General features: G+C 42.5%; 3 protein-coding genes across 3 annotated transcripts in view; 2 read left to right on the forward strand and 1 right to left on the reverse strand.

The window, feature by feature from the left end:
* Positions 1–2,109, reverse strand: part of FOSL1 (FOS like 1, AP-1 transcription factor subunit) — an 18,921-nt gene extending 16,812 nt beyond the window's left edge. Inside the window, exon 1 of the mRNA XM_067472407.1 lies at positions 1,941–2,109. Within this exon, the coding sequence (XP_067328508.1) occupies positions 1,941–1,997 (57 nt within the window). The 5' untranslated portion in view covers positions 1,998–2,109. The remainder of the gene's footprint in view (positions 1–1,940) is intronic.
* A 12,998-nt stretch (positions 2,110–15,107) lies between these two features.
* Positions 15,108–23,452, forward strand: LOC132764280 (transmembrane emp24 domain-containing protein 10-like). The gene is made up of 5 exons (XM_060758206.2): positions 15,108–15,399; positions 18,752–18,872; positions 19,819–19,892; positions 20,700–20,826; positions 22,916–23,452. The coding sequence occupies exons 1-5, from the start codon at positions 15,220–15,222 to the stop codon at positions 23,035–23,037; spliced, it is 624 nt and encodes a 207-aa protein (XP_060614189.2). The 5' UTR covers positions 15,108–15,219; the 3' UTR covers positions 23,038–23,452.
* A 7,439-nt stretch (positions 23,453–30,891) lies between these two features.
* Positions 30,892–57,285, forward strand: BBS1 (Bardet-Biedl syndrome 1). The gene is made up of 17 exons (XM_067472408.1): positions 30,892–31,054; positions 32,707–32,783; positions 33,560–33,594; positions 35,554–35,826; positions 37,534–37,580; positions 38,531–38,569; positions 41,232–41,304; positions 43,057–43,188; positions 44,119–44,225; positions 46,530–46,650; positions 47,466–47,624; positions 47,717–47,786; positions 49,349–49,507; positions 49,678–49,811; positions 53,037–53,171; positions 54,525–54,611; positions 54,937–57,285. The coding sequence occupies exons 1-17, from the start codon at positions 31,026–31,028 to the stop codon at positions 55,021–55,023; spliced, it is 1,764 nt and encodes a 587-aa protein (XP_067328509.1). The 5' UTR covers positions 30,892–31,025; the 3' UTR covers positions 55,024–57,285.
* Positions 57,286–62,215: the final 4,930 nt, after the last annotated feature.

Consider the following 62,215-nt stretch of genomic DNA (forward strand, 5'->3'; position numbering starts at 1 on the left):
TTCTTTCACTACCTCTGAGGATGCTTGCCATAGATGCAGGCGAAACGTCAGGAGAGAATGCCTCTAAACCATGGCCATATAGCCCAAAAAAACCCACAAGAACCTATATTATGTATATTTTATACTTAATTTTATATTATCTATATATCATTTTTATATATAATTTTTATATATTAGATTATATTATATATTTTATATTTAATTTTATGTAATATATATATAATATAAAATTAAATATAAAATAATTTTTATATATTATATTATATATTTTCTATTTAATTTTATATTATCTATATATAATTTTATATATAATTTTATATATTATATTATATATTTTATATTTAATTTTATATATTATATATATTATGTATATTTTCTACTTAATTTTATATTTATATATAATTAATATATATATTTTATAATATATTATATATTTTATATTTAATTTTATATATATTATATATATATATATCATAGGGAATCATAGAATCATAGAATCAAAGGGTTGGAAGAGACCTCATGGGCCATCCAGTCCAACCCCATTCTGCCAAGAAGCAGGGATATTGCATTCAAATCACCCCTGACAGATGGCCATCCAGCCTCTGCTTAAAAGCTTCCAAAGAAGGAGCCTCCACCACACTCCGAGGCAGAGAGTTCCACTGCTGAACGGCTCTCACAGTCAGGAAGTTCTTCCTCATATATATATTATGTATATTTTATACTTAAATCTATATATAATATATATATTACTTGATAAGGCCAATTGGCTAATCAATAAAATTGTTGTTATTATGTATATTTTATATTTAATTTTATATATTATATATATTATATTTAATTTTATATTATCTATTTTATATATTATATTATATATTTTGTATTTAATTTTATATTATCTATATTATATTTTATATTTTATATTTAATTTTATATATTATATATATTTTGTATATTTTATATTTAATTTTATATTATCTATATTATCTATATCATATTATATTTTATATTTATATTTAATTTTATATCATTATATATATATAATATTTAATATTATATATTATATATATAATATTTAATTTTATATTATCTATATTATATTTTGTATTTAATTTTATATATTATCTATATTATATATATTATGTATATTTTATATTTAATTTTATATTATCTATATTATCTATATTATATTATTTTTATATTTTATATTTAATTTTATATTATCTATATTTTATATTTAATTTTATATATTATATTTTATATTTTGTATTTAATTTTATATTATCTATATTATATATATATATAATATTATATTTTATATTTAATTTTATATTATCTATATTATATTTTATATTTTATATTTAATTTTATATATTATATATAATATTATATTTTATAATTAATTTTATATTATCTATATTATATATAGACAATATAAAATTATCATATTCTTATATATAATATTGTATTGTATTATGATGCCACAATAGAATACACTCCCAACATATTATACTATTGGTATTATTATATTATATTATATTATTATAATATTATATTATATTATATATTATGTATTATATTATGATGATGATGATTGTACTATCTCATAAGATGTGAGAGAAATGAGAGAACATAGACATGATAGAAAGAGATGGTAGAGGCATCCCAAAGGGCAGACCTTGAGAGTACAGTTGTGTAGTGAAAGAGATCCCCTTGCATCATGCCATTGAATAGAATGGGACTTGAGCACCCGCGGATATGGGGGACCTGGGACCCAACCACCGCGGATACCGAGCCCCACACCCTCCTTCCCTCTCCCTGGATCTGGGGAAAAGGTGAGCCAAGCCTTACCAGGGAGAGCCACGTGGGGGGAGAGTTTTGGGGGGATAGGAGAGGAGAACCCCAGATGGAGAGAGCTCTGGGGCATGTGCAGAGTGCCTTACCTGCTGCTGCTGCTGTGATCCTGGCCGAGGGGCTCCCCTTCCGAAACCCTTGAACATCTCAGCCTTGCCAATGAGGCTCTCACGCTCCCAAAGAGCTCTTCTAGTCCCCTTGACTGCTTTTTTTATGAATGGGGACTCCCGGACCACGTTACTCTCACTCACTTTGGGGGTGGCCGAGATGGGAGAGAAACCAAAACAGCCATTCAGGCTTTCTGGCTTGGGGTTCCCAGCCTCGTTTGTGGGAAAGGGAGAGACCCCGTCCCTGAATGCCCACTCCCTGTCCAAAAGGATCCCTCTCCGATCCACAAATGAGGATCCCCTGAGCGGCGGTTCCCCCCATTGCCGAGAGCCGCTTGGTTCGTTCCAAAAGGTGACTCAGGGGGCGGTGACGTAGATGCCCTTACATGGCCTTGGTTTCTTCCTGTTGGGCTGGCCTGGGAAAGGGTTCCCCTTTGGGCAGGTTTCCCACCTGCGCCTTTGATTGGAAAATAGGTTTCGCTTCACAAGCCTCCTTCCAAGAGGCAGTGGGCGCAATTAATTAATTAATTAATTAATTATTGCAAGTAGACTCTCAGTTAACCGGCATCCAAGCAATGAGCTATACAGGTCAGTAACCTACTCTGTTATGTCTGCTTATGCTATTGAATCAATGGTAGTATAATATATATTTGTGTGCATATGTGTATGTGTATGTATATATGTATGTATGTATATAATTATATACAATCATATATATATTATGTATATTATATATTATGTGTATGTATATCTATATATTATAATATTATACATTATATATATAATATTATATATTATGTATATTATATATTATGTGTATGTATATCTATATATTATAATATTATACATTATATATATAATATTATATATTATGTATATTATATATTATGTGTATGTATATCTATGGACTGACCTTGAAGGAGCTGGGGGTGGTGACGGCCGACAGGGAGCTCTGGCGTGGGCTGGTCCATGAGGTCACGAAGAGTCGGAGACGACTGAACGAATGAACAACAACATGTATATCTATATATTATAATATTATACATTATATATACAATATTATATATTATGTATATTATATATTATGTGTATGTATGTCTATATATATTATATTATATATATTATGTGTATGTATGTCTATATATTATAATATTATACATTATATATACTAATATATTATATATATTACATATTATGTGTATGTATGTCTATATATATTATATTATATATATTATGTGTATGTATGTCTATATATTATATTATATATATTATGTGTATGTATGTCTATATATTATAATATTATACATTATATATACTATATTATATATTATGTATATTATATATTATGTGTATGTATGTCTATATATATTATATTATATATATTATGTGTATGTATGTCTATATATTATAATATTATACATTATATATACTATATTATATATACTATGTATATTATATATTATGTGTATGTATGTCTATATATTATATTATATATATTATGTGTATGTATGTCTATATATTATAATATTATACATTATATATACTATATTATATATACTATGTATATTATATATTATGTGTATGTATGTCTATATATATTATATTATATATTACATATACAATATTATATATAATGTATACTATATATATTACATGTATGTATGTCTATATATAAATCATAATATTATATATAATATATACAATATTTTATATATATATATATATATATAATGTGTAGGTATGTCTATATATATATTATAATATTATGATGTAATGCAATATAATACAAATACTAATAATATGATATTATAATTATCATAGTAATATTAGTAATATTACTAATATGACAATATAATGGTATAGTACAATATAGTAATATTTAATACTGATATTGTACTATGCTAATAATATAATATATTCTATTTATATATATCTTGTAAGCTCTGAGTTCCCTTAATGTCGTGAATAAATAAATCATATATATATATATATATATATACACACACACTCTCTCTCTCTCTCACACACACACACACACACACACAAATTATGAAAATAGACCTAACATATTAGACTCTCAGTTAACTGGCACTCATGGGTTTTGGGAGATGCTGGATAAATGCCATTTCTGGTTGCTTGAGAGTTACTATAAAATGGCCCTAATATCACAGACTCCCAGTTAACCGGCACCCATGGGTTTTGGTAGATGCTGGATAAATGTCATTTCTGGTTATTTGAGAGTTACTATGAAAAATAGACTTAACAGACTCTCAGTTAACCAGCACCTATGGGTTTTGGTAGATGCTGGGTAAATGTCTTTTCTGGTTACTTGAGAGTTACTATGAAATATAGACTTAAAATACTCTCAGTTAACCAGCACCTATGGGTTTTGGTAGATGCTGGATAAATGTCATTTCTGGTTACTTGAAAGTTACTATGAAAATAGACCTAACATATTAGACTCTCAGTTAACTGGCGCCCATGGGTTTTGGCAAATGCCAGATAAATGTCATTTCTGGTTGCTTGAGAGTTGGTATAAACATGGACTGAACATAAAGACTCTCAGTTAACTGGCACCCCATGGGTTTTGGTAGATGCTGGGTAAATGTCTTTTCTGGTTACTTGAGAGTTACTATGAAATATAGACTTAAAATACTCTCAGTTAACCAGCACCTATGGGTTTTGGTAGATGCTGGATAAATGTCATTTCTGGTTACTTGAAAGTTACTATGAAAATAGACCTAACATATTAGACTCTCAGTTAACTGGCGCCCATGGGTTTTGGCAAATGCCAGATAAATGTCATTTCTGGTTGCTTGAGAGTTGGTATAAACATGGACTGAACATAAAGACTCTCAGTTAACTGGCACCCCATGGGTTTTGGTAGATGCTGGGTAAATGTCTTTTCTGGTTACTTGAGAGTTACTATGAAATATAGACTTAAAATACTCTCAGTTAACCAGCACCTATGGGTTTTGGTAGATGCTGGATAAATGTCATTTCTGGTTACTTGAAAGTTACTATGAAAATAGACCTAACATATTAGACTCTCAGTTAACTGGCGCCCATGGGTTTTGGGAAATGCCAGATAAATGTCATTTCTGGTTGCTTGAGAGTTACTATAAAATGGATCTAATATTGCAGACTCCCAGTTAACCGGCACCCATGGGTTTTGGTAGATGCCAGATAAATGTCTTTTCTGGTTGCTTGAGAGTTGCTATGAAAAGTAGGCCAAATCCCCAGTTACTCCATGCCGAGAGACACGTGTTCGTCCTGCCGGCCTGATCCAGATGGCATTCAGGAGGGTGACTCACAAACTCGTGGGCCGGCAAGGCAGGGAAATCCCCTATTTTCCCCCTTTGGAGCCCAACCAAGGCGGGGAAACCTCGACCGTGAAACTCACTCTCACCCAGGGAAGCCAGCATCGAACTGCATCAACTAGTCAGTGCAGAAAGAGTGCATCTGTACGATGAATGCAGTTTGACTGAGCATGTACAGAGTGACGAGAGCCATGTTTAAATATTAGGAAGGATATTTCATTGAGCATTGAGGTTAATCAGAGGCTGCGTGGCCATCTGTCGGGAGGGCTTTGATGATGTCTTTCTTCCTAGACTGGATGGCCCTTGGGGTCTCTTCCAACTCTAATATTCTATTGTCATCATATTTGATCATAATTATAATTATGGAGTATCATCTGGAGGTTATTCAGCAGAGGCTGGATGGCCATCTGTTGGGAGGGCTTTGACGGTGTCTTTCTTCCTGGACTGGATGGCCCTTGGAGTCTCTCCCAGCTCTAATATTCTATCATCATCATATTTGATCATAATTATAATTATGGAGTAGCATTTGGAGGTTATTCAGCAGAGGCTGGATGGCCATCTGTCGGGAGGGCTTTGATTGTGTCTTTCTTCCTAGACTGGATGGCCCTTGGAGTCTCTTCCAATTCTAGTATTCTATCATCATCATCATCATCATCATCATCATCATCATCATCGTATTTAATCATAATTATAATGATGGAGTCTCCTCTGGAGGTTTTTCAGCACAGGCTGGATGGCCATCTGTCAAGAGGGCTTTGAGTGTGTCTTCCTTTCTGTACTGGATGACCCTTGGGGTCTCTTCCAACTCTAGTATTCTATCATTATTATCATCATCATCATCATCATCATCATTATCATTGTATTTTATTATAATTATAATGATGGAGTCTCCTCTGGAGGTTATTCAGCAGAGGCTGGATGGCCATCTGTTGGGAGGGCTTTGATGGTGTCTTTCTTCCTGAACTGGATGGCCCTTGGGGTCTTTTCCAACTCTAGTATTGTATCATCATCGTATTTTGTCATAATTATAATGATGAAGTCTCCTCTGGAGGTTATTCAGCAGAGGCTGCATGGACATCTGTCAAGAGGGCTTTGAGTGTGTCTTCCTTCCTGGTAGAAGGGAGTTGAACTGGATGGCCCTTAAGATCTCTTCTGTCTTTACGATTCTTTCATAATAATCTTTGACGATGATGGAATCTGCCTCTCTGGAGGTTTTTCAGCAGAGGGTGATTGGCCATCTGTCAGGAGAGCTTTTATTGTGTCTTCCTTCCTGGAAGAATTGGGTTCGAACTGGATGGCTCTTGGAATTTCTTCCATCTTTGTGATTCTTTCATAATAATCTTTGATGATGGGACCTCCTTCTCTGGAGGTTTTGAAGCAGAGGCTGGATGGCCATCTGTTGGGAGGGCTCTGATTGTGTCTTCTGGTCTCGCAGAATGGGGTTGGACTGATGGTCCTTTGGATCTCTTCAAACTGTAGAATTCTATCGTCATCATATTTGATCATAATTATAATGATAGAGTCCCTTCTGAAGGTTATTCAGCAGAGGCTGGATGGCCATCTGTTGGGAGGGCTTCGATAATATCTTCCTGCCTAGCAGAAAGGGGTTGGACTGGATGGTCCTTTGGATCTCTTCAAATTGTAGAATTCTATCATCATCATATTTGATCATAGTTATAATGACAGAGTCTCTTTTGGAGGTTATTCAGCAGAGGCTGGATGGCCATCTGTTGGGGGGGCTTTGATGGTGTCTTCCAGTCTCACAGAATGGGGTTGGACTGGATGGTCCTATGGATCTCATCATCATATTTGATCATAATTATAATGACAGAGTCTCTTCAGGAGGTTATTCAGCAGAGGCTGGATGGCCATCTGCTGGGAGGGCTTTGATTGTGTCTTCCGGTCTCACAGAAAGGGGTTGAACTGGATGGTCCTTTGGATCTCTTCAAATTGTAGAATTCTATCGTCGTCATATTTGATCATAATTATAATGACAGAGTCTCTTCTGGAGGTTTTGAAGCAGAGGCTGGATGGCCATCTGTTGGGAGGGCTCTGATGGTGTCTTCCTGCCTAACAGAATGGGGTTGGACTGGATGGTCCTTTGGATCTCATCATCATATTTGATCATAATTATAATGACAGAGTCTCTTCTGGATGTTATTCAGCAGAGGCTGGATGGTCATCTATTGGGAGGGCTTTGACGGTGTCTTCCTGCCTAGCAGAATGGGGTTGGACTGGATGGTTCATGGGGTCTCTTCCAACTCTAGAATTTTATCATCATAATATTTGATCATGGTTATAATAATAGAGTCTCTTCTGGAGGTTATTCAGCAGAGGCTGGATGGCCATCTGTTGGGAGGGCTCTGATTGTGTCTTCCGGTCTTGCAGAATGGGGTTGGACTGGATGGCCCTTGGGGTTCTTTTCCACATTTGACCATATTGCAAGTGTGGTAAACAATATTTATAATGATGGAGTCTCCTGTGAAGGTTTGGAAGCAGAGGCTGGATGGCCATCTGTTGGGAGGGCTTTGATGGTGTCTTCCTGCTTGGTCTGCATAGCTTTTGGGGTTCTCTTCCAAACTCTAGGATCCTCCGAAGGGTTTCTTCCTGCCCTCCGAGGCCTTGGGGACAAGCCAGCTCTAGGCAGGCTGACTCCCCATCCTTGAAGGTGAGTCACCCACGTTCTCTTTGGGTGTCTCACATCCTGCCAAGTTCCCAAGCGAAGGGACTTTTCGGGTTTAACCCTTGGAGAGCCAGGCGGGGCCCTTCCCGACCTTCAATCTCTCCAATTGGCTTGTACGATGGAAGCGTTGGAGGGATGAGCCTACAACAAACGGGGCTTTCAAGTCATCTATAGAAATAAAAAGGTAATGTTCGTTTGTGGGATTAACAGAACTCAAAAACCACTGGACAAATTGACACCAAATTAGGACACAAGACACCTAACAGTCCAAAGACTGTCCATCACCCATTAACACACACACACACACACACACACACACAACACTCCAGCGGGACAGACTTAAAAACCCAAAACCTACACCGTATATACATATACACATACACTCATATACATATGCACATGCACACATTCATACACACACACACATATATATGTATGCACAAACACACACAAATATACACACATACATATATACATATACACATGCACACACATATACATATCCACATACACACATATATATACACAAATATGCTTATAGACAAGTACACACATATACACAATATGCTTATACACATATAAATACACAAATATATACACACATATATACACACACATACATACACCGTATATACATATACACATACACTCATATACATATGCACATGCACCCATTCATACACACACACGTATATATATATATATATGCACAAACACACACAAATATACACATTTACACACATACATATATACATATACACATGCACACACATATACATATCCACATACATACATATATATATGCATATAGGCAAGCACACACATATACACAATATGCATATACACATATAAATACACAAATATATACACAAATATATACATACACACATATACATACATATACACATACACTCATATACATATGCACATGCACACATTCATACACACACACGTATATATATATATATACAAACACACACAAATATACACATATACACACATACATATACACATGCACACACATAAATATATCCACATACATACATATATATATGCATATAGACAAGCACACACATATACACAATATGCATATACACATATAAAAACACAAATAAATACACACATATATATGCACACACATACATACACCGTATATACCTATACACATATACTCATATACATATGCACATGCACACATTCACACACAGAGATGTATATATATATCCACAAACACACACAAATATACACATATACACACATACATATACAGACACACATATACATATACACAGGCACATATACATGCACACATACATATATACATATACACATGCACACACATATACATATCCACATACATACATATATACACACAAATATGCTTATAGACAAGCACACACATATACACAATATGCATATACACATATAAACACGCGAATACACAAATATATACACACATATATACGTATGCACGCACACACACACACACATATATATATACTAGCTGTCCCCTGCCACGCGTTGCTGTGGCCCAGTCTGTGTATATGTTTTGTGTGTGTATATATGCGTATATGTATGCGTATATATGTATGTTTGTGTATATATGTGGTTTTGTGCATGCATTGTGATGCATTTTTTTGTATTTCGGCTTTTAAAGTCTCATCTGCTGTGCTTTTCAGTGTTTTTATGAATGATGGTCACTGGTTGGCTTCCCGCCGAAATGGAACTGTAGAGGAGAGTCTACTGAACAAGCCAGTACCTGCCGCATGCCAGTACTGCCATCTGTTGAGGAGTTACGAAGGTGGAGACATTACTTTTCACTTTAACAACACAACCGTTCAATGCTAAGGCTTCCCGCTGAAATGGAACTGTAGAGGAGAGTCTACTGAACAAGCCAGTCCCTGCCGCATACCAGTACTGCCATCTGTTGAGGAGTTACGAAGGTGGAGACATTACTTTTCACTTTAACAACACAACCGTTCAATGCTAAGGCTTCCCGCTGAAATGGAACTGTAGAGGAGAGTCTACTGAACAAGCCAGTACCCGCCGCATGCCAGTACTGCCATCTGTTGAGGAGTTACGAAGGTGGAGACATTACTTTTCACTTTAACAACACAACCGTTCAATGCTAAGGCTTCCCGCTGAAATGGAACTGTAGAGGAGCGTCTTCTGAACAAGCCAGTACCTGCCGCATACCAGTGCTGCCATCTGTTGAGGAGTTATAGTGGAGGCATTATTTTTCACTTTAACAACATAACCATTCAATGCTAAGGCTTCCCGCCCAAATGGAACTGTAGGGGAGAGTCTACTGAACAAGCCAGTACCTGCCGCATACCAGTACTGCTATGTGTTGAGGTGTTACGAAGTTGGAGGCATTACTTTTCACTGTAACAACACAACTGTTCAATGCTAAGGCTTCCCTCCAAAATGGAACTGTAGAGGAGAGTCTACTGAACAAGCCAGTACCTGATGCATCTGTTGGGGAGTTACGGAGGCGGAGGCATTACTTTTCACTTTGACAACACAACCGTTCAATGCTAGGGATTCCCGCCATAATGGAACTGTAGAGGAGAGTCTACTGAACAAGCCAGTACCTGCCGCATACCAGTTCTGCCATCTGTTGAGGAGTTAGGAAGGTGGAGGCATTACTTTTCACTTTAACAACACAACCATTCAATGCTAAGGCTTCCCACCAAAATGGAACTGTACAGGAGAGTCTACTGAACAAGACAGTACCTGCCGCATACCAGTACTGCCATCTGTTGAGTTACGTTTCATTGTACTATGTACTATGGGTCCGTACAATGGAATGCTGCGATCTGTAGTTTGGGGAGACACGATCCCTCCTTGGCAGGGAAGGCCTCGTAAAGCTACAACTCCCAGGACTCCATAATCTTGAGCCTTGGCAGTTCAAAGTGGTCTCGAACTGCATCAGTTCTCCAGTGGAGATGCACCCCCTTCTCCATCCTCTGATCTCTTGGTCAGGAAGGAGGAGAGGAAGGAGGTCTGGGCCCAGATCCAAACCACATCCTTCAAACGTGAGTGAGCCGACTCCGAGAGGAAGAGTGATTCAGCCGAAAAGTATAACAGAGCCTCACTTTTCCTGCCAACTTGTTAGGGACGGTTCGGCTCACGGCCTTTCGTTTTGCGGCTGGCTCGAGTCTTGCCGCCCCAGTTCAAACCAATGGGGTGGGCCCTGGGAAGTGGAGGGAACGGGGCCTTTTTGGTGACTCAGAGAGAGGGAAGGGATTGCCAAAAGTGGGGCTGACTCAGAGGACGGGCATGGAGGAACTGGCTCAGGTGCCAAAGGGATGAGGAACCACAAGGGGATGCTGAGTCACCGGGGAGCGGGCACAACCTCTATTCGGATCCAGGCTTTACTTTCGCCAAAGTTTGATTTTTTAACCTAGATATTATATAATTTATAATTAATATATTAATTACATATATTAATATACCTATGTCCAGCCGTGTCCGACTCTGGAGGTTTCTGCTCATCTCCATTTCAAAGCCGAAGAGCCGGCGTTGTCCGTAGACACCTCCAAGGTCACGTTCGTATTTGTTGTGAACCGCTGTGAGTCGCCTTCGGGCTGAGAACAGCGGTATATAAGCAAGGTAAATAAATAAATAAATAAATGGAGCGCTGTTACCGAGAACGGTATCGATTGATCTACTCACATTTGTATGTTTTCGAACTGCTAGGTTGGCAGAAGCTGGGGCTGACAGCAGAAGCTCTTGCTGCTCCCCAGATTCGAACCTGTGACTTTTCGGAACGGAACCCCATTCTGCGCGCCCGCACCTTGGGAAGTCGGATCTGGCCACAGTGGTCCACGCTCTTGTTACATCCCGAATGGATTACTGCAACGCACTCTACATGGGGTTGCCTTTGAAGACTGTTCGGAAATTTCACTTAGTCCAACGGGCGGCGGCCAGATTACTCACCGGAGCGTCATATAGGGAGCATACTACCCCTCTGTTATGTCAGCTCCACTGGCTGCTGATCCAGTTCCGAGCACAATTCAAAACCTACAAAACTCTATACGGCTCCAGCCCAGCGTATCTGTCCGAACACATCTCCTTCTACGTCCCACCTTGGAGTTTAAGATCCTCTGGGGAGGCCTTGCTCTCGGCCCCACCTTTATCACAAGTGAGGTTGGTGGGGACGAGGAGCAGGGCCTTCTCGGTGGTGGCCCCTTGCCTGTGGAATTCGCTTCCCGGGGAAATTAGGTCATCGACATCCCTCCTCTCGTTCAGAAGGAAGCTAAAAACATGGATATGAGACCAGGCCTTTGGGTAACCTGGCAGACAGACAAAGGATAGTGACGACTAGAATTGGATAGGATTATGACAATGCGGAATGAACTTACAAATATTGAGCTGGTGAACGTTGATCATTAGTTGTACTGTATAACTGGATTGTTTACATTGTTTTATAATTGCTGCTGCTATGTATTTGTCTTAATATGTGTATTGCTAGCATCGAATTGTGCCTTTTGTAAACCGCCCTGAGTCCCCTTTCAGGGGTTGAGAAAGGCGGAGTAGAAATATTCGAAATAATAATAATAAAGTTTAGCAACTCAGTGGTTTAACCCACTGTGCCATCTGGGGCTCCCAAGATGTCTACATATAATTATTATATTAATATTTTATACATATATTAATATATAATATAAATATATTAATATTAATTAATTTATATAAAAAGAATATATTAATTGTAATTGAGAATTAATATATTAAATATACAATTTAATACATTTATTTATTTATTGAAATATATTTTAAATATATATTTTAGAAGGGGAAAAACTAGAAATATTTATTTAATTTTTCATTTATATATATATATATATATAAATTATTATATTAATATATTAATACATATATAAATATATATTAATATATTGATATTATTTAATTTATATATAATTAATATATTAATTATAATTGAGAATTAATATATTAAATATACAATTTAATATATTTAATTATTGAAATATATTTTAAATATATATTTCAGAAGGGGAAAAACTACAAATATTTATTTAATTTTTCATATATATATATTAATATATTCATATATATATATTAATATATATATATATACATTTTTGTTGAAAATATATATTTATTTTAAAATATATATATAAATATACATATTTTGAAATGTATATTTGATTCTTTTAAGCAGGAAAAAACCTAGATATTATGTAATGTATAATTAATATATTAATTATAGATATATATAAATATACCTATATCTACATATAATTATTATATATAATTAATATATTAATACATATATTAATATATAACATTAATGTATTAATATTAATTTATTTATATATATTATTTATTTATTGAAATATATTTTAAATATATATTTTAGCAGGGAAAAACAAGAAATATTTATTTTAATAAATATATATAATTTTAATTTTAATATTTTGATAATATATATTTATTTTAAAATATATATTTAAATGTACATATTTTTAAATATATGTTTTTAAGCAGGAAAAAACCTAGATATTATACAATTTATAATTAATATATTAACTATATATAAATATACCTATATCTACATATAATTATTAATACATTAATACATATATTAATATATTATATTAATATATTTTATTAATTTATGTATCATTGTATTATTTATTTATTTATTTATTGAAATATATTTTAAATATATATTTTAGCAGGGAAAAACAAGAAATATTTATTTATTTTAATATATATATAATTTTAATTTAATTATTTTTGAAAATTTATATTTATTTTAAAATATAAACAGTTAAATATATATTTTGAAATATATAAATGTATAATATATAAAATATATAATATATAAAATAAATATATATTTTGAAATATATATTTGACTTTTTTAAGCAGGAAAATCTAGGAATATTTAGAAAGGCCGCGGATATGGAGGTCTGGCTGCAATAGTGCCCAAGACTCACTTTTCCCGCGGTTCTCCTTGAGTGGGCGTGGTTTCCCATCCGTAGCCACGCCCACTCCGGGGATTGGAACTGGGCTGGAAAAAGGCGCATGCGTACAAAGGATCCCTCTTGTTACATAACCCGTAGTTCGCCACCAGGGGGCTTTGATCAACGCTGTGGAACTGGCGAGGGGGAGGAGCCAGATTTGCTCAAATAACAAATAGGATAAAATATTCGTAGGGGGCGTGGCTTCACGCTTCCAGCCCCGCCCACTTAATGGAACCTTTTCTATTCCTGCCAGGAGGAGGCGTGGCTTCCCTTTTCTAACCCCGCCCCTTCTTCTAAGCGTTGGCCTACTTGGAGGAGGAGGCGTGGCTTCCCTTTTCTAACCCCGCCCCTTCTTCGAAGCGCTTGCTTACTTAGAGGAGGAGGCGTGGCTTCCCTTTCCTAACCCCGTCCCTTCTTCGAAGCCTTTCTACTTAGAGGAGGCGTGGCTTCCCTTTCCTAACCCCGCCCCTTCCTCGAAGCGATTGCCTATTTAGAGCAGGAGGCGTGGCTTCCCTTTTAACCCCGCCCCTTCTTCAAAGCGCTTGCCTATTTAGAGCAGGAGGCGTGGCTTCCCTTTTAACCCCGCCCCTTCTTCAAAGCGCTTGCCTACTTAGAGGAGGAGGCGTGGCTTCCCTTTCCTAACCCCGCCCCTTTTTCGAAGCGCTTGCCTATTTAGAGGAGGCGTGGCTTCCCTTTTCTAACCCCGCCCCTTCCTCGTAGCGCCTATTTGGAGGAGGAGGCGTGGCTTCCCTTTTCTAACCCCGCCCCTTCCTCGTAGCGCCTATTTGGAGGAGGCGTGGCTTCCCTTTTCTGACCCCGCCCCTTCTTCGAAGCGCCTATCTATTTGAGTTAGAGGCGTGGTTTCCCTTTTAAGCCACGCCCCTTCTGCGAAACGCCTGTCTATTTGAAGGAGGAGGCGTGGCTTCCCTTTTCTAACCCCGCCCCTTCATCGGAGCGCCTGTCTACTTAGAGGAGGCGTAGCTTTCCTCTCTGGCCACGCCCCTCAATCCTGGCGCCTCTCTGATTGGATATTATTCCGCCGGAGGAGGCGTGGCTTCCCGCGTTCTAACCCCGCTCCCTTCTCTGAGCGCCTCAGCCTATTGGAGGCGTCCCATCCGGAGGGGGCGTTGCTTCCGGTTTTTGTAGCCCCGCCCCTTAGTCGAGGGAGCCTCCCGGAAGCGCCACGTCGGATCTTCCTGAGGGAGCGCGTTGGGCGCCATTGACCCGGTTGCAGGGCGGTGTGGGTCCTCGGAGGGGGGATGTGGGGGGCGGCGGGGCTGTTGGCCCTGCTCTGGGCCGGGGGCTGCCTGGGCCTCTCCTTCCATCTCCCGCCGCAGACGCGGAAGTGCCTCAAGGAGGAGCTCCACCGCGACGTCATGGTCACCGGCGAGTACGAGGTTTCCGAGGCCGCGGCGCCGGGCGTCAGGGCCGACCTCCGGGTGAGAAGCAGGAGAAGGGGGCAGGGAGCCAGTTAACCGGGACCCAGGAATCCTGTTGGATGGCGGATAAACGGGAGTGTGTGGTTGCTTCAGAGTTACAGGCCTCACTGATACTATGCTCCATATGATAGACTATATATTTATATTGTACTCCATATAATAAACACTGTGTGTGTATATAATATTTTATGTATTATATTTATTTTATATTTATTTTATGAATTTTATAATAGCCATGTTCTATTTATTTTTTTGCAATAATTTTTACTGAAGTTTTAAAATAAATACATATCCCATCGATATAATAGCCATGTTCTAGAGGCATTTTCTCCTGACGTTCACACCTAGCTCCAGCAGACAAGAGTCCTTTGTCCCACCCGGGTCTTTCCACAGATATTGTTGTTGTTCATTCGTTCAGTCGTCTCCGACTCTTCGTGACCTCATGGACCAGCCCACACCAGAGCTCCCTGTCAGCCGTCACCACCCCCAGCTCCTTCAAGGTCAGTCCAGTCACTTCAAGGATGCCATCCATCCATCTTGCCCTTGGTCGGCCCCTCTTCCTTTTACCTTCCACTTTCCCCAGCATAATTGTCTTCTTTAGGCTTTGCTGTCTCCTCATGATGTGGCCAAAGTACTTCAACTTTGTCTCTAGTCTCCTTCCCTCCAGTGAGCAGTCGGGCTTTATTTCCTGGAGGATGGACTGGTTGGATCTTCTCACAGTCCAGGCACTCTCAGCACTTTCCTCCAACACCACAGCCCAAAGCATCTCTCTTCCTTCGCTCAGCCTTCCCTAAGGTCCAGCTCTCACATCCGTAGGTGACTACAGGGAAGACCATGGCTTTGACTAGGCAATGGATCTTGGTTGCCAGTCTGATGTCTCTACTCTTGACTATTTTATCGAGACTGGACATTGCTCTCCTCCCAAGAAGTAAGCGTCTTCTGATTTCCTGGCTACAGTCTGCATCTGCATAAATCTTTGCGCCTAGAAATACAAAGTCTGTCACGGCCTCCACGGTTTCTCCCTCTATTTTCCAGTTGTCAATCATTCTTGTCAATCATTCTGCCAACCTAGCAGTTCGAAAACATGCAAATGTGAGTAGATCAATAGGTACCACTCCGGCGGGAAGGTAACGGCGCTCCATGCAGTCATGCTGGCCACATGACCTTGGAGGTGTCTACGGACAACGCCGGCTCTTTGACTTAGAAATGGAGATGAGCACCACACCCCAGAGTCAGACATGACTGGACTTAATGTCAGGGGACTACCTTTATTATATTACTAATATACTCAATATAATATATACTGTGTGCGTGTTTGTGTATATTTTAATAGTATAGAGGGAGAGTGTATTATAGTGTATTATAGTATTATAATATGGGGATTCTGTGTGGAAAGTTTGCCCCACTTCTATCATTTGGGTGGTTCAGAACACTCTTTGATTATAGGTGAACTATAAATCCCAGTAACTACAAATCCCAAATGTCAAGGTCTATTTCCCCCAAACTCCATCTGTGTTCATATTTGGGCATATGGAGCATTCATACCAAGTTTGGCCCAGATTGGCTTTGAGACCGTCTTTCAATCTCTTTTTCCTGCCCAGCAACATTCCATTTTCCATTCTTTAGTTCGGAGTAGAGCAACTGCTTTGGGAGATGTTGGTCGGGCATCTGGACAACGTGGCCGGTCCAGCGGAGTTGATGGCAGAGGACTATCACTTCAATGCTGATGGTCTTTGCTTCTTCCAGCACGCTGACATTTGTCCACTTGTCTTCCCAAGAGATTTGCAGGATTTTCCGGAGGCAGCGCTAATGCAATCATTCCAGGAGTTGCATGTGACGTCCATGTTTCACAGGCATATAGCAGGCTTGGGAGGACAATAGCTTTATAAACAAGCACCTTGGTCTCCCTACGGATGTCCCGGTCCTCCAACATTCTCTGCTTCATTCAGGAAAATGCTGCGCTCGCAGAGCTCAGGCGGTGTTGTATTTTGCCGCCACATGACATTGTTGGCTCATGTTTAACTTGTTGTCCACGAGGACTCCAAGATCGTTTTCACACTTACTGCTCTCAAGCCAGGCCTTGTCGCTCGTTTTGTATCTTTGCATTTTGTTTTTTCTGCCTAAATGGAGTCTCTTGCATTTATTTATTTATTTATTTGATGCATTTATTAACCGCCATTCTCAGCCCTTTAGGGCGACTCATGGCGGTGTACACACATATAAAAGACAATTTACAAAGAGGCAATTACAACAACATATAAACTACATAACAATTACAAAACTACACTAAAAATCCGCTTCGTCTCATAGTGGAATCATAACCAATCTCATATTCCTTGTTCCATTCCAGTCGTCTTTACCACATTGTTATAGCACTTAATTAAATGCCTTCTCGAACAGCCATGTCTTGAGGCTTTTTCGGAAGGACATGAGGGAGGGCGCCTGTCTGATGTCTGCAGGGAGAGTGTTCCACAGCCGGGGGGCCACCACCGAGAAGGCCCTCTCCCTCGTCCCCGCCAAACGTGCCTGTGAGGCAGGCGGGATCGAGAGAAGGGCCTCCCCAGATGATCTCAAGGTCCTCGTGGGCTCGTAGGCCAAGATGCGGTCCGAAAGGTATTTTGGGCCGGAACCGTTTAGGGCTTTGTAGGCCAAAACCAGCACCTTAAATTGGGTCCGGTAGCAAATCGGCAGCCAATGGAGCTGGGACAACAAGGGCGTTGTATGCTCCCTGCCACCCGCTCCAGTTAGTAACATGGCTGCCGCGCGCTGAACCAGCTGAAGCTTCCGGGCCGTGTTCAAGGGCAGCCCCACGTAGAGAGCGTTGCAGTAGTCAAGGCGGGATGTGACCAGAGCGTGTACCACCGTGGCCAAGTCAGACTTCCCGAGGTACGGGCGCAGCTGGCGCACGAGCCTAAGCTGTGCAAATGCTCCCCTGGTCACCGCTGAAACCTGGGGATCCAGGCTCAACGATGAGTCCAGGGTCACACCCAAGGGTCCCTGTTGAACTTCATTTTGTTAGTTTACGCCCATCTCTCTAACCTGTCAAGATCGTTTTGAATTCTGCTCCTGTCCTCTGGAGTATTCATTTTGAACAACAGTATTTAAAAGCAAATTAAGATACATGTAATGTGAAGTGACTGATTTGACCTTGAAAGAGCTCAGTGTGGCAACGGGAGACAGAGAGGTCTGGTATGGGCAGGTCCACGAGGTCACAAAGAGTCGGAAGCGACTGAATTAATAAACAACAAAATGTCATTTAATTGGGCTTTTTAAAATGCGATATTCTTTCTTTGTTGTTTCTCTCTTTGGGATCTGTCTGATCACTCTGCTGCTCCCTTTTGTTTCTCTGCAGGTCACCGACTCCTCCGGTCACATCCTTTACTCCAAGGACGATGCCAAGAAAGGGAAGTTTGCCTTCACAACTGACGATTATGAAATCTACGAGATTTGCTTTGAGAGCCATGGGCAGCCAGGTGAGGAGCAGAAACGCCAGTGTCGTATTTATTCTTGTGTCATCTTTATATTTGTATTATCTTTGTATTATTAGTAATAATAATACAATATTATAATTATATATTTACATTACATGTAAACTATCTATATATAAATGCTCTGTGCATAATGAGTACCTTAAAAACAAAAGAACCAATGAACGGAATCACACCATATTTTGCAACAAAACGTCTCATAGAATCATAGAATCAAAGAGTTGGAAGAGACCTCATGGGCCATCCAGTCCAACCCCATTCTGCAAAGAAGCAGGAATATTGCATTCAAAGCACCCCTGACAGATGGCCATCCAGCCTCTGTTTAAAAGCTTCCAAAGAAGGAGCCTCCACCACACTCCGGGGCAGAGAGTTCCACTGCTGAACGGCTCTCACAGTCAGGAAGTTCTTCCTCATGTTCAGATGGAATCTCCTCTCTTGTAGTTTGAAGCTATTGTTCCGCGTCCTAGTCTCCAGGGAAGCAAAAAACAAGCTTGCTCCCTCTTCCCTGTGCCTTCCTCTCACATATTTATACATGGCTAAACACAAGGAGTGGCCATCACTCAAAAAATTATGATTTTGTCATTTAGGAGTTGTGGTTGCTGGGATTTATAGTTCACCTACAATCAAAGAGTATTCTGAACTCCACCAACAATGAAATTGAACCAAACTTGGCACATAGAACTCCCATGATCACCAGAAAATACTGGAAGAGTTTGGTGGGCACTGACCCTGAGTTTGGGAGTTGTAGTTCACCTACATCCAGAGAGTAAAGCTAGGATGGATCTGGACCAAACTTGGCACGAATACTCAATATGCCCAAATGTGGACACTGGTGGAGTTTGGGGGAAAATAGACCTTGACATTTGGGAGGGCGTTACCAACATCTCTTGTTTCCATCCCCATACTAACTGTTTGTTTATGTTTCCTCCAGGGAACTTCCGGGTCCCGGACCAACTGGTCACCCTCAACATCAAGCATGGTGTGGAGGCCAGGAATTATGAAGACGTAAGTAAAACATAGAGGGTGTGTGTTAAACTTCTAAGCTGCTGAACTTGCTGACAAAAAGGTTGGCGGGTTGAATCCAGGGATTGGGGTGAGCTCCCGCTGTTAGCCTCAGCTTCTGCCAACCTAGCAGTTCGAAAACAAGCATAGATCAATATAGCTACGCTTCTGCAAGAAGGTAATGACGCTCCATGCAGTCATGCTGGCCACATGACCTTGGAGATGTCTATGGACAATGCCGGCTCTTCGGCTAAGAAATTGAGATGAGCACCATTCCTCGAAGTTGGGTCCCAGGTAGTCTTAATGTCAGGGGAAATCTTTACCTTTACCTAAGTAAAACATAATATTATAGTGTAATACAATATACTACTAATAATATATTATAATTATGTATTTATATTATATGTAATATTACTAATAATATTACAATATAATGATATAGTACAATATAGTAATATATTATACTAATATTGTACTATGCTAATAATATTATCTATCTATATATCTTGTAAGCCGCTCTGAGTCGCCTTTGGGGTGAGAAGGGCGGCATATAAATATCGAAAATAAATAAATAAATAACTATTCTGGATGCCCTCTTGCAATTGGACTTTAGATGCCAAGTTTTGCCAGTCCTCCTGGCATATAGAGGATGCAAAGATAGTGACAGCATTGGTCTTTCCTTCCCTTCTGGATCTTGCTCCTCTTCATTGTTTAGCCTGACTTGGAAGTGGGGTAGCTTCACAGAAGCATTTCCCCTGCGTATCTATGCTCTTTGGCTCAGCCTGTCCCTCTTGTTTCCATTTGCCACAGATAGCGAAGGCTGAGAAGCTGAAGCCCCTCGAGGTGGACTTGCGCCGGCTGGAGGACCTTTCCGAATCCATCGTCAAAGACTTCGCCTTCATGAAGCAGCGAGAGGAGGAAATGCGGGACACCAACGGTGAGTGGGGTGTGAGGTATTGTTGTCTGGGTGGTTTGGAAGGGGGCAGTTAGTCGATCCCTTGTAGTCTGAGGATGATGGTCCTCCAAGTGTAGTGTCCTGGCGGTGGGTCCGTTGGTGACTGTAGAGCCCTATTCTTGATCTGTATCTTCTCGCTTCCTTCTTTCTATTCCTTTTATTTCTTTTCTCACTGTTCTTTTCGCACGATTGTTCCCCCACTTTTTATGTATATTGAAAAATATCTATATAAATAAAAATGCATTGTTCATTTGTGGGATTAACATAACTCAAAAACAAACTTGACACAAGTACTGATGAAGTACTTCCTCATTCTTTGCATGCTTGCTGGAGATTTTTATGGCATCATAAATTAGCCTCCCCGCATGATGACACCATCAAAGCACATCATCATCATCACCACAATCACAGAATCATAGAGTCAGAAGAGACGTCATGGCCCATCCGGTTCAACCCCCTGCCAATCATCATCATCATCATCATCATCATCATCATCTATATAAATAAAAATGTAATGTTTGTTTGTGGGATTAACATAATTCAAAAACCACTGGATGAATTGACACCAAATTTGGACAGAATATGCCTAACAACCCAATGAGTGACCATCTCTTCAAATTTTGTCATTTGGGAGTTGTAGTTGCTGGGATTTATAGTTCCATCCAATCTATGATACTATATCTGTGTGTGTGAATCATATATATCTATTTATATATATAGCTGGATGGCTCTTTGTCAGGAGGGCTTTGGTTACGTTTTCTTGCCCTGATGAAGGGAGTTGGACTGGATGGCCTTAAGTATTTTCTGTTGGTCATGGGAGTTCTGTGTGGGTAGTCTGCCCCAATTCTGTCGTTGGTGGGTTTCAGAATGCTCTTTGATTGTAGGTGAACTATAAATCCCAGCAACTACAACTCCCAAATGTCGAGGTGTATTTTCCCCAAATTCTACTAGTCTTCACATCTGGGCATATTGAGTATTTCTGCCAATTTTGGTCCAGATCCATCATTGTTTGAGTCCACAGCGCTCTCTGGATGTAGATGAACTACAACTCCCAAACTGAAGGTCAATGCCCACTAAACCCTTCTAGTGTTTTCTGTTGATTATGGGAGTCCTGTGTGCCACATTCGGTTCAATTCCATCGTTGGTGGAGTTCAGGATGCTCTTTGATTGTAGGTGAATTATAAATCTCAGCAACTACAACTCCCAAATGACAAAATCAATTATTTGAAGTGATGGTCATTTATTGGGTTGTTAAGGATATTCTGTCCAAATTTGGTGTCAGTTCGTCCAGTGGTTTTTGAGTTATGTTAATCTCACAAACAATCATTTCATTTTTATTTATATAGATGATGATGATGATGATGATGATGATAATTGTTATTATTATTATTATTGGCAGGGGGTTGGACCAGATGGGCCATGACGTCTCATGATTCTATGATTCTGTGATTGTGGTGGTGATTATGTTGATAATGATGATGTGCTTTGATGGTGTCATCATGCGAGGAGGCTAATTTATGATGCCATAAAAATCTCCAGCAAGCATGAAAGAATGAGGAAGTATTGTCGAGGGCTTTCATGGCCGGAATCACTGGGTTGTTGTAGGTTTTTTCGGGTTATATGGCCATGTTCTAAAGGCATTTTCTCCTGACGTTTCACCTGCATCTATGGCAAGCATCCTCAGAGGTAGTGAGGTAATGAGGAAGTATTTCATCAGTGTCACAAATGGACGGTGAAGCGACAGCTCCCCTAGTGGCCAGAATACCCTCATGAAAAAGCTGGAAGGTTAAATATCCTCTGTGTGTCTGTCCATATATGTTGTGTGTCTATGGCATTGGATGTTAGCCATGTATATGTACATTGTAATCCACCCTGAGTCCCTTGCGGGATGAGAAGGGTGGAATATAAATACTGTAAACAAACAACAAACCATCTTGAATTGCAGAAAGGGGGTGGTTCTGGATGGCCTTTGGGGTTCTTTCCCACCACACAACTCTGGTAATCAATCCAAGTTCCAGAGTACAATGAATTCTATGGCAAGTCTTCCGTGTGTTGTTCTTTCTCTCTGCAGAGTCCACCAGCGCCCGTGTTTTCTACTTCAGCATCTTCTCCATGCTCTGCCTGGTGGGTCTGGCCACTTGGCAAGTCTTCTACCTCCGGCGTTTCTTCAAGGCTAAAAAACTCATTGAGTGAGCGGACAGGCAGCTTCGATTCTGGGGTAAAGGGAACGAATGGATCTCTCCGCCGGGCTCTCATCTTGATTTCTCCAGGGGTGTCCAAGGTGAACCGTGGTCTTCCTCGCTCTGAGCCAGTGCCATCTCATTGGATCCCTTTCGGTGGGAATTTCCCTTTTGTTTTGGTGGAACGCTCAAAATGGACTCAACATTTCATTGCCAACCAAGATGGCACTGGCCATCCTAAAAGCCATGGGTTGCGGAGGATGATTGGGAACCCACTACAGACTGCTACGCTTCCTTCTACCCCTTGCTGGTGATGGGATTTTCAAGAGTGGCTTGGTGTTTGATTTGGTCAGTTAAATGGAATCCCAGTCACAAAAAAAAACACTGGATAAATATTTTAAGTACGGTAATAAATTTTGGTTCCTAGATGTCACTGCTCTTTGAAAGGATGGGGTGGTATGAAGAACAAGACTATGCAGTCTTCATTCAGAACTGACTATTGAAGTTTATTCACGACCGTGTTAGGCAAATGTGTTCACACTCTATCCTGTTTGGGTATATAATCATCATCATCATCATCTATATAAATAAAAAAGTAATGTTCGTTTGTGGGATTAACAGAACTCAAAAACCACTGGACAAATTGACACCAAATTTGGACACAAGACACCTAACAACCCAATGTATGTCCTTCACTCAAAAAAAATGATTTTGTCATTTGGGAGTTGTAGTTGCTGGGATTTATAGTTCGCCTACAATCAAAGAGCATTCTGAACCCCACCAATGATAGAATTGAACCAAACTTGGCACACAGTTCTCTCATGACCAACAGAAAATACTGGAAGGGTTTGGTGGGCAGTGTCCTTTGGTTTTGGAGTTGTAGTTCACCTACATCCAGAGATCACTGTGGACTCAAACAATGATGGATCTGGACCAAACTCTGCACAAATACTCAATATGCCTAAATGTGAACGCTGGTGGAGTTTGGGGAAAATAGAATCCTGACATTTTGGGAGTTGCAGTTGCTGGGATTTATAGTTCACCTACAATCACAAAGCATTCTGAACCCCACCAATGATAGAATTGGGCCAAACCTCCCACATAGAACCCCCATGTGGGCCACAGCAACGCGTGGAAACAATCAGGGCCAGCTAACACCTTCCAACCAAGGATTCCCCCCAAGCAGGAAGCAAACAGGCTTTGAAGCTGCAAGGCCATTCAGTGCCAATCAAGCTAGCCAATGGCATCATTCACACTTGCCTCATACAGGCAAGAGTTCTTTCTCCCACCCTGGACATCATTCCACAAATATATAAACCTCACTTGCCTAGTTTTCAAGAGACTTCACAACCTCTGAGGATGCTTGCCGTAGTTGTGGGTGAAATGGGAGGAGAGAATGTTTCTGGATCACGGCCATACAGTCTGGAAAACTCAAAACATCCCAGTGATTCCGGCCATGAAAGCCTTTGACAACACAATATAATGATGATGTTGATATTGTATATACATATAGTATTTATATTATAATGTAATGCAATATAATACTAATAATATGATATTATAATTATATATGTATATTACATGTAATATTGCTAATAATATTACAGTATAATGGTATAGTACAATATAGTAATATTTAATACTGATATTGTACTATACTAATAATAATATATTTATTTATATACTTACTATATTTGTATACCGTCCTTCTCAGACTGCAGGCGACTCAAGGCAGTTTAAAGAGGCAACAGTTCAATGCCCAACAACACCATATAAACATTTAAAACACTTTAAAAGATTAACATATAATATAAAATAATAACAAGATCAATGACATAAATCATTTGTGTCTACTAGTTAAAACGTTGTCCAATATAATACAGTGTGTGTGTGTGTGTGTGTGTGTAAAATCCACTCTGAGTCCCCTTTCAGGGTGAGAAGGGGGGCATATAAATGTCGTAAATAAAATTAATAATAATAATAATAATGGGTTAAATCCTTGTGCTGGCAGTACTGCTGACCGAAAGGTCGATGGTTCGAATCCAGGGAGCGGGGTGAGCCCCCGTCTGTCAGCTCCAGCTTCTCATTCAGGGACAAGAGAGAAGCTTTCTACAGGATGGTAAAACACCTTGGGCAACGTCTTTGCAGATGGCCAATTCTCTCACTCCAGAAGCAACTTGCAGTTTCTCAAGTCACACCTGACATGAAATAATAATAATACACAATCATGTTAAAAAAAAAAGACTGTGGGTCGTCGTCGTTGCAATCCCAGTTGACAGCAGAATTGAAGAGAAACAACTGGAAAAGCTGACATGATACGAGGATTTAAAGATTGAACTGAAAAGACTCTGGCACAAAAGCTAGTCAAGGTGGTCCCAATGGTGATGGGCACACTGGGTGCAGTGCCTAAAGACCTTGGCCTGCACTTAAACAATAATAATAATAATAATGAATTTTAATTGGAACCTGCCTCCTAATTATGTGTTTTGATTATGTGTTTAAGTACATAACCCGCATCGAGAGGTGGGTAAGAAATAAAATTATTATTATTATTATTATTATTATTATTATTATTATTTGAAACACAACAAGATTAGTACACAACAAACAAGGTCACCCTCCTGGCTGTTGTATTGGATCACACATCAGACACGTCCCAAGTGTTTTTTAAGTGCAGGCCGAGGTCTTTAGGTGTTGCACCCAGTATGCCGATCACTCATCATCATCCCCATCATTATTTGATACATAACAAGATTAGTACACAGCAAACAAGATCACTCTGCTGGCTTTTGTATTGTATCACTCGTCAGATGCTTCGGCAAATAATGCGTGCAGATCCCAGTAGGGTGGCCTTTTGCAGCTGACAGATGGTAATTTTCTCAGCCCCGATTGTGTTTAAGTGCAGGCCAAGGTCTTTTGATACTGCACCCAGTGTGCCAATCACTGATTATTGTTATTATTAATAATAATGGATCAAAGTGGGCTACTATAGAGACAAAACATACGAACATAAAATACACCCAATAAAATACATAGGTAATAACACATCATTATTTTTATTTATTTATTTACGGCATTTATATGCCGCCCTTCTCACCCCGAAGGAGACTCCGAACTTACAATATATATTTTCATACAATATATTATATAATTAGCATAGTACAATATCAGTATTATATATTACTATATTGCACTATACCATTATATTGTAATATTATTAGTAATATTACATGTAATGTAAATATATAATTATAAATATATTGTATTATTAGTAGTATTATATTGTATTACATTATAATTTTATAAATATTATATGTATGCGGCTTACAATATATATTTTCATACAATATATTATTAGCATAGTACAATATTGGTATTATATATTACTATATTGCACTATACCATTATATTGTAATATTATTAGTAATATTACATGGAATGTAAATATAAAATTATAATTATAATATTGTATTATTATTACTAGTATTATATTGTCCATCATGAGTGAAGGTCAGTTTCCTTGGTTGTGGGTGAACTACAACTCCCAAAAAGGAAAACCAGTTTCCCCCCAAACTCCTCCAGTAATCAAATTTCGGCATATCAGGTATGTGTACCAAGTTTGGTTCAGATCCATCACTGTTTGGGTTCATATTGCTCTCTGGATGTAGGTGAACTACAACTCCTCCAAATCAAGATAATTTTTCCCCAAAGACCTCCAGTATTTTTTGCTGGTCATGGGAGATCTATGTACCAAGTTTGGTCCAATTCCATCTTTGGTGAAGTTCCAAGTGCTCATTGATTTCAGGTGAACTATAAATCCCAGTACCTACATCTCCAAAATGTTCAGGCCAATTCCCCTCAACACCCACCCATGTTCAAATTTGGGCATATCGTGTATGCATGCCAAGTTTGGTCCAGACCCATTATTGTTTGCGCTCATAGTGTGCTGTGGATGTAGGAGAACTACAACTCCTATAAATCCCTTGAAAGACCTCCAGTATTTTTTTGCTGGTAATGTGGCGTCTGTGTACCAAATTTTTCCAAAACCCAATTCTCACAGGGAAAGAAAATGGGGTGAAATCTTCTGCACGGACAGGAGATTCCACCTGAACATTAGGAAGAACTTTGAGACTGTGAGAGCCGTTCAGCAGTGGAACTCTCTGCCACAGTGTGGTGGAGGCTCCTTTTTTGGAAACTTTTAAACAGAGGCTGGATGGCCATCTGTCAGGGGTGCTTTGAATGCAATTTTCCTGCTTCTTGGCAGAATGGGGTTGGACTGGATGGCCCACGAGGTCTCTTCCAACTCTTATGATTTGACATTGTTGCCACTATATATTGATTTTGTGCCCTGCGTTTGGTATGTTTTTATATCTTGTCTTTACTAATAATATAGTATATTGTATATACATATAATATTTATAAAATTATAATGTGTGTGTATATATATCTATATATATAAATTTGTTAGGGGCATCCAACGAGGAAACAAAACTCAAAAACCCCCCAACGAAACTTAACCAAAATTCCCATGCCCATAACACAACCCACAAGGTACAAACATATCTACGCAAAATGAAAAACAACACAACAACACACTCACAAAACGGCAAAACAACAAAACTCAAAAATCCCCCAACGAAACTTAACCAAAATCCCCGTGCCCATAACACAACCCACAAGGTACAAACATATCTACTCAAAATGAAAAACAACACAACAACACACTCACAAAACGGCAAAACAACAAAACTCAAAAATCCCCCAACAAACTTAACCAAAATTCCCATGCCCATAACACAACCCACAAGGTACAAACATATCTACTCAAAATGAAAAACAACACAACAACACACTCACAAAATGGCAAAACAACTGAGCATGCGCATTGGCGCCCAGCCGCAAGTTCCCTGGCGCGCGCACATGGCCTTCCGGCCAACGTTCCCTCTGCGGAAACCATGCCCACTCCAAGCCCCGCCGCGCCGCTTCCCGCACACACACACCCCCTGCCGCACACACACACGCAACCCCACGCTCCATCACTCTCCCCGCCGCCGCATACACACACGCAACCCCACTCCCCCCGCCGCCACACACACACACGCAACCCCACTCCCCCCGCCGCTGCACACACACGCAACCCCACTCCCCCCGCCACCACACACACACACGCAACCCCACGCTCCATCACTCCCCTGCCCCAATCTTACCTCCTTTTACTTCAGGCCACCTCCAAACCCCACCCCGCCCCTTCCCGCCCTGTCAAAATCTAGGAAAGACAGGAAGGAAGGAAAGAAGGAAGAAAGAGAAAGGGAGGTAAAGAAAAAGGGGGAAGGAAGGAAAGTTAGAGGAAGAAGAAAAGGAAAGAAAAGGAAAGATGGAAGGAAAGAAAAGAGAGACAGCAGAAGAGAAAGAAAAAGGGGGAAGGAAGGAAAGAGATAGAGAAAGAAGAGGAGAAGGAAAGATGGGAAGGAAGGAAGGAAGGAAGGAAGGAGGGAGGGAGGGAGGGAGGGAGGGAAAGAAGGAGAGAAAGAGGGAAGATTGGCCACAGCAACACGTGGCGGGTAAAGGTTGTTATTTCTATGATTATGATGATGATGCTATTGTTCCTCTGAGACCCTTTTAGGGGGAATGGGAGAGGTGTCAGGTCCCAGAGGCAATGCATTGCATTATTGTTATTGTTATGATGGTGGTGAAATAAAAGGAAATAAAAAGTGAAAGAAGGAAGCAAACAGGGAGGGAAGAAAGGCAAAGGAAGGAAGGGGGAGGGAATGAAGGAAAGAGAGAAGGATGAAACCAAGTAGTGAAAGAAGGAAAGAAAGAAAGAGGGAGAGAAGGAAGAAAGGAGAGAAAGAGGGAGGAAAAGGGGGAAGGAATAGGTAGGTACCTCTCTTTCATAATAGTCCAGATATCTACCTCAACTTTGATAAGTTTTACTATAGGCCACAGCAACGCGTGGCAGGGCACAGCTAGTGTATATATATATATATATATATATATATATATATATATATATATATATATTACATACTTTGAATTACTGTATTTTTATATGAACATGAACCTGATACAGGGTTGATGGTATGGCTTGATTTAGGCCTAATTTTCAGTCTCTTCTTAGGCGATCCCTTGTTGGACAAGTAGGATAGTCTTCCAGGATCAGTGTACTGGTGGCTCCGTAGGTGACTGTGGAGCCCTCTTCTTGATCTGCATCTTCTCCTGCAGTGAGGGCATTGATTTCCAGGTGGAAGGCGGTCTCGGACAGGGTTGGCTTGACGCGCTTTCCTCTTGGCACGTTTCTCTCTTTCGCCCTCCATTCGTGCCTCTTCAAATTCTGCAGCACTGCTGGACATAGCTGACCTCCAGCTGGAGCACTCAAGAGCCAGGGCTTCCCAGTTCTCAGTGTCTATGCCAGAGTTTTTAAGGTTGGCTTTGAGCCCCTCTTTCAATCTCTTTTCCTGCCCGCCTACATTCCGTTTTCCGTTCTTGAGTTCGGAGTAGAGCAGCTGCTTTGGGAGACGGTGGTCGGGCATCCAGACAATGTGGTCGTTCCAGCGGATTTGATGGTGGAGGACCATCGCTTCAATGCTGGTGGTCTTTTCTTCTTCCAGCACGCTGACGTTTGTCTGCTTGCCTTGCCAGGAGACTTGCAGGATTTTCCGGAGGCAGCGCTGATGGAATCGTTCCAGGAGTTGCATGTGACGTCTGTAGACTACGTTTCGCGGACGTATAGCAGCATTGGGAGGACAATAGCTTTATAAACAAGCTCCACTTTGGCAGGAAAAATGAAATGCAAAGATACAGAATGGGGGACAATGCCTGGCTCGAGAGCAGTACGTGTGAAAAAGATCTTGGAGTCCTCGTGGACAACAAGTTAAACATGAGCCAACAATGTGATGTGGCGGCAAAAAAAGCCAATGGGATTTTGGCCTGCATCAATAGGAGCATAGTGTCTAGATCTAGGGAAGTCATGCTACCCCTCTATTCTGCTTTGGTTAGACCACATCTGGAATATTGTGTCCAATTCTGGGCATCACAATTCAAGAGAGATATTGGCAAGCTGGAATGTGTCCAGAGGAGGGCGACTAAAATGATCAAGGGTCTGGAGAACAAGCCCTATGAGGAGCGGCTTAAGGAGCTGGACATGTTTAGCCTGAAGAAGAGAAGGCTGAGAGGAGATATGATAACCATGTATAAATATGTGAGAGGAAATAATAATAATAATACTAATAGGGTTGTTGTAGTTATTTCGGGCTATATGGCCATGGACTAGAGGCATTCTCTCCTGACGTTTTGCCTGCATCTATGGCAAGCATCCTCAGAGGTAGTGAGGTCTGTTGGAAGTAGGAAAAGCGGGTTTATATATCTGTGGAATGACCAGGGTGAGACACAGGACTCTTGTCTGCTGGAGCTACGTGTGAATGTTTCAACTGATCACCTTGATTAGCATTTAATGGCTTGGAAGTGGCTAGGGGAATCTTATAATAATAAGAGGAAGCCACAGGGAGGAGGGAGCAAGCTTGTTTTCTGCTTCCTTGGAGACTAGGATGCAATGGAACAATGGCTTCAAACTACAAGAGAGGAGATTCCATCTGAACATGAGGAAGAACTTCCTGACTGTGAGAGCCGTTCAGCAGTGGAACTCTCTGCCCCGGAGTGTGGTGGAGGCTCCTTCTTTGGAAGCTTTTAAACAGAGGCTGGATGGCCATCTGTCAGGGGTGATTTGAATGCAATATTCCTGCTTCTTGGCAGAATATGATTCTATGATCATTACATTTTTATTTATAGAGATGAGCCCGATACAGGGTTGATGGTATGGCTTGATTTAGGCCTAATTTTCAGTAGCAACTAGCAACTCAAGCAACTAGGAAGGACATTGATCCAATCGGAACTAATGAACACGGGCCGCTTTTTTCGCTGGGGGACTCATTTCCTTGCTGCACCCATTGGCCTCCGTGGCGTTTCTATGGCAACGGATTCCCTCGGCCTACTGGAGGATTTGCGATGGCGGCCTCTGGAAGCAGCGGAGAAGGGTAAACATGGCGAGAGACGATATAAACATCAATTTGGGGGCTGGGGAAAGAAGGCCAAGGGTATCTTTCGTGCTCTCAAGCCCTTGTAGTTGCAAGCCAGGGGAGGAAGCCATTTGCCTGGGACCTGTGCCAATGTCTTTGGTTGCTTCTCCCTCTGTCTTTTCTCCTGTCTCTTAATTTTATAATTCTTTGATTCTTGACGAATGCAAGGCTGGGGTGAAAATAGCAGGAAGAAACATTAACAAGCTTAGATATGCAGATGACACTACTTTGATGGCAGAGAGGAAACAATCTTGGGAAGTCTGACTTGGCCACGGTAGTCCACGCTCTAGTTACATCCCGCTTAGACTACTGCAACGCTCTCTACGTGGGGTTGCCCTTGAAGACGGCTCGGAAGCTCCAACTGGTCCAACGTGCGGCAGCCATGATTCTAACAGGAGCGGCACTCAGGGAGCACACAACTCCTCTGCTGTACCAGCTCCACTGGCTGCCGATTTGCCCAAGATACCTAACTGACTGCCTCTCGGCCTATGAGCCCACGAGGACTTTGAGATCTTCCGGGGAGGCCCTGCTCTCGATCCCGCCTGCGTCACAGGCACGGCTGGCAGGGACGAGAGACAGGGCCTTCTCGGTGGTGGCTCCTCGGCTGTGGAACACCCTTCCCGTGGACATCTCAGGCTAGCCCCCTCCCTGTTGATATTCCGCAGGAAGCTAAAGACCTGGCTGTTTAAGAAGGCATTTGAATAGAAGTGCAATGACTGGTAACTCAACCTTAGGAATGGAACAACGGAAATGGTATCGGATTGTGAATTTGACGATGAGATGACTCGGAATGGCTTGTAGTAATGTTGATGTTTTTGATGAGATGTTTTGATAATGATGTACTGCGGATATTTTATTGTATATTGTATTTTGCACCTGTTTTCTATGTTGTACACCGCAATGAGTCGCCATTAGGCTGAGAATCGCGGTATATAAGCGAAGCAAATAAATAAATAAATAAATCTGGGGCATCTAATCACCTCTCAACAAAAGATTGTCCCAGGCGCTGCCAGGCCATCAAATATTAATCAAGGTGGTCAGTTGAAACATTCACACTTAGCTTCAACAGACAAGAGTCCTTTGTCCCACCCTGGTCATTCCACAGATATATAAACCCCTTTTCCTAGTTCCAACAGACCTCACTACCTCTGAGGATGCTTGCCATAGATGCAGGCGAAATGTCAGGAGAGAATGCCTCTAGAACATGGCCATATAGCCCGGAAAAACCCACAAGAACTTAGTGATTCCAGCCATGAAAGCCTTCGACAATACATATTCACACCTAGCTCCAACAGACAAGAGTCCTTTGTCCCACCCTGGTCATTCCACAGATATACAAACCATTTTTCCTAGTTCCAACAGACCTCACTACCTCTGAGGATGCTTGCCATAGATGCAGGCAAAACGTCAGGAGAGAATGCCTCTAGAACATAGCCCTATAGCCCGGAAAAACCTACAACAACCCAGTGATTCCAGCCATGAAAGCCTTCGACAATACATTATTATTATTATTATTATTATTATTATCTTGGAGATATCCCTAACTTGAAAATATCTAAAGTTTCAAGATATTTCTCTGATTGTATTTTTTTCACCCTTTCCTCCACCAGTCCTCCAGCGAATTCGAAATGGCTGGATGCCCACTATGACCCAGTGGCCAACCTGTACACATTTTCCTCTTGTGTCAGTAAGTCTGAATCTTTTTTTCATTCTCTATCTAACAAGGGAAATCTTCCAGTTTAGGTGGGGTGGTATGAGGAAAACAAAACACTCCTGGTGATGGCTCATTGCATATATTCACATTACTTTAAAAAAAGATTTTGCCTAGGTTTTCAGAAGATTACACCAGGGCCAGCCTAAGCAACATGTCCCAAATCGCACTTTACTAATGATCTAGGACTATCTGCTCACTCCATTTCTCTCCAAAAACCCATCCTAGTTATATGTCACCTTGTCATGCTCAGTATTTTAAAATTTTAATTATTACATTTGGCCCTGCCATAGGTTTTTAATGCGTCGTGGTGTTACTGTTATTGTTTATTGCTTTGTTTATGAGTTTATTTATTGTCTGTATTGCTGTGTTGTTGTGCTCGGCCTCTTGTAAGCTGCACCGAGTCATCCGGGAGATGGTAGGGGGGTATAAATAAAGGTTTATTATTATTATTATTATTTGTTGCCAGAGGCAGAAGCAGTGAACAATGGCTCCCTATCTAGGTTCATAGTACAGTTCACCCTTTATATCCATCATTTCGGTATCCACACTGTAGCCTCAGTCCAAAAAGCAATATATGGGATCCTATTTTACTATGCTATTGTATGTAATTGGACCCCCCTTCTCTCTATATATATATATACATGGAAGATCCTGGATACCTAAACCTCAGCGGATAGCAAGGACCCACTGTACTGCTGCCTTGGTTTTCTTGTCAAACAAAGTAAACAGAAGTGTCCTTTCTATTCTAGCCCTGGCTGACCTCTACGGTGATGGAGACTGTAAGGTAAGGGGACAAACATTGTCATATCAGTAAGTTTGCTTCTGGTCCTTTTCACTTCCATTACACCTGCAAGTGAATGGCTATCCTGGTTCTTCCTCAACCCCCCTGTTTAAGGAGCTCCACTGCCTGCTGTTTATTTTCCCGTCCCAATTCAAGGTGTAGGTTATCACCTATAAAGCCCTAACAGTTTGGGACCTGCCTACCTTTGTGACCATATCTCCCTCCATGAATCAGCTCGGGCCTTCCGATCTTCTGGGGAGGGCCTTCTCTCGCCCCTGCCAGTTTCACAAGCTTGCCTTGTAAGCACAAGGCAGAGAGCTTTTTCCTCTGTGGCCCCCCCGACTCTGGAACTCATTACCTGGAGAGATTAGGAAAGCCCCTACCCTAGAAACCTTTAAAAAGAACCTTAAAACCTGGCTCTTCCGCTGCGCCTTTGGTGAGTAAGTATACAAACTCACACTATTGCTTAGCCTCAACGCTTTGTCATTGGAGTATACGTCCCCCCTCTCCTTGTGGGAAAGTTTGATTCCACAACCCCTGTTTTAATGAACCCTCCTCCGCAAATAACCTGCTTCTCCTTTTTCTCACCTGAGTTTTTAATCAGTTTTTAATTAGTTTTCTTTTAATCGTTACATGTAGCCTGCCCATTGTCACTGTGATTGTGTTTATTGTAATTTTATATCGTTATGAATTCATATGTTTTATGTAATTATTAGCCGTCCACTGCCACGCGTTGCTGTGGCCCAGTCAGTGTATATGTTTTGTGTGTGTATATATGTGTTTGTGTGTATATATTTGTGTAAATGTGTATATATGTGTGTTTGCATATATATAGATAGATAGATAGATATCGATATATATATAGACAGATGTATGTGTGTGTGTGCATATGTGTGTGTATATATGTGTGTATACGTGTGTATATATTTGTGTATTTCTGTGTTTATATGTATATTGAGTATATGTGTGTGCTTGTGTATATATATGTGTGTATGTATGTCTATATGTGTATGTGTATATGTAAATATGTGTATGTGTGCATGTATGTGTGTATGTGTATATGTATGTGTATATTTGTGTATGCTTGTGTATATATGTGTGTGTGTATGTATGCATGTGTATGTGTATATGAGTGTATGTGTATATGTATATATAGTTTATTTTTGGGATTTTTAAGTTTGTTCTGCTGTTTTTTTTTGTGTGTGATTTAGGGGTGATGGACACTCATTGGCTTGATAGGTATCTTGTGTCCAAATTTGGTGTCAATTCGTCCAGTGGTTTTTGAGTTCTGTTAATCCCACACACGAACATTACATTTTTATTGATATAGATGATGTTGTTGTTTATTGTTTGTGTTTTTGGTTTTATTTTGCTGTAATTTGTTATTTGGGCTTGGCCTCATGTAAGCCGCCCCAAGTCCCTTTTGGGGAGATGGTGGCGGGGTATAAATAATGTTTATTATTATTTATTATTCTTGCCATCTCTGACTTTAATTTCCATCCTAATTCACATTGTTCAAGCATTCCCACACATATTTTTTCAGTATAGAATTTAAGAGCATATTCTGTGATTGTTTATAAGTTTAACATAGCTAGTTGAACCTATGAACCTCCTTTTTATGGTCCCCAACATATGTCAGTAGAAAGGGCTGCCACTGCTGTCCCTTGAAATCTCTGCTGAAAGAATGGGAGTTTGTTCCTGCCTGTTGTTTCATTTAGTAACAAGAGGGAAAATGTATGAAGATTTGCAGGGAAAGACTGTGGAACTTCCTGCCACAGGAGATCAGGCCCTCTTCTTATTTCCTTTGCAGGCAGATACCTGTTTTTGCTAGAAATCTCTAGGTCTTCCAGCATGACTGAATGAATTGATTACAGAACCACAATATCTGAATAGTCAAATTCACAAATGTCAACATTGAAATGCGGAGGAATGGCTGTATATTCTTTCTGTTTTCTTCCCCAGCTGGTGGTGGGTGACCTGGGTTCGACAGGGCATGAGATGAAGCTGAAGGTGTATCAAGGCATGGGCCTCCTGAGTGAGAATGCCCTGCCAGACCTGCCGGTTAGCGTCACCACCTTCCTGATGGAGCAACACGAGCCCCGCATGCCTGCCGTAGCCGTGGCCTCTGGGCCCTTCATCTACGTCTACAAGAACCTACGTCCCTACTTCAAGTTTACATTGCCCTCTCTGGAACTTAACCCCATGGAGAAGAGTGTTTGGGACCAGGCTAAAGAGGTAAGGAAGCCAATATAAACATTATACAGAAACTTAGAAAATTGTGCGCATATTTAAGGATCTACCACAGTGGGTCTCTACCTTCCTAATGCCGGGACCCCTTAATACAGTCCCTCATGTTGTGGTGACCCCCAACCATAACATTGTTTTTGTTGCTACTTCATACCAGTCATTTTACTACTGTTATAAATCATAATGTAAATATCAGATATGCAGGAAGCATTTTCATTCACTGGACCAAATTGGGCACAAATACCCAATGCACCCACATGTAAATGCTGGTGGGGTTGGGGGAGGACTGATTTTGTAATTTGGGAGTTGTAGTTGCTGGGATTTATAGTTCACATATAATCAAAGAGCATTCTGAACTCCACCAGCGATAGATTTGAACCTAATTTGCCACACAGAACTCCCATAACCAACGGAAAACACTGGAAGGGTTTGGTGGGCATTGACCTTGAGTTTGGGAGTTGTAGTTCACCTATATCCAGAGAGCACTGTGGACTCACGCAATGGTGGATCTGGACCAAACTCGGCACAAATACTCAATATGTGCAAATGTGAACACTGGTGGAGTCTGAGGAAAATAGACCTTGACTTTTGGGAGTTGTAGTTGCTGGGATTTATAGTTCACTACAATCAAAGAAAATTCTGAACTCCACCAATGATAGAATTGGCTCAAACTTCCCACATGGAATCCCCATGACCATCAGAAAATACTGTGTTTTCAGATGGTCTTTAGCGACCCCTCTGACAACCCTTCGCGACCCCCTCAGGGGTCCCGACCCCCAGGTTGAGAAACACTGATCTACCATATATAATCGAGTATAAGCCGACCTAAATATAAGCCGAGGCACCTAATTTTACCACAAAAAACTGGGAAAACGAATTGACTTGAGTATAAGCCGAGGGTGGGAAATGCAGCAGGTACTGGTCAATCTCAAAATGAACATAGATACCAATACAATTACATTAATTGAGGCATCAGTAGGTTAAATGTTTTTGAATATTTACATAAAATTGTTATATATATATATATAATACTCTGTCTGTAATGAGTACCTTAAAAACAAAAGAACTAATGAACGAAATCACACCAAATTTGGCAACAAAACATCTCACAACACAAGGAGTGACCATCCCTCAAAATATTATGATTTTGTCATTTTGGAGTTGTAGTTGCTGGGATTTATAGTTCACCTACATTCAAAGAGCATTCTAAACTCCACCAACTATGGGATTGAACCAAACATGGCACACAGGACTCTCCTGACCAACAGAAAACACTAGATGGGTTTGGTGGGCATTGACCTTGAGTCTGGAATTTGTAATTCACCTACATCCAGAGAGCATTGTGGACTCAAACAATGATGGATCTGGACCAAACTTGGCACGAATATTCCATTTGCCCAACTAGGACCATGGAGCTTGGGGAAAATAGACCTTGACATTTGGGAGTTGTAGTTACTGGGATTTATAGTTCACCTACAATCAAAGAGCATTCTGAACACCACCAACGATAGAATTGGGTCAAATTTCCTACACAGAACCTTCATGACCAATAGAAAATACTGTGTTTTCTGATGGTCTTTGGTGACTCCTCTGACACCCCCTCACAACCCCCTCAAGGGTCCCGACCCCCAGGATGAGAAACACTGGCCTAAGGGCTAATCAATAAAAATTACTACTTCTCTTCTCTTTCCATAGGACAAGGTTGACCTGATGTCCATGAAAGAGATGTTGGAGGAGATACGGTGAGAAACATGGAGCCTGGGGAGGGCAAAGGCACACTCTCCTCTCAGCCATTTCCGAATGTTGGGTGGATGGAAGATTTAGAGCTTACACAGCTGAAGATGAAATGCATGACTCCATTCTTGGAATTCGTTGGGATGGAGGGTCCCAAAATACAACTTGTTGTTGTTGTTGTTCATTCGTTCAGTCGTCTCCGACTCTTCGTGACCTCATGGACCAGCCCACGCCAGCGCTCCCTGTCGGCCGTCACCACCCCCAGCTCCTTCAAGGTCAGTCCAGTCACTTCAAGGATGCCATCCATCCATCTTGCCCTTGGTCGGCCCCTCTTCCTTTTGCCTTCCACTTTCCCCAGCATAATTGTCTTCTCTAGGCTTTCCTGTCTCCTCATGATGTGGCCAAAGTACTTCAACTTTGTCTCCAGTATCCTTCCCTCCAGCGAGCAGCCGGGCTTTATTTCCTGGAGGATGGACTGGTTGGATCTTCTCGCAGTCCAAGGCACTCTCAGAACTTTCCTCCAGCACCATAGTTCAAAAGCATCTATCTTCCTTCGCTCAGCCTTCCCTAAGGTCCAGCTCTCACATCCATAGGTTACTACAGGGAATACCATGGCTTTGACTAGGCGGACCTTTGTTGCCAGTCTGATGTCTCTGCTCTTTACTATTTTATTGAGACTGGACATTGCTCTCCTCCCAAGAAGGAAGCGTCTTCTGATTTCCTGGCCACAGTCTGCATCTGCAGTAATCTTTGCGCCTAGAAATACAAAGTCTGTCACGGCCTCCACATTTTCTCCCTCTATTTTCCAGTTGTCTATCATTCTTGTTGCCATAATCTTGGTTTTTTTGATGTTTACAAATACAACTGGGTTTGCTTAAAGTACATAGTATGAGTCTTTAAATCTGTAAGTTTCCTATATCTCTCAAATTCACCTGACATTTCTTATTTTCCCTAACAGAGAAAATGCTGAGATGCCCTTATCAGTGCAGTCCTTGAGGTGAGTTCTTTGGCATCGGCATCCACATGTTCTGTTTTGGCCTTGGGTAGGAGCACAATCTTGAGACGGAGGAATGGCCTTTGTTTAGCCCTCCCTACATAGAGCAGATTGAGGATTCATGATTGAGTTCTGTGTAATCTTTGGTAGATATCCAAAGCTTTCAATTCCCCACCAATACGTTAACTTTTTTAGGAGGCAAGGAAAATATGCCATTCTGTGGCTGATGTTTTCTAAATCCCTTTCTTTCAGACTTGGGGTTCATCATTTGTACAACAAATATACTGAATTGTTGCTTTTGTGAATTGTTCGTTTGACTGTTCGTTTTAAAACACCGTCTTAGAAGCTGTGATATTTAGCAATACATGTATAGTGTATAGTTTGTGGTGTGCAGTACATAATGGACTGAGATATAGAATCATAGAGTTGGAAGAGACCTCATAGGCCATCCAATCCAACCCCGTTCTGCCAAGAAGAGTTCTTTCTCCCACCCTGGACATTTATTTATTTACTTATTTACGACATTTATATGCAACCCTTCTCACCCCGAAGGGGACTCAGAGCGGCTTACAAGATATAGAATCAAAGAGTTGGAAGAGACCTCATGGGCCATCCAGTCCAACCCCCTGTCAAGAAGCAGGAATATTGCATTCAAATCACCCCTGACAGATGGCCATCCAGCCTCTGTTTAAAAGCTTCCAAAGAAGGAGCCTCCACCACACTCCAGATCAGAGAGTTCCACTGCTGAACGGCTCTCACACTCAAGAAATTCTTCCTCATGTTCAGATGGAATCTCCTCTCTTGTAGTTTGAAGCCATTGTTCCACATCCTAGTCTCCAAGGAAGCAGAAAACAAGCTTGCTCCCTCCTCCCTGTGGCTTCCTCTCACATATTTATACATGGCTATCATATCCCCTCTCAGCCTTCTCTTCTTCAGGCTAAACATGCCCAGCTCCTCAAGCCGCTCCTCATAGGGCTTGTTCTCCAGACCCTTGATCATTTTAGTCGCCCTCCTCTGGACACATTCCAGCTTGTCAATATCTCTCTTGAATTGTGGTGCCCAGAATTGGACACAATATTACAGGTGTGGTCTAACCAAAGCAGAATAGCGGGGTAGCATTACTTCCTTAGATCTAGACACTATGCTCCTATTGATGCAGGCCAAAATCCCATTGGCTTTTTTTGCCGCCACATCACATTGTTGGCTGATGTGTGGGGGATGCGTGGCTCCAGAGCAGTATGTGTGAAAAAGATCTTTGTGGACAACAAGTTAAACATGAGCCAGCAATGTGATGTGGCGGCAAAAAGAGCCAATGGGATTTTGGCCTGCATCAAGAGGAGCATAGTGTCTAGATCTAGGGAAGTAATGGTCCCCATGCTCTATTCTGCCTTGGTTAGACCACACCGGGAATATTGTGTCCAATTCTGGGCACCACAATTCAAGAGAGATATTGACAAACTGGAATGTGTCCAGAGGAGAGCGACTCAAATGATCAAGGGTCTGGAGAACAAGCCCTATGAGGAGCGGCTTAAGGAGCTGGGCATGTTTAGCCTGAAGAAGAGAAGGCTGAGAGGAGATATGATAGCCATGTATAAATATATGAGAGGAAGCCACAGGGAGGAGGGAACAAGCTTGTTTCCTGCTTCCCTGGAGACTAGGACGCGAAACAATGGCTTCAAATTACAAGAAAGGAGATTCTATCTGAACATGAGGAATACTGCCTGACTGTGAGAGCTGTTCAGCAGTGGAACTCTTCGCCCCGGAGTGTGGTGGAGGCTCCTTCTTTGGAAGCTTTTAAACAGGCTGGATGGCCATCTGTCGGGGGTGCTTTGAATGCAATTTTCCCACTTCTTGGCAGAATTGGGTTGGACTGGATGGCCCATGAGGTCTCCTCCAACTCTACGATTCTATGATTCTGAGTGACTGTTTTGTGTCTGGTGCTTCTGGTTGTTAGACTTCAGCATTCTGGGTTGTTCTTTCAAACCTTAGTCAGTCGAGTTATAATAATAATAATAATTATTATTATTTATTTGACCAGTCATATGACCATTTCAAAATAAAACACGAGTAAAAAAAAACAAGGCAAAAAGGTGAGGACTGCAGCTGACCTTCTATTTATGTGTTCACTCATCCCATAGTGGATTGTTGACAGAATAAGGTCCATATGCGCTCGCTCTCTCTGTAAGCTGCATTAAGATCACTCTGACCGAAAGGTCATGAGTTCGAAGCCAGCCCGGGTTGGAGTGGGCTTCCAACCAATTGTGTAACCTGTTGTTGACCTTTGCAACCTGAAAGACAGTTGCATCTGTCAAGTAGAAAAATTAGGTACCACCTTGTGTGGAGAGGCTAAATTAACTAAATTATGAGGCCATAAAAAAAGACTCCAGCAAAGCACTCCAGCAAAAGCATGCGGGGAATGCGGAAGTACTGTATCAGCGTCGCAGATGGACGATGAAAGCAACAGCTCCCCTGGCGGCCAGAACAAGTTAAATAGCCTCTGTGTATGTCTGTATACGTTGTATGTCAAATTGGCCTTGAATGTTTGCCATATATGTGTACACTGTAATCCGCCCTGAGTCCCCTGCGGGGTGAGAAGAAGGGCGGAATATAAATACTGTAAATAAAAATAATCATTCTTCCTTCTCCTCCTCCTCCTCTTCTGTAGGTTTTTGTCCCTTGACCTCCCTGAGATGGAATCATTCGTGAATCAATACAAGATGCAAGCCATCAAGCGTCAGGTGAGAGCAGAAGGTGGGAGCATATTCTCTTCCTCAAAGCGTAAGAAGAACCCTGCTGCATCAGACCAAACCCAACATAATACGAGAGGTGTTCATTAAATATTTCTCCCAATACACTTCTATTTATCACAGGATGCCGAAGCTGTAATCTATAGGTTTACAACTCTGATCTGATAACAGTCTTGATTTTACATGCGCTGGCATCAGGTTTGAGAATTGATAATAATAATAATAATAATAATAATAATAATAATAATAATAATAATTTTTGTCATGTCAGGAGAGACTCCTGGTGTGAGAGCATTGGCCGTCTGCAAGGACGTTGCCCAGGGGACGCCTGGATGATTTGATGTTTTTGTCATCCTTGTGGGAGGCTTCTCTCATGTCCCCGCATGAGGAGCTGGAGCTGATAGAGGGAGCTCATCCGCCTCTTCCCGGATTCGAACCTGCGACCTGTCAGTCTTCAGTCCTGCCGGCACAGGGGTTTAACCCACTGTGCCACCGGGGGCTCCAATAATAATAATAATAGTAATAATAATAATAATAATAATCTTTATTTTATACCCCACCACCATCTCCCCAATGGGGACTCAGGATGGCTTACATGAGGCCAAGCCCAACAGCATATTACAATAAAGTAAAACCAAAACACAATAACAATACAGTGGAATACACAGCAGTCATCTAGTTCAACCCTTTGCTTGAAAGGCCACACACAAAAGGAGATGTTTGATGAGATGAAAGAGGTTTATGGTGCTGATTCCCTATCCTATGGTGGAGTCAAGACTTACTGACTTACTTCGGCGATCCCTCGTAGTCCGAGGATGATGGTCCTCCAAGTGTAGTATCCTGGCAGTGGGTCCGTAGGTGGCTGTGGAACCCTATTCTTGACCTGCATCTTCTCCCACAGTTTTTTTTTTTTTTGTCGTGTCAGGAGCGACCTGAGAAACTGCAAGTCGCTTCTGGTGTGAGAGAATTGGCCGTCTGCAAGGACGTTGCCCAGGGGATGCCCGGATAATTTGATGTTTTATCATCCTTGTGGGAGGCTTCTCTCATGTCCCCGCATGGGGAGCTGGAGCTGATAGAGGGAGCTCATCCGCCTCTCCCCGGGTTCAAACCTGCGACCTGTCGGTCTTCAGTCTTGCCAGCACAGGGGTTTAACCCACTGCGCCACTGGGGGCTCCTTTCTCCCGCAGTGAGGGCATTGGTTTCCAGGTGGAAGGCGGTCACGGTCGGGATTGGCTTGACACACCTTCCTCTTGGCACGTTTCTCTCTTTCGCCCTCCATTTGTGCCTCTTCAAATTCTGCAGCACTGCTGGTCACAGCTGACCTCCAGCTGGAGCGCTCAAGGGCCAGGGCATCCCACTTCTCAGTGTCTATGCCAGAGTTTTTAAGGTTGGCTTTGAGCCCATCTTTCAGTCTCTTTTCCTACCCACCAACATTCTGATTTCCGTTCTTGAGTTCGGAGTAGAGCAACTGCTTTGGGAGACGGTGGTCAGGCATCCGGACAACGTGGCCGGTTCAGCGGAGTTGATGCTGGAGGACCATCTCTTCAGTGCTGGTGGTCTTTGCTTCTTCCAGCACGCTGACATTTGTCCACTTGTTTTCCTAAGATATTTGCAGGATTTTCCGGAGGCAACGCTGATGGAATCATTCCAGGAGTTGCATGTGACGTCTGTAGACAGTCCACGTCTTGCAGGGTTGGGAGGACAATAGCTTTATAAACAAGCACCTTGGTATCTGTCTTTCAGACTGTGATCACCTGCATGGCTACCCTGAAGAAGAACATGGTGGATGAGGATGCTGTCAGTTGCTTGGTGATTGGAACGGAGAACAATGAAATCCTAATCTTGGACCCTGAAGCTTTTACCATCCTGGCGAAGGTGAGATTTCTGTTCTCATATATTCCAGTTTGGAAAGGTTACCCCTTACTTGGCCATGGTGGTCCACGCTTTCGTTACATCTAGGATAGACTACTGCAATGCACTCTACGTGGAGTTGGCTTTGAAGACTGCTCGGAAGCTTCAAATAGTCCAATGAAAGGCAGGATATAGGGGTCACAACGTGGGCCGGATGGGGTTACACTCCCCTTGAAGGCCCAGGTTCGCAGCTACCGGGCACAATTCAAAGTGCTGGCTTTGCCCTATAAAGCCCTAAATGGCCTTGGCCCAAATGACCTGTCCAAACGCATCTCCCCCTATGAACCATTGCGAAGATTAAGATCCTCCGGGGAGGCCTTGCTTTCCGTCCCGCCATTGTCACAGGCACGATTGGTGGAGATGAGAGACGGGGCCTTCTCGGTGATTGCTCCCCAGCTATGGAACTCCCTTCCTGGTGAGATCAGGTCGGCCCCCTCCCTCCTGTCCTTTAGAAGGATGGTAAAAACTTGGCTGTGGGACCAAGCTTTCAGCACAGGGCAATAAAGCAGCAATAGGAAAGATGACCAGGCCAATTAGATTTGACGTGGATGACTAGGACGGTTTTAAATGATGTATTTTAATATTTTGATAAATGTTTTTAATGTTTGTGTATATAAGAATTTGTGTCCCAGCATTGAATGTTTGCCATATATATGTTGTGCTCCACCTTGAGTCCCCTTCGGGGTGAGAAGGGCGGAATATAAATGTTTTAAATAAATAAATATGTCTTACATTCAGGAAACTGGGTGGCAGACTTGCCGGGAACTTCCTCTGCCAGCTAGTGAACGCTTCAGTTTATTGGCAGACACTCATTCAAAATTTCCACTTATTTTGTGCTGGAGTTTGGGGGTTAGAGTCTAATTTCAGCGTTTATATCTTACTTTCACATCCCAGATGACGGTGCCGAGTGTGCCAGCATTCCTGGATGTCACTGGGCAGTTTGATGTGGAATACCGACTCACAGTGGCTTGCCGTAATGGATGCATCTATATCCTCCGCAGGTGGGAGAATGAAGGAATCATAGAATCATAGAATAATAGAATCAAAGAGTTGGAAGAGACCTCCTGGGCCATCCAGTCCAACCCCATTCTGCCAAGAAGCAGGAATGTTGCATTCAAATCACCCCTGACAGATGGCCATCCAGCCTCTGCTTAAAAGCTTCCAAAGAAGGAGCCTCCACCACACTCCAGGGCAGAGAGTTCCACTGCTGAATGGCTCTCACAGTCAGGAAGTTCTTCCTCATGTTCAGATGGAATCTCCTCTCTTGTAGTTTGAAGCCATTGTTCCGTGTCCTAGTCTCCAAGGAAGCAGAAAACAAGCTTGCTCCCTCCTCCCTGTGGCTTCCTCTCACATATTTATACATGGAGTGTTGAAGCATGCAGAGATATTAGAGGCCAGCAGCTATAGGGCAACTAAACCTGCAGAAGGATGCTGGATCATAGAGTTGGAGAAGACCACAAAGGTCACCTAGTCCATGATTGTTTTGAGAATAATCTTAGCAGGGTCTGATGAGAGAAAAGCCAGCTCAGGCTCAACCGTATAAGTTCTTATAGAAGGAGTTGAGGGATGGGGCCAGCCTTATCTCCTTGGGGAGGGCATTCCAGAGGCAGGGGGCCACCACGGAGAAGGCCCTCTCCCTCGTCTCCACCAACCGGGCTTGAGATGGTGGTGGGAGCGAGAGGAGCCCCCCCCCCCCAGTGGATCTTAGGGAGATGCGATCGCAGAGATAGGCGAGGCCCGAACCGTTTCTTGTTTCAGGTTTGACCCAAACATGCAATGACACGGAAGCAACCTAAAGCTGTTTATTTATTTGTCGTGTCAGGACAACCAGTCAATTATATTACATTTCTAACAGAACAAAGCAAACAAACAGACAAAATACAAAATTTGTGAGTTTGGTAGTTGATTAAATGTCCTTTGACCAGTATCTGGCCACTTGGAGTGCTTCTGGTGTTGCTGCAAGAAGGTCCTCCATTGTGCATGTGGCAGGGCTCAGGGTGCATTGCAGCAGGTGGTCAGTGGTTTGCTCCTCTCCACACTCGCATGTTGTGGATTCCACTTTGTAGCCTCATTTCTTGAGGTTGGCTATGCATCTCGTGGTGCCAGAGCGCAGTCTGTTCAGCACCTTCCAAGTTGCCCAGTTTTCTGTGTGCCCAGGGGGGAGTCTCTCATTTGGTATCAGCCATTGCTTGAAGTGCTGGGTTTGAGCCTGCCACTTTTGGAGTCTCGCTTGCTGAGGTGTTCCAGCGAGTGTCTCTGTAGATCTTAGAAAACTATTTCTAGATTTGAGTCATTGACGTGCTGGCTGATACCCAAATGGGATGCGCTGGAGATGTCTCTGCCTTGGTCCTTTCACTATTGGCTGCTACTTCCTGGCGGATGTCAGGTGGTGCAATACCGGCTAAGCAGTGCAATTTCTCCAGTGGTGTAGGGCGCAGACACCCCGTGATAATGCGGCATGTCTCATTAAGAGCCACATCCACTGTTTTAGTGTGGTGAGATTTGTTCCACACTGGGCGTGCGTACTCAGCATCAGAGTAGCACAGCACAAGGGCAGATTCTTTACTGTGTCTGGTCGTGATCCTCAGGTTGTGCCAGTCATCTTTCATATGATATTGTTTCTAGCACCCACTTTTTGCTTGATGTTCAGGCAGTGCTTCTTGTAGGTCAGAGCACGGTCCAGAGTGACTCCCAGATATTTGGGTGTGCTACAATGCTCCAGTGGGATTCCTTCCCAGGTAATCCTCAGAGCTTGGGATGCTTCTCTGTTCTTAAGATGAAAGACACATGTCTGTGTTTTAGATGGGTTGGGTATCAGCTGGTTTTCCCTGTAATAGGCAGTAAGAGCCCCTAGAGCTTCGGAGAGCTTCTGTTCTACCATCTCAAAGCTCCCTGCTTGAGCAGTGATGGCAGGATCATCAGCATAGATTAAGCTCTCCGTCTCTTCTAGTAGTGGATTAGTGGTAAGGCAAAACTAGTTATAAACCCAGAAGGTCAGCTGAGGTGATCCTTATATCCTGTCTTTCTGCAGATTAATAATAATAATAATAATAATAATAATAATAATAATAATAGAATTTTATTTGTACCCCGCTACTATCTCCTCATGGGACTCGGACTTACATAAGGCCAAGCCCAAAATACATCAAACAACATCAATAACACAACATTAATAAACAATCAATAAAATGCAAATCATATAAATCAGATTGAGCTGGAATACGTTAATTTGGTGGTAAACCTCTGATGAAGCAGTTTTTTTTCCAAGTCCTGATCCATTCCCTCCCTTTCCCTCTCCCACACAGGGACTCCAAGCGACCCAAATACTGCATTGAACTGAGTGCTCAAGCGTTGGGCTTGGTTCGGGTCCAGAAGAATATTGTTGCCGCCTGTTCAGATGAGATGCTGCAAAGCTATACTCAGAAGGTATCTGAGAGGTGGGGAATTGGGCATGCAAGGGGGATGTTTGGAGGGACCTGGGACTGTTTTTTAAGGCCAGGAGCATCAATATTGTCACACTTGCAAGTACACACACACACACATATTATATATATGTATACTAGCTGTCCCCTGCCATGCGGTGCTGTGGCCCACATGGGGGTTCTGTGTGGGAAGTTTGGCCCAATTCTGTCATTGGTGGGGTTCAGAATGCTCTGTGATTATAGGCGAACTATAAATCCCAGCAACTACAACACCCAAATGTCAAGATTTTATTTTCCCCAAACTCTACCAGTGTTCACATTTGGGCATATTGAGTATTTGTGTAGAGTTTGGTCCAGATCCATCATTGTTTGAGTCCACAGTGATCTCTGAATGTAGGTGAACTACAACTCCAAAACCAAAGGACACTGCCCACCAAACCCTTCCAGTATTTTCTGTTCATCATGGGAGAAGTGTGTGCCAAGTATGGTTCAATTCCATCGTTGGTGGGGTTCAGAATGTTCTTTGATTGTAGGTGAACTATAAATCCCAGCAACTACAACTCCCAAATGACAAAATCCTTTTTTTGGGTGAAGGACATACATTGGGTTGTTAGGTGTCTTGTGTCCAAATTTGGTGTCAATTCGTCCAGTGGTTTTTGAGTTCTGTTAATCCCACAAACGAATGTTACATTTTTATTTATATAGATTATTATTCTCTAAATATAGAATATAAATGCAGTATATTATTATGGCAAAAAAATCAGCAAGTTCAAATAGTCAAACTCGGCCTGTCCCTGATGTCCCTTTTCCCATTTGCAGGGGAAGAAGCTCTGGGTGATTTCTTTGCCCGCAACCCCCGTCACAATGGGTCTCCTTGATGAGAAGTTCCAGAGCTTTCAAGCTGTGCTGGTGGCTTTGGCCAACATGGAGATCCACATGTACCGGGACAAGAACCTTGTGAACGTCATCCAAACGCAGGTGAGACATAGTTCGCAGGAAGGGAGGGAGAACATTCTTACCTTCCTGCCAAGGACCTCCTCTGACTCTTTTATTTATTCCCTTGCTGACAGGATATTGTGACCAGCATCTGCTTTGGCCGATACGGTCGTGAGGATAACACCCTTGTGATGACAACCAAAGGTAAGAAGAGGCGGCATGTCTAACTAGTCCAACATTTTAAGGCCTTGAAATTTTGACCTTGATGATTGTGCAATAGAATCAGGTGGAATCAGGTGTCAAACAGGGATGTATTGCCCCAACTTAATTCTCCATCTTCATCACTATAATACTTCATTTTGTTGATGGGAAGCTTCCCACCGGAGTGGAAATCATCTATCGGACAGATGGCAAACTGTTTAACCTCAGCAGACTGAAAGCCAAAACCAAGGTTACAACACATCTGTTATAGAACTCTAGTATGCTGATGACAACGTTGTCTGTGCGCATTCAGAAGAAGACCTAAAAGCCACTCTAAACGATGGGACGACGCGAATGACTTTTTGTATTTTTGTATTATAGATATTGAGATTGTTGATGTTGTTGATGACGATGTTTTGATATTGCTAGGTTGTTGTTAGATTATCTCGTGTAATTTGCACCTTGTTCTCTCCATGTTGTACACCGCTGTGAGTCGCCCCTGGGCTGAGAACAGCGGTCTATAAGCACAGTAAATAAATAAATAAATAAACACCTTTGCAGAAGCCTACGAAAAGCTTGGCCTGTCATTAAACATCAAGAAAACCAAAGTGCTGTTCCAGCAGTCACCAGCCAACCCCTCCCCAATGCCAGTGATATAGCTTAATGGTGTAACATTAGAAAATGTGGACCATTTCCGCTCCCTTGGCAGTCACCTCTCCATCAAAGTCAACATCGACACCGAAATGCAACACCTCCTGAGCTCTGCGAGTGCAGCATTTTCCCGAATGAAGCAGAAAGTGTTTGAGGACAGGGACATCCGTAAAGATACTAATGGGCTTGTTTATAAAGCTATTGTCCTCCCAACCCTGCTCTATGCCTGCAAGATGTGGACTGTCTACAGACATCACATGCAACTCCTGGAACGATTCCATCAGCGCTGCCTCTGGAAAATCCTGCAAATCTCTTGGGAAAAGAAGTGGACAAATGTCAGTGTGCTGGAAGAAGCAAAGACCACCAGCATTGAAGCGATGCTCCTCCGCCATCAACTCCGCTGAACCGGCCACGTTGTCTGGATGCCCGACCACCGTCTCCCAAAGCAGTTGCTCTATTCCGAACTCAAGAACGGAAAACTGAATGTTGGTGGGTAGGAAAAGAGATTGAAAGACGGGCTTAAAGCCAACCTTAAAAACTCTGGCATAGACACTGAGAACTGGGAAGCCCTGGCCCTTGACCGCTCCAGCTGGAGGTCAGCTGTGACCAGCAGTGCTGTAGAATTTGAAGAGGCACGAATGGAGGGCAAAAGAGAGAAATGTGCCAAGAAGAAGGTGCATCAAGCCAACCCCGACCAGGACCGCCTTCCACCTGGACACCGATGCCCTCACTGTGGGAGAAGATGCAGGTCAAGAAGAGGGCTCCACAGTCACCTACGGACCCACCAGAACACTAATCCTGGAAGACTATCCTCTCGGACAATGAAGGGTCACCTAAGTAAGTAAGTGCAGGTTGGTTCATCAGGTGCTCTGCTATGGCTGACTTCTTTGGTTGTGTTTTCTGCTTCCTCTCAGGTGGGGGTCTGATCATCAAGATCTTGAAGCGCACTGCCACGTTCAGCAAAGGTGATGCGGCGGTCGGAGCCCCTGTCGCGCAGAGCATCAAGCTCAACGTGCCAAAGAAAACGAAACTTTATGTGGACCAGACATTGCGAGAGCGAGAGAGCGGAGTGGGTGAGTTGACAAAGACATGACCATCGAAGAAATTGCAGGCAAAGCCCGTGCTCCTCCATGGAGTTGCACAGCCTCACTTCTGTATGCAGAGGCTGTTTCAATGGTGGGAGGTGGGGAAAGGCCTTCTCTTTCCTTTCTCTGTTCTTCCATTTACTTCTTTCCTTGCCCAGCCATGCACCAGGTGTTCCAGACTGACCTGAGCCGCATCCGTCTCATGGCGGCAAGGGCCTACGTCCGGGCGCTGGAGTGCAGCATGACGCCTGTCTCGGAGTCCCTGCAGGAGCCGCTCAAGATGAATGCCGTGGTGAGGAGAAAGAAAGGGGCGTTAAGAATTGGGAACAGACCCCCACATTCACAGAGTGAAGAGAAGGGGCTACAGTTGAAGACAGTTCCATCTTGTCTCGTGTGCTTTAGTAATAATATAATATAATATATAGTATATACATATAATGTATTGTCGAAGGCTTTCATGGCCAGAATCACTGGGTTGTTGTAGGTTTTTTCGGGCTGTATGGCCATGGTCTAGAGGCATTCTCTCCTAACGTTTCTCCTGCATCTATGGCAAGCATCCTCAGAGGATGCTTGCCATAGATGCAGGTGAAATGTCAGGGATTATCTGGATTCGGCACAGTCTGGTTTCAGACCGGGACATGGAACTGAGACGGTCTTGGTCGCCTTAGTGGATGATCTGAGCCGGGAGCTAGACAGGGGGAGTGTGTCCCTGTTGGTGCTCCTGGACCTCTCAGCGGCCTTCGATACCGTCGACCACGGTATCCTTCTGGGACGCCTCGCGTAAATGGGCCTCGGAGGCACTGTTTTGCAGTGGCTCCAGTCATTTCTGGAGGGCCGCACCCAGAAGGTGTTATTGGGGGACACCTGTTCAACACCACAGCCTTTGACTTGTGGGGTTCCACAGGGCTCTATACTGTCCCCCATGCTGTTTAATATCTACATGAAGCCGCTGGGTGAGATCATCCGGAGTTTCGGGGTGCGGTGTCATCTGTACGCAGATGATGTCCAACTCTGTCACTCCTTCCCACCTGCTACTAAGGAGGCTGTCGAGGTCCTGAACCGGTGCCTGGCCGCTGTAATGGTCTGGATGAGGGCGAACAAATTGAAATTAAATCCAGACAAGACAGAGGTACTCCTGGTCAGTCGCAAGGCCGAACAGGGTATAGGGTTACAGCCTGTGCTGGACGGGGTCGCACTCCCCTTGAAGGCACAGGTTCGCAGCTTGGGTGTGATCCTGGATTCATCGTTGAGCCTGGATCCCCAGGTTTCAGCGGTGACCAGGGGAGCATTTGCACAGCTTAGGCTCGTGCGCCAGCTGCGCCCGTACCTCGGGAAGTCTGACTTGGCCACGGTAGTACACGCTCTGGTCACATCCCGCCTTGACTACTGCAACGCTCTCTACGTGGAGCTGCCCTTGAAAACGGCCCGGAAGCTTCAGCTAGTCCAGCGCGCGGCAGCCATGTTACTAACAGGAGCGGGACGCAGGGAGCATACAACGCCCTTGTTGTTCCAGCTCCACTGGCTGCCGATCTGCTACCGGGCCCAATTCAAGGTGCTGGTGTTGGCCTACAAAGCCCTAAACGGTTCCGGCCCAAAATACCTTTCTGACCGCATCTCGGCCTATGAGCCCACGAGGACCTTGAGATCGTCTGGGGAGGCCCTTCTCTCGATCCCGCCTGCCTCACAGGCACGTCTGGCGGGGATGAGAGATAGGGCCTTCTCGGTGGTGGCCCCCCGGCTGTGGAACGCCCTCCCTGTAGACATCAGACAGGTGCCCTCCCTTATGGCATTCCGCAAGAGTCTAAAGACATGGTTATTTGAGAAGGCGTTTGACTAAGTGCTACAATTATTGGTAATGACGATCGGAACGGAATATGGATAACGAGTTTGGTTTATGATTCTACAATGAGACGGCGCGGATGATTTAGTGTAATGGTATTATTGATTGTTATGTTGATTTTGTTGTGATATTGTGATATTGTCTATTGTAAACTGTTTTTATATGTTGTACACCGCCGTGAGTCGCCCTAGGGCTGAGAACGGCGGTCAACAAATGCAGTAAATAAATAAATAAATAAATATAATGGTGTGGTACAATACAGTAATACATAATACTGATAACGTACTATGCTAATAATTTAATATATATTATGTGTGTGTGTGTGGCCAGCATGATGCATGGAGCGCCATTACCTTCCTGATGGAGGTGTACCTATTGATCTATCTTGTCTCGTGCATATGTCATCAGTTGTGGACCCCTCCCCCCAGCAACAACTGCTGCTCTGGGCCAGAGAGGGGGGGCTAGGGGACAGTTCCACCTTGTCTCCTGTGCTATGCAAATAATATAATATAATATAATATAAATACATATAATATTTATAATATTATAATGTAATGCAATATAATACTAATAATAATAACATGATATTATAATTACCGGTATATATTTTATATTACATGTAATATTACTAATAATATTACAATATAATGGTGTAGTACAATATAGTAATATATAATACTGATATTGTACTATGGTAGTAATATAATATATTGTATTTACATAGAACTTGTAAGCCACTCTGAGTCCCCTTCAGGGTGAGAAGGGCGGCATATAAATGTTGTAAATAAATAAATTTAATCGATGGGTTAGCACTCTTTCATTAGATTTGAAAAGTTTATATAGAGGAAGGCGCGTCAAGCCAGCCTCATTTCCTGTCCATCAATATTCTGTTTACCTTTCTTGAGCTGGGAGTAGAGTAACTGCTTTGGGAGACAGTGGTCAGGCATTCGGACAACGTGGCCAGTCCAGCAGAGTTGATGGCATAAGAGCATTGCTTCAATGCTAGTGGTCTTTGCTTCTTCCAGCACGTTGACATTTGTCCACGTGTCCTTGCAAGACATTTGGCGGAAACACTGATGGAATCGTTCTGGGAGTTGAGTGTGACATCTGTAGACAGCCCACGTTTTGCAGGCGCAGAACAGGGTTGGGAGGACAATAGCTTTATAAACAAGCACCTTGGTCTCCCTACTGATGTTCCGGTTCTCAAATACTCTCTGCTTCATTCAGAAAAATGCTGCACTCACAGAGCTCAGGCGGTGTTGTATTTCAGTGTCAATGTTGACGTCTGTAGACAGTCCACATTTCGCAGGCATATAACAGAGTTGGGAGGACAGTAGCTTTATAAACAAGCACCTTGGTCTCCCTACGGATGTCCCGGTCCTCAAACACTCTCTGCTTCATTTGGAAAAATGCTGCGCTCGCAGATCTCAGGTGGTGTATTTCATGTCAATGTTGACTTTTGTGGAGAGGTTCCTGCCAAGGGAACTGTAATGGGAAGCTGGCTCTTGTAATTGTTTTAGTCCTTCCAAATGAGAGAGAGAAACCTGATTGGCTATTTATTCCCACCCCGCTCCGTGAATCATTCTGTAAAAGGGGCCAAACATGAGGTCTGTGGGATCTATGCCATTGTCTACAACTTAGTGCTCCCAAGCTCTGAACGGTTTTTTACTTCTGCAGGTCCAGGGCATGGGTCCCACCTTCAAACTGAGCCTCAACCTCCAGAACATGTCAGAGACCCGGGCAGTCGCTAACCTCCTTGTCACCTTCCTCTACGATGAGAAGCTGTACTCCGTTGAGAAGCCTTTCTTTAAGGTAACCCTATCATTCTCCTATGGAGGAGTTCCCCTTCCTCCAGATTCTTTTTTCACTGCAATGCATTGTTTATAGTAACTGAGATGCATAGGATTGGCTGATTTATTGTGGCCTGTAAATCCAGACTTAACCAGATTTATACCAGAGAGGCATCCAGGGGACAGTTCCATCTTGTCTCCTGCACATGTCATCAGTTGGGGACCCCTCTCCCCAGCACCAACTGTGGCACTGGGCCACAGTGAAGAGAGAGGGGGCCAGGGGACAGTTCCATCTTGTCTCCTGCATATGTCATCAGTCGGGAACCCCTCCCCCCAGTACCAACTGCTGCATTGGGCCAGAGTGAAGAGAGAGGGGTCCAGGGGATGGTTCCATCTTGTCTCCTGCACATGTCATCAGTTGGGGACCCCTCTGCCCAGCACCAACTGCCGCTATGGGTCAGAGTGAAGAGAGAGGGGTCCAGGGGACAGTTCCATCTTGTCTCCTGCATATGTCATCGGTTGGGGACCCCTCCCCCCAGCACCAACTGCTGCTCTGGGCCAGAGAGAGGGGGCCAGGGGACAGTTCTACCTTGTCTCCTGTGCTATGCTAATAATATAATGTAATATATTTTATATACATATAATACTTATAATATAATGTAATGCAATGTAATACTAATAATAATATGATATTATAATTATATATTTATATTATATGTAATAGTATAGAACAATATAGTAATATATAATACTGATATTGTACTATGGTAATAATATAATACCCACCCCCTTCCTGATATTTTGCACTGCCCTAATCTTTGAACTGCCCACTGTGTTCATTTTTAGTGGTTTAGTATTTTGATTTTATATTGTTGTGCTGTATATTTACATTTTGTACTTTTTGTATTTTATGTTATTTTATTTTCTGATTTTCCGTTGTGTTTTTGTATTGTATTGTGTTTCTGTACCGATGAACATGGCCTCATGTAAGCTGCCCCCAGTCCCCTTTGGGGAGATGGTGGCGGGGTATAAATAAAAAATTATTATTATTAATACATTGTATGTATATATATATCTTGTAAACTGCTCTGAATCCCCTTCGGGGTGAGAAGGGCGGCATCTAAAGTCGTAAATAAATAAATAGTATTTTGGAGTATCAATATCCTCAGGATCTTGTCTGATCTTGGAAGCTAAACAGGGTCAGCCTTGCTTGGTACTTGGATGGGAGACTGACAGTGAACCAGCATCAGCAGCAGAATATTTTTGCTTGAAAGACATAACTATTCCTTCTGTTCATCTTTTCCTCTTCCTCCCTTCTACGCAATACCTTGCTCGCATCGAGAATGACCCAAAACTTCTTCCTCTCTCTTTTCAGGCCCCTATGTTGGTCCCGGGACTGAACTACCCACTGGTCACCTTTGTGGAATGTCTCAGCAACCAAGGGATCTCTGATATTATTAAGGTTGGTGACTAAGTATTGATGTTCTCTATCCTGAGCAGGTTTTTCCCTCGGCTTCTATATCTCTGTGGTCTTAGACTTTCATATTCTGCCTTTTTCTAATTCTGTTCCCTTTGGCATGGCTCTCCCTTCATCTGCCATCCTAAACTCCAGAATGTCTAGTGAGATTTGATTGTGCTTTGGGGTTGAATTGGATGGCCCTTGGGGTTCTATGATTCAGAGACTGGATAGCCATCTGTTGGGAGGGCTTGGATGGTGTCTTCTTGCCTCACAGAATGGGGTTGGACTGGATTGCTGCCCCATCCATGCTGTCTTCTTCTCATTGCAGGTATTTGTACTGCGCGAGGGAGCGACTGAACCCCTGCTCACAGCGCACATCAACATGCCGGTCAGCGAAGGCCTGGCAGCCGTATGACCTACTGTCAAAGGGGGAGAAAGATAACAGGTCTGCTTCTCTGTTCCTTTCCAGGCTGGGACTGTCAGCAATAGGATCTCTGTGACCTCTAGCACTGGATCTGGTCACTTAGAGAGGGATCTTATCCCATAGCAGCTTAGCACCCAAACATTTTGGTTTGGGGGAGAATCTGTGTCCAGACTACAGAGTAGAAAATAGCTAGAAGGCCAAGTTGGGAAGCTTAAGGCCAGAAATTAAATAAATATTAGTTTTATTTAAAGTTTGTTTCTGGGTGTATTGCTGCATCGAGTCATTTGAATCAACTGGATTCAAAACATCCGGAGGAGGAAAGCACCAACTTTGCATTAATCACACAATTAATAATAATAATAATGAATTTGTGTGACTGATGTGGGGCTGGCATGGGCCTTTCAATTGGCATGATGATGATGATGACGATAAAGCTCATTAATAATTATTAATAATATAAATAGCTAACAAATATTAAGCTGAAATGATATGAAAATTTAAACTGCAGAGACTCTGGCAAAAGCCTGTAAAGGTGGTCCCAGTGATCGGCACACTGGGTGCAGTGCCTAAGGACCTTGGCCAGCACTTAAAAACAATTGACGCTGACAAAATTACCATCTGTCAGCTGCAAAAGTTTCATTAAATATGAAATGCACTCGGTTCCTTCACCTGGCAAGGTGGACCTTTATTTTTCCATCCCACCAATACCACCATTATTTATTTATTTATTTCGAGTATTTTTACCCCGCCCTTCTCACCCCCTTGGGGTGACTCAGGGCGGCTTCCGGCACATATTCAATGCCTACAATTATTCACAACAAACAGTAATTATAAATAATTAAAACGTTAAGTTGATACAAACCTACTAGAAAAGAAGCCAGCCTGGTGGCCATCGTTTCACTGAGTTCTATAATTAGTGAGTCCACTCACTAATGGACTCACTATTAGTTTCCAAAGCTCTTTGTCGATCTGCCAGATTACCCAAAGGCCTAGTCCCATATCCATGTTTTTAAATTCCTTCTAAAAGAGAGGAGAGATGATGATGATCTAATTTCCCCGGGGAGTGAATTCCACAGGCAGGGGGCCACCACTGAGAAGGCCCTGTCCCTTGTCCACGCCATATGTGAGGCACTCAAACTTGTGGCGTGGCGGAAGGGTCCTTTTCTTTATTTATATCACCAAAAATATAAAACAGTCAGGAAGGGGGCAGGCTGCCAGCCTGTGCAAACGTACCACTCAAGAATAAAAGATCACTTGAGACCCTTCTTAACACCTTTTGTAACTTCTCGAGTTGGAGGTGATGTATGGAGAGAGAGGCTTTGTTTGAAATGAAACAGTAACATAGTTTATTTGTAGCATTCTTATGGCAAAAGCGTAGTGGTTACAGAGGTTCAAATGCTTGCTGATTACAAAATAACGTTTCAGTATCAGTTTCATTCAATATTTCCTTTCTTCCCAAAGGGACTGTTATACTAGTTTCAGGCTATCTTTAGGTTAGCCTTAGGTTTCAGGCTATCTTTAACTTGTTCCTCTATCTAATATCCCAGCTGCTTCTCAGCGAATGTCCTCTCACTCTCTGAAACAGTAACATAGTTTATTTGTAGCATTCTTGTGGCAAAAGCGTAGTGGTTACAGAGGTTCAAATGCTTGCTGATTACAAAATAACGTTTCAGTATGAATTTCATTCAGTCTTTCCTTTCTTCCCAAAGGGACTGTTATACTAGTACATAAAAAGGGTTTCAGACTGTTTTTAACTTGTTCCTCTATCTAATATTCCAGCTGCTTCTCAGCGAATGTCCTCTCACTCTCTGAAACAGTAACATAGTTTATTTGTAGCATTCTTATGGCAAAAGCGTAATGGTTACAGAGGTTCAAATGCTTGCTGATTACAAAATAACGTTTCAGTATGAGTTTCATTCAATCTTTCCTTTCTTCCCAAAGGGAATGTTATACTAGTACATAAAAACAGGTTTCAGACTATCTTTAACTTGTTCCTCTATCTAATTTTCCAGCTGCTTCTCCGTTAATGTCCTCTTTCACTCTCTCTCACAGACCTGCATTTTAATTGGTGTGTTTTAACAACTGTTTATTTAATGTTTTGTTTTAATGAATTTGTTGATTGCTCTTATCATTATGATGACACCGAATGGTGTTTGCTGTGAGGCTGCCCTGAGTCTCCACCCTTGGGGGTGAGAAGAGCGGGGTATAAGTATATGAAACAAACAAACAAATAAATAAATAAATAAAAGGCCACCCTAATTGGATCTGCATACATTATTTGCCGATGCATCACATAGTCCTAGACACTTGAGAAGGGTCTGACGTGTGATCCAATACAACAGCCAAAGAGTGATCTTGTTTGCTGTGTTGTATTAAATAATTGTTTGTATTAAATAATAATAATAATAATAATAATTATTATTATTATCTTTATAAAAGCAGATGGTTAAATTCTCTGGTGAGATATAAATGTTGAAGCAGATCGCATCCAGCATGAAAACTAACATTTTGAACATGCATATCTTTTACTCTCGAACGTGTAATTCCCTTTCTCTTCTCAAGGTAGAATGATTTTGCCATTCTTAAATAGAAATGGTGCAAGGATTTCAATCCAGATGCATAATATGTACTAGGTTTTGCATTATAATCACCTCTGCTTTCAACAATTGTAGTTCATACTTCTAATGGCATTTTCTTATGTGGGCTTGAAGATAATACATGTCAGGTTTTGGTGGGTATTTTTTGCCTGTTAATTGTGTTATCTTTTGTTTGTTACGGTGTTTTTTCTTGTATTTTGTGTTATTGTTACAAACCACCTGGAGGAGTGCTCAATGGCGGTATGTAAATGTCTTTCTCAATAAATATCAAAGGTTCATCACATCCAGTATATTATAAAACATTTAGTTGAGATCTTCAAAATCATCCATGGCTTTGAAGGAATTGGAGAAATAATGGTTTTCCTTTCGTTGTCAAAGGCTTTCAGGGCTGGAATCACTGGGTGCTGTGCGTTTTCTGGGCCATGTTCCAGAAGCATTCCCTCCTAATGTTTCACCCAAATCTATGGCATGCATCCTCAGAGCTTGTGAGGTCTGTTGGAAACTGGGCAAGTGAGAATTGGAAACTAGGCAAATGGAAGAGTGGGGGGGGGGGCAAGGGGACAGTTCCATCTTGTCTCCTGCATATGTCATCAGCTGGAAACCCCTCCCCCAGCACCAACTGCCACTCTGGGCCAGAGTGAAGAGAGAGGGGGGCATGGGACAGTTCCATCTTGTCTCCTGCATATGTCATCAGTTGGGGACCCCTCCCCCCAGGACCAACTGCTGCTCTGGGCCAGAGTGAAGAGAGAGGGGGCCAGGGGACAGTTCCATCTTGTCTCCTGCATATGTCATCAGCTGGAAACCCCTCCCCCAGCACCAACTGCCGCTCTGAGGCAGAATGAAGAGAGAGGGGGCCAGGGGACAGTTCCATCTTGTCTCCTGCATATGTCATCAATTGGGGACCCCACCCCCCAGCACCAACTGCCGCTCTGAGGCAGAATGAAGAGAGAGGGGGCCAGGGGACAGTTCCATCTTGTCTCCTGCATATGTCATCAATTGGGGACCCCACCCCCCAGCACCAACTGCCGCTCTGAGGCAGAATGAAGAGAGAGGGGGCCAGGGGACAGTTCCATCTTGTCTCCTGCATATGTCATCAATTGGGGACCCCACCCCCCAGCACCAACTGCCGCTCTGAGGCAGAATGAAGAGAGAGGGGGCCAGGGGACAGTTCCATCTTGTCTCCTGCATATGTCATCAATTGGGGACCCCACCCCCCAGCACCAACTGCCGCTCTGAGGCAGAATGAAGAGAGAGGGGGCCAGGGGACAGTTCCATCTTGTCTCCTGCATATGTCATCAATTGGGGACCCCACCCCCCAGCACCAACTGCCGCTCTGAGGCAGAATGAAGAGAGAGGGGGCCAGGGGACAGTTCCATCTTGTCTCCTGCATATGTCATCAATTGGGGACCCCACCCCCCAGCACCAACTGCCGCTCTGAGGCAGAATGAAGAGAGAGGGGGCCAGGGGACAGTTCCATCTTGTCTCCTGCATATGTCATCAATTGGGGACCCCTCCCACCAGCACCAACTGCCGCTTTGGGCCAGAATGAAGAGAGAGTGGGCCAGGGGACAGTTCCATCTTGTCTCCTGCATATGTCATCAGTTGGGGAACCCTCCCACCAGCACCAACTGTCGCTTTAGGCCAGAGTGAAGAATGAGGGGGCAGGGGACAGTTCCATCTTGTCTCCTGTGCTATTCTAATAATATAATACAATGCAATATAAAATACATTGTATATACCAGTAATATTTATAATATTATAATGAAATGCAATATAATACTAATAATAATATATTATAAATATATATTGTCGAAGGCTTTCATGGCTGGAATCACTAGGTTCTTGTGGGTTTTTTTCGGGCTAAAGAGCCATGTTCTAGAGGCATTTCTCCTGACGTTTCACCTGCATCTATGGCAAGCATCCTCAGAGGTGTGAGGTCTGCTGGAATTAGGACAGTGGGTGTATATATCTGTGGAATGGCTGGGGTGGGGCAAGGAGCTCTTCCCTGTTGCAGTTAGGTGTGAATGTTTAGCTGATCACCTTCATTAGCATTTGAAGGTCTGCCTGAGCCTGGGAAAATCTGTTGCTGGGAGGTGTTAAGCTGTGCCTGGGTTTTTCCTCTCTGTTGTTTAGCTGTTATAATTCTAGAGTTTTTTAATACTGCTAGCCAGATTTTGTTCATTTTCATGGTCTCTTCCTTTCTGTTGAAATTGTCCACATACTTGTGGATTTCAAAGGCTTCTCTGTGTAGTCTGACATGGTGGTTGTTGGTGTGGTCCAGCATTTCTGTGTTCTCAAATAATATGCTGTGTCCAGGCTGGTTCCTCAGGTGCTCTGCTATGGCTGACTTCTCTGGTTGAAGTAGTCTGCAGTGCCTTTCATGTTCCTTGATGCGTGTCTGGGCAATGCTGCTGCATTTGGTGGTCCCTCTGTAGACTTGTCCACAGCTGCATGGTATCCGGTAGACTCCTGCAGAGGTGAGAGGATCCCTCTTGTCCTTTGCTGAATGTAGCATTTGTTGGATTTTCTTGGTGGGTTTGTAGATTGTTTGTATGTTGTGTTTCCTCATCAGCTTCCCTATGCGGTCAGTGGTTCCCTTGATGTATGGCAGGAACACTTTTCCTCTGGGTGGATCTTCATCTTGACTCTCGTGGCTTGTTCTTGGTCTTGCAGCTCTTCTGATGTCTGAGGTGGAGTCTCCATTGGCCTGGAGAGCCCAGTTGAGGTGGTTCAGTTCCTCTTGGAGGAGGGGGTGGGCTTCGCAGATTCTTTTTGCACGGTCTGCCAAGGCTTTAATGGTGCTTCTTTTTTGACTTGGGTGATGGTTGGAGTTTTCATGTAGATATCTATCTGTGTGTGTGGGTTTTCTGTAGACGGTGTGACCCAATTGTGGATCTGGTCTGCGGATGACTAGGACATCTAGAAAAGGCAGTCTTCCTTCCTTTTCTTTTTCCATGGTGAACTGGATGTTTGTTTAATAATATATGTTACATGTAATATTACTAATAATATTACACTATAATGGTATAGTATAATATAGTGATTTTCAATACTGATATTGTACTATGCTAATAATATAATATATTGTGTGGTGTGGTGTGTAGAGTGTGGTGAAGGCTCCTTCTTTGGAAGCTTTTTAACAGAGGCTGGATGGCCATCTGTCAGGGGTGATTTGAATGCAATATTCCTGCTTCTTGGCAGAATGGGGTTGGACTGGATGGCCCAAGAGGTCTCTTCCAACTCTTTGATTCTATGATTCTATATCTTGTAAGCCGCTCTGAGTCCCCTTCAGGGTGAGAAAGGGTTGCATATAAATAAGTAAATAAATAAATGTCCAGGGTGAGAGAAAGAAGTCTTTTTTGTTTGGGGCAGGTATGAATGTTGCAATTGATTGCCTTGATTAGCATTGAATAACCTTGCAACTTCAAGGCTTGACTGCTTCCTGCCTTTTTTGGGAGGTGGACAGCATATTATTTGAGAACACAGAAATACTGGATTCCCCCAGGCAGGATGCAGCCAGGCTTTGAAACTGCAAGGCTATTCAGTGTCAATCAAGGTGGCCAATTGCAACATTCACACTTCTTTCTTCCATCCTGAACCTCATTCCACAGATATGTAAACCTCACTTGCCTAGTTTCCAACTGATCTCACAACCTTTGAGGATTCCTGCCAATGATGTGGGCGAAACGTCAGGAGAGAATGCTTCTGCAACATGGCCATACAGCCCGAGTTTCTTTCTCCATCACAAAGAAAATGCCCTACTGAACAATATGTATGGATGGTCTTTTTTGAAACCTCTTTTTGTCATTTCTATCATCATCAGAGTGTTTTTTTTAACCAACCGGACAGGCTGCATCTGCCACGCAAATCTTTCCATCAGCGTGGTTTTACAATTGGTGCCTTTGCACGAGCGAAGTGTGAAGAAACAAGTTGCACCCCAACCACAATCTTTATCGACAAACCTGTTAGGAGGAGGTGTGATGTTTCCTCTCAAGAGAAGCATCTGTCTATAACTCTGTCTGGATCTCCTCCCGTTGCCTTTTTGTCGTGGCCCCATTGCCTATTTCTACTTGCAGAGACTAATTGGGATTCCTAGCTGCTGAAAGCGCAATCTCATTTGACTAGCGTTGAATAATAATAATAATAATAATAATTTAATTTTAATTTTAATTTAATCGAGGATTTAAAGATCGAACTGCAAAGACTGTGACACAAGCCAGTCAAGGTGGTCCCAGTGATGATCGGCACACTGGGTGCAGTACCTAAAGACCTTGGCCTGCACTTAAACACAATCGGTGCTGACAAAATTACCATCTGCCGGCTGCAGAAGGCCACCCTAACTGGGAACTGCACGCATTATTCGCCGATACATAACACAGTCCTAGACACTTGGGATGAGTCTGCTGTGGACTCATCTTGTTGTGTTTCAAATAATAATAATAATAATAATAATAATAATAATATCACACAGTCCTAGGCACTTGCGAAGTGTCCGACATGTGATCCAATTCAACAGCTAGTAGAGTATCTACTGTGGACTCATCTTGTGTTTTTAATAATAATAATAATAATAATAATAATAATGC

Source organism: Anolis sagrei, chromosome 12 (genome assembly GCF_037176765.1).
Source record: "Anolis sagrei isolate rAnoSag1 chromosome 12, rAnoSag1.mat, whole genome shotgun sequence".
Lineage (NCBI taxonomy): Eukaryota > Metazoa > Chordata > Lepidosauria > Squamata > Dactyloidae > Anolis > Anolis sagrei.

Excerpts from the sequence above, each read along its gene's own strand:
- LOC132764280 (XM_060758206.2), top strand. The coding sequence starts at position 15,220 with ATGTGGGGGGCGGCGGGGCTGTTGGCCCTGCTCTGGGCCGGGGGCTGC. Across the intron at positions 15,400-18,751 it reads GCGTCAGGGCCGACCTCCGG|GTCACCGACTCCTCCGGTCA; the intron begins GTGAGAAGCAGG and ends GTTTCTCTGCAG. Across the intron at positions 20,827-22,915 it reads GGAAATGCGGGACACCAACG|AGTCCACCAGCGCCCGTGTT; the intron begins GTGAGTGGGGTG and ends TTCTCTCTGCAG.
- BBS1 (XM_067472408.1), top strand. The coding sequence starts at position 31,026 with ATGGCGGCCTCTGGAAGCAGCGGAGAAGG. Across the intron at positions 37,581-38,530 it reads GAGATGTTGGAGGAGATACG|AGAAAATGCTGAGATGCCCT; the intron begins GTGAGAAACATG and ends TTTCCCTAACAG. Across the intron at positions 43,189-44,118 it reads CTTTTACCATCCTGGCGAAG|ATGACGGTGCCGAGTGTGCC; the intron begins GTGAGATTTCTG and ends TTCACATCCCAG.